Source organism: Parus major, chromosome 4A (genome assembly GCF_001522545.3).
Source record: "Parus major isolate Abel chromosome 4A, Parus_major1.1, whole genome shotgun sequence".
NCBI lineage: Eukaryota > Metazoa > Chordata > Aves > Passeriformes > Paridae > Parus > Parus major.
The window spans coordinates 11,476,194-11,548,282 of NC_031772.1; the positions used below are offsets into that span (position 1 = coordinate 11,476,194).

Here is a 72,089-nt window from a genome sequence, read left to right on the forward strand (position 1 = left end):
TCCCATTGTTTCTGTTGTCTCTCACTGATAGCTGCATCTTATCAGCAGACCCACAGCTTGTTTGTAAAGACAAACCTGCCATTCCTCTCACTATGAACTTCCCAGGTAAACCTCAACAGGTTTCCTGTGAGGTAATATTGATAGAATCTCAACATGCAGATGGGTTTTTTCTGTGCAGGAAAATTTAACTGTTGTCCCCCCCCCACAGAAGAAGTCTGCCTGTCCTGAAGGTCATTTGAAGAGCAGGAAGAACAGGCCAGATTTCAGTGCTGCCCCCCTACTCCACAGTGTCACCACTCCAGAATTCAGCATCCAGAATTCAGCAATGTCCTTGATCCACCCGGTGCCAGAGGACTGGCATGACAATCCTTCAGGCCCTGACAGGTTGAGAGCAATTGCACTCAAAGAAACTGCTCTGCCACCCTAGAAGAAATTTTGAGAACCAAAAAGTAAATAAAAATAAACACATCAGTTAGATAAGAAGGCCAAACCCTAGAAAATGTTACTGAGTTAAAAAAAAAAAGACAGAACCAATAAAGGTTAAAACAAAATAGTCTTATCAATAAAAAATGCTTCAGTAGTTTTAAAACTCCCTAAGAGTGGCATTCACCTTATTACTTTCAGTAAATCTGGAGGTCTGTTTTGTATTTTAACTTAAATGTCAAGTTATAAATGCAGTCTGAACTGAAAATACAGTTTTAAAAAACCTTTTCAAAGTGGGATATTCACTAAAACTAACCATTTTCCCATAAACAGGTTTGGCTTTGACAGAAAAATGTCAGCATAAAACATATCCACAGCTCCATTCTGAACCGTGTTGCCCCTAATGAGAGGATATTCCGAATTTGGCCATCTGAAAACATCTCTCAGTGCCCTACCAACCAGGCATTCCCAGACAACTTTTTTTCCATAGCCTGGTCACACCTGATGTTGCTTCACTGGAATTTTTAGCTGCTGCCTCACTCTGCTCTCCTAGCAGAAGTGCTCATCAGGAAAGCTTGAAGTACTTCTCTGCAAAGATGGGGATATTGTTGCTTGAGATGGATATGTATAGTTAGATAAACCTCCACTTTGTCTTCATTTGCTGCCATCACAGCAAAGACAGAAATATCTGGCCCATACACAGCCTCTGCCCAACCCCATTAACATTTGGTTAAAAGAACTGCCAAAGGAGAGATTAACAGTTCCTCATTTATTTTAAAGTGCTTCCTGGGTTTTTTTTATTAAATGCACCATCTGTGCTTCCACCACGATGTGTTAATGAAACCTGGCTCTTGGTTCTTTTAGGGCACAAAAGTGATTTTAAATGCACTGGTAGGCAGGAACCTGAACCCAGAAGTTGCAGCTGTGACTGTTAAATAGCATGTGGTAATGGCACATCCACCTTTCCACCAGGAGAAGCTCCACAGCTGCCAGGAGCTGTCTGAAGAAGGTTGTGAAAAACCCACCAGCAACATCCAGCCTCTTTCACAATTCAGACATGAGGCCAAGGAGATTTTAGCATCCATAAATTTCAAGTAATGAACAGATTCAAACAGCTAGAATTGAGACACACTCTCACAGATGGTTCTTATGTTTGCTTTTGTTGTGGTTTAGCCAGCAGACTTTGGGATAACTGTGTCTTCAGGATCCCAAGGGTCTAATAAATTTGCATTTCTCATCAGCTCTATTTTTATTTGCATTGCTACAGGATGTACCTTGGCATCTGTAAAACAAGACAGAAAGGCTTACAAAGTGGATCAAAGTGTAAATAAGAGCACAAGCTGACTCTTCAGATAAATATACAAAACCTGCAACCAAACTGTGCTTTGAAGAGGAATTTTAAATTTTATTAAATCTGTTTGCTGCTCTCTGACTATGTACTCAAGACAGACACTCAAGACTTTTATTCTGCTTAAGCAAGCCATAAAGGTAGCTAAATTCCATGCAAATTCTCTCAGACCAAAGCAATTATTTCCACAGCAGATAACTCAGATTATGCTAATGTCAGGAAAATCAATCCACAAACACCAGACGTTTATGTCCAAAAAGGAGACAGAGGAGTCCTTTTACTTTATTCGAATAAAGGGAGAGGCCATGGGGCATTCCTCTGGGGTCTCTTAAAATTTTGGAGGGCGCAGCCTCCTTTTATCCTAATTCCTGACCGCTTGTCCCTTCTCTCTTTCCCCATAGGCTGAGGTACTTGAGAGGTACAGGCTTCCTGGAACGCCTGATATCTGGGGTACCTTCTCCCCCCCCACCAATGCATAATCCCTTCTAAATTCTTAACTTCTGTGGAATTCATGGTGCTCTTTCAGTGCCTCTTATCTTTCAGTGGAATCTATCCTGTTGTTTCTGTTGTCTCTCACTGATAGCTGCATCTTATCAGCAGACCCACAGCTTGTTTGTAAAGACAAACCCGCCATTCCTCTCACTAACAAAGCAATGGATTAACTTTTTTTTTTCTCAGATGGTAATACTGTTAAAAACATAAAGCCAAGTGACACTGTCCTGTCTAGAAAAAGTTTTGTGCATCAGTTTTGTGCAAAGATTACTCTTATTAAACAATAGTATCTTCATCTGCTCAGAAACTACCATCATCTGGGGGAGACAGAGAAGTGTCAAAAACGAGATTCACTTAATAAATTATAAAAAGTTTAATATAAACAAAAAGACAATTAGGAGACAAAGGAAATAAAGCAAAGGGTTAAAACGGCGGGGTGCCTTGGCACGCTGCCAAGAGCTTACCTGGTATCTCGGGAACACTCTTTTTATCCCCTCCTGCTGTGAGGGTTTGATGCATATTCAAGAAGTATTTAGCATGTCCCCTCCCTGGTTCCGCCTATTTAGAACATGCTCTGATTTCTATTTCTGCTGTTCAGCACTATTTTTGCTGGTCATCATTATTCTTGCTGATGAGCATTATTTTGAGTTTTGTTTCCTTTCTTCTGCAAATGGTCAGTGTTGATAACAGTCTGGGCCCCTCATCCTGCCCTGGTGACAGCTGGGCTTCGTATCTTCTGCTGGTAACAGCTTGGGTTCTATTGTTCTTTTCCTGGTAACAGCTTGGGCCCCACTGTCTTTGCCCTCTGGGGTTTCCTTGCTTTGTACCTAGGAGATTCCTTTAAGCTTAAAACTTGTTAGCAAGAAAAAAAAGTACATACATAGCCAAAAAGTATTTAACATATAATATTCATCTTAATACTTGTGAAAGCCATTATCACAATATAGATTTATAACAGAAGGAAGGAAAGGAGGAGGAGGAGGAAATTGAGAGTGGGACAGAGGGTGCTAACCCCTGCCTTTAAAGACATTGTTCTATTTGGTAAAAGTGACATAGCTGTGTTTCTAAAGAGATGAAAATCTGAGCCTAGTATCAACAGTCTGCCTTTTCCTGAGGAACAAGACCATGAATTTCAATATCTTTTTACTACATGGTGAAGTAGTACCAGTTATAATGGGAGAAAAATAAATCATGTTTCATGTCCAGACCAAAAATTAGGTAAACTCTGGAAAAGCAACAGTAAACCCTGAAAACACAAAGTTTTATTCCACATTAAATATGAAACAAACCTACTAAAAACAGGGAAGCTAAAAAAAAAAATTTGAATTAATGCCTGAAGAGACCTTGGCCATATGTGGTGCCATATTCAGAAATTTCTTTCTAGGTTGCTATACCACTCTTCCATTTGTTAAATTATTTTTATGTTAGTGAGAATGATCAGGTTTCTTGTGCAGTTATTAGGACTCAAAAGGCACCTTTATTTACCTTTTTTATCATATACAGCAGCATTCAGCTGAAGTGTAGAGGTAAACAATTTTAAATAGCAATATTCTTGCTAAAATGCAGTCATCTTGACCACAGGAGCTTTGGAAAAATGCAGATTTAAACTGTTCACATTACTGTTTTACCTGCATTTCAGTCTGAATTACTAACTCATCATCAAGCTCAGCAATAAAGAAACATGGAGGGAAGATATTAAATATTTATGCCTATAATACCTTACATTGAAATATTAATTGTAAAACAAAAGCACAGCTGTTCCAGCTACCAGGAGCAGTAAAGGCAATATTTAAAGCCAGCTAACAGTACCATAGCCAATTTAGTGTGCTAGAAGAATTGTTAGCTCAATTTAAATTTGTCAAGGGAAATACTTTGAAAATATATATTCAAAATATTTGTCAGTCACTTTGCAATCAGCACCTGCTAGAACTGTTAAATCGCTTGCAGGTTACAGAATAAACATAAACTAGGGAAATATCTCGGTACCCTGACTCCCCAGGTTATGCTGAATTTCTGTCACAGAATTTCCTGCAGCTTTGCACACTCACACCAGGACTGACATGTTAGTCCAAGACTCCAGAGCCTGGCCTGGCCATGATGGTTACAGCAAAGCCGGTGCCACTTCATACCAGTCATGCTATTTTCTTAAAAGTTCATCTGTTCAATCAGATAATATCTTTTACAGTAAGCTGCAATTATTTTTTACAAGAAATAAAAGCTTACTGCAATCTGAAAGAAATGAAAGCTGGTCTTTGCTGAAAGAGCTTACTATAAAAGGCAGCCTGTGTGGGTAAAGAGGGGAGAAATGCCAACTAAAATGGGCTGAAGAGAAAAATCAAAGAGTAGTTGGGATAAATGAAGAGAAACCTCTTCTTTACAGAGATTAAATTATTAATTATCCTGGAGAAAGCCCTATATTTAAGTCATACACATTCAGTGCCTTTACAAGGGCCACCATCAGTGCTGCCTTATAGCGCAGCACAGACAGAGCTGCTACATGACAGCAGATTTTAAATACTGCTGCTCCTCAAAGGCAATGGTATGAGGTCAAGAACATAATACCCATAGCAGAGAAATCTAATTCCAAAGCTGGGAAAGTCTCTTCCCACCCCAAAATGGCTTTAGATATTGAAATGAATCCTGTATTACAGCTAAGCTTTGGTAAAAGCAGAAATTCTGACAGATTTATTACTACCTTATCAAGTGACTTCATGGTTTCAAAAAATACATATATTCTTCTAAAATCCATTTATCTAGGCAGAATTTAATAGCTGCAAGAAATATGCTCATTTAATTGAAATTTGGTCCTTGCAAGTTACTCTAGAGCTCTCTCCGTCTGCAGCATCCCACCAAGGCGTTCGTCTTTTTATTCCTGCAGTCTGTCTTCCACATTCAGAGGCCCACTTAAAATCATGCTAAGGCACTTTCCTTTATGCCTTTGCATTCTCAGAGAAAATTGATTTTTAACTTGGGTCAGCTTCAATTTTAACTTTATTTTTTAGGAAATGTTTTTTAATGTACAGCAGCTCAGCATATATATACCTCATTTTACAGTGCTGCTCTGGAAGAAATGAAGAAAGTGTCCAGGGCCTCATCACCCCAAAGCAGTGCACTGTGTTCCTCAACTGTGTTCCTCATGCTTTTGAGGCTCTGGTGGAAACAGGAAAAATAGGCTGCAATTCTGGCTCAAGCCCCACCCAGCCTCCAGCATGAGGTAGAATCACTGCTGGGTGATGCTGGATGTCAGGACATGCTCTGCAGCATGCATGTGTTCATAGGCCCAATGGACCACTACTACCTCAAAGCATTTCACTTCTACAAACTTGCTGATTAATGAAAAAAACTAAAAGCCCTTCCAAGAGCTAAGGACAGCCCAAGAGAAGAATAAGCAGAAATTATCACTCATCTAAAAGCTTTCAGTTGCATTAGTACACATCTGGGATAACTTGTTCAATTCAGGGCACCTCAAAACAAGCTAACAGGATGCCATGGGAGCCCTAGGTGAGTCTGCAGTCCCTGAGGCAGCTTTTCAAATACATATTCTACTGGGTTTGGTTCCCATAATAAATTCTTAATGTAGAAGAGTTGATGTTTCATATTTCCTACAGTCCACTTCCAATCACAATGCCAAGTGCACTTATTTGAAGGACATTATTTTAATGAAGTCTTTTGTGCGCTTAAAAATTAATATGTCAGAGCAGTTAAAGTCTAGTGACTGTAACCAAACCAAATAATGTATAATGGAGAAATGCTGTGAGAAAAAAAATACAGCCTGAAATCAAGGTTAAAGTAGTTAACCTTAGGAAAAAGAGGGAAAAAGAAAGCCAACACCAATTATACATCCCCTTGACACACCATAAAGAATACCATTACATTGTCATCATCCTACTGCATACAGATGTGAATTGAGATTATTAACCATCACTGTACTGTACACTGAAGGCACCACAAAATTTATCTTCACTTGAGGAGATAAAAATTATATTCTTGTGGTCTAGAAACAATTGATCTAAATGAAGCCCCTTTAGAGCACAGTATCAGAGCTTCTCAAAGAGCCATGACTAGAAAAGCCCTTTTTGTTGTAAAGAGTTCCATGCAAGACAAAGACACTGCAAAAATATGATGCAATATTCACTCTTCCAGTTCTTCAAGCCAAGTCATACAGAAACTGCTATTTAATTCCATCAGTTCAGGAAAATACTTCCCTCATTTTTGCATAAAGCCATGACAGACTATTGCCAGCAGCTCCTTAAATTAGAACAGCTCCAACTCAGGACTTCCTGTCCTTAAATAATTCAGCTTTTCCCACAGGTGAAAGTGAACCATGAGCTATCTACAATGCCAACAACATACAAGAATACATAGTGCACCTGTTGATGTGCTACTACTTCATCATTTTTCTTACCATAACATATTCTTCAGTGAATGCCATCATTCCAATAAGCATAGACAGAAGTATAGCTGGTCCCCTGTGAAATGACAGGAAGTGTTCACATACAGATCTGAGGCTCCTTCCTTCAACATTCCAGCAAATGTGGCACACACAAATTCACTGGCCTTTGGGTGATAGAAGGACTCCTAGCTAAGCATACAGGAAGTTTAAACACATGAAGAGTTAATCCTCTCTCCAAATTTCCTGATATCCAACACCCCCCACCTCACTTTTAACAAATGGACAGTATTTTTCTCTCCTGCAGAGAAAGACCACATCCACTGGAACTCAGCAATCTAACACCACAGCCATTCACTTAAACTTCTACTCACATAGGGGTTTTCTTCATTATTAGTTGCAAACGTTTCCAGACAAGAAAAGCACAATCACATTTGCAGAACCCACCACAGATATTTATGTGTTCTTCTTGGCCCATGGAATTTATCAACCAGTTTGATAAACTCTCTTCCCCTTTTAATACAGCTTAGCAGTCTCCAAAGTGCACCTCCAAACTAGATTAATGTACCTCCAGAACTTTATAAGGTAAAGAAATGTAATTTAATTTGTGTTTACATAAACCAGTCACAGAAGCCTCCCAAGAAGCCTGAGTTTTCATTTCTTTCATAGTAGACATCTAATTGTATGATAATTACTTACAGCTTGCAGCTCAGCTTCTACTTTTATGAAATATAAATTGCTCTTCACTCAAAAGTGCGAGATGAGCATTTAAAAGTCTCAATTAAGCAGGTTTTAAGATTTTTTGATGACTTTCTTCAAGCTGTGGAATGGAAAGCAGATGTACCTGTAAACTGTAACTGTACATGTAAACTGAAACTTGCTTCACAGAAGAACAAAGTAGAATTGCTAATGTAATAGCAGGATGGATGAGCCTTTACAAGAAAAAAAATGTTAACTTTTAACAAACACATTTTTTTAAATTAAAAAAAAAAAATATTTCTGTCAAACTGTGCGATAAAAGGGACCAGAAAGGAATAAGCAGTATTTCCAGATCTCAGACATGAACAAGGCTCTTTATTCTAAATTTCCAAAGCTTGGAAACCTGAGATTGTTTCAGACTCACACCATTATTAAAGCAGCTCAATCAAAAACCCACCAACCCATTTGTGGCTTCCTAAAAGCCTAGGAAACAGGAATTTTCTAGCAGAGATAGGTAGACAAGAAAAACAACTTCACATGAATTTATGTATTGTAATTCTGTGACTGTTTTGACCTTGCTTTTGCTTTTAGACAATTAGGAGATGGCAGTGGAGAGGGTACTTCTGCCCTCTCATACCTACACATTGCTACAAGATTAGACCTAGGAACAAATGTGTGAGGAGACAAAATCACCAAAGGCTGAGCTCCTGGCTGCTGCAAAACATTGTGCAGGTGTTACTGATATCTGGTGGCCACACAAATATCTCACAGTGGTGGTAGAAAGATGCTGTTTGCCTCAGATCCTGAAGGAAACATGACCCAGGCAGGCAGCATGTTCTTCTGCCACAGGGTTGTGGCTCCTTCATCCCAGGCAGAAGGGGTGAGCTCAGAAACATGCTGAGACACAACAGGTAAGTTTTTTCCGATTTTAGATTAGCGGTTGGGTATGTCCATACTATTAATTATATCTGGATTCATTAAACATGAATATATAAAATGAGACAATAAAACTAATACACAACCTGCCTGTAAATTCTGCTTGGCAGCTCTTGTCTGTCTCCCTCCAAGTCAGTACCTCAGAAGAGAAATTCTCTCTGAAGCAGAGGAACACAAAACTTGCCTAGACCAGGAAACTAAGCAGATCTAAAAAGTAAATTTAAAAGCTCATTTAAACTGCATTAAGTCTTTGTATGGACACTCCCACTCAGAATTAAAATGTAACCCTGATTAAAGTGAGCCTTATTAATTCCCAAGAGAAAACAAATCTTATAATTTTTTGTAAGTTAAATTCAGAAGTAACAAGTCTACTGAGAATTTGATCATTTGCTTTAAAAGTTACTTTGGAATTATTTTCCTAAGGGCTCACATCTAGAGCAGCATTTGCAGGCTGCAGTGTGTTTTCAGACACTTAACAGACACTGCAGCACTGAGCACTTAACATCACCCCAGAGCTACCTCTCTGCAGCTAGTGAATTCAGTTTACTGTTTGTCCTTCTTCTAGAGATGACATACCCCAAAGGGACACTTCTAATTGTGACCATGGGCAAGCAGTTCCCCAGACGCTGGTCTTTACACAGAGGCTATGAACAGTGCTCCTAACACGTGGATGGCTACAGTTAGGATTCAGGGGAAAATAAAGAGCCAACACCCTACAACAAGTTGTGCTTTGGCTGGAATGGGCAGGAAAGTTCATCTTTATTTTATGTAGTTTACAAAAGGGCAGAAAATGCCATGCCATTTCATTCTGAACAGCTTCTTCCATTATCTACTGCAGCAAATAGCATTTAGCAGATAAATAACAGCAAAGGAAGGAAATTAAGAAGTATAGAGGGGCAAAAGGAGTTGTATATCTAGCTGAGACGTGGAGGGAATTGAGAGATGGTAAAAAGCTGCTTTGTGTAGGACTGAACATATCTTCTGTACCCTTACTCACACCAACATAGTCTGCTGGGGTTAGGCTCTCAAATACCCTCATATTGATCAGTAATGTCTCATGCTGTGGAAATCAGCTTAATGCTGAAACAAAAGCTACCTGGAAGCACATAAAAAATTGAAAAGCATTTTTTGAGCACAAGTGCTAAAGGAAGGTGTGCCTGTGGGCTGCAGAGCATAGAAGGGTCTGTCCCAAAGGGGAAAGGCTACTTAGAGCTACTGTGAGACTTGACACACTTTTGGCCACACACTTTGCCTTGAAAGGGGACAATATTTTTTACAGCTACTTTTCTGAAACTTATCTCATATCCAGAAATGGGAGGGAGACATCACTGTCTTCTCTACCCTGACCTCTCTATACTACACCTATTTCCATACATCAGCAGGATCATTCAGTGAAATGTATTGAAAGCAGTGATGAGGTAAGGAGAATACCTGATAACACAGTCCCATAAAAATAAAAGGTTTCTCTTTCAAGTTCCATTAAATCTGGCTGAAATTTTGCACCTGCAACAACTGCACAATTAAGACTTCAAGAGATAAAGGTGTAATTTAAACCAACAATTAAAACAAAACTTCTAAAAAGCAATCTTTTATTCTTTCCAATCTGTTCTTTTAACATTTTATCAGTTTAAGGAACTTTTAAAGCCCACAGCAAGTTATAACACCACACTCTTCTCAGAAAGTGAAGTAGCAGGGCCTCAGACAACATCTACCATCAGGCAGAGCACACTTTGTGCTCCAATGATGAATGTCCCATTTTTCATAGTTGGATACTGCTGGGGAACCTCATTATAAACCAAATTACTACCTGCATCAGGTTTACACTAATATATTGACATCTACAGCACTTGTTAAATGAACCGTAAATCCAATACAATAAAGTCATTTTCAACTGAATCAAATCAGGTTTCAGTCAAAAGAATTACAATTGTCATATACTTAAAGCTTGGCACTTTCCTGGTGTCTCCAGCTAGATCATTTTACACAGAGAGAAAATTGTGAACCTATGAAACAGCACAAACTAAATTGGACACACTGCAAGCATACTGAACACAGAATGAGGAGTCTGAGGATGATAATTGACTCTAATTGACTGCTTGGTAAAGCTACCCAGGCATCCACAGGCACATTCCTTACTAATCTGTTTCAATAGATGCTATTTTCTTCTCCTTAGTTAATTTATATTTTCTTATTATAAACCACATTGTTTGCATTTCAGAGACTCTTAAAATTAAATCTTTACCTCCTAGTCCCCCTCTGAAGTAGTGGCTTTGTGGGACTATGGGCCCTGCTGCAGTACATAAGGACCAGGCAGCAACGCTGTGCACAGCCCTTCTCAAAGTTCTTTCTCAACAGGAAGAAAAATGCCTTCTAGGCCTTGGGAAGCAAAATTCAAACTCACGTGTTGTCTCCTCCCCTCACTGCCACCACTGGTCTTCTTTTAATACTGATCTAAAAATCCTTGACCCACATGCAAATGAGGACTGCATTAACCCCTAATTTCCTTTTTCACTCAGGATTGATGATTTCCCAGTAAATCCAGGTCTGTCATCCAGTGCCTAACCATGTACAAAGGGGATCTCAGAAGAGAGGAAAAAGCCTATTTCCCCTGGTCTTGCTCCTCCAGCCTACCTTTTCAGCTTGTTTAAACTAAGATATTTGAAAGGCCTAATTCAAATTCAGTACAGCTATGAATATGAGCTAGCAGATTTGTCCAGCTAGATTTTCTTCCAGCCTCACACAGACACTTTTCTTAAGTGGCCTTAGTTCTGCTTAATTCATTTCCCAGAAATAGAAAACACAAAATGCAAATTAAAAAGGAAATATAAATGAGCCAGCTCCTCTATCAGCATAAATTGAACCTGGTACCAGTGGATTTCTCTGACACTTAGTGTCTGAGGAACCAGCTTCTTATCAAGAGTTTATGTAGATTAAATTAATTTATTAGGCTATACTATAAACCATCTCTTTTGGCCTCTTGCTATATAAACCCCAGGCAGACTATCTGTGCCTGGGGTTTAGAGAAAGAAAGAAGATGGCACCAGTGCTATGGTGTGTGGCCTAGAATTTCTGCCAGGTGAAATTCTGTAGTTAATACAGCTCAAGGAGAAAACAGGAACTTCCAGGTCACCAGGTGTGGGCCTTGTGACAAGTGTCCTGCAAAACATTGAGTAAGGAAGCATCTTCAAGAAATTTTTTGCACCCACTGACATGCTGTTCTAGGCAGGCAGCAAGACAGGTTGTGCCCAAGCAAGCTCTACACCAGTGCAGAGAAAGGAATATAAGTACAAGAAAACAATAGATTTCTAGAATGCCACTGTTGACCTTAAGCATTAAGGTCAACCTTAAGGAGGACTTTAAGTCCTCCTCCTCCTCCTCCTCCTCCTCCCCTTTTCTTGGAGCAGCGCTGTCTCCATGATCTGCTTCAGCAATAAAGAGACGCCCCTTGGAAGAAGTAGCAGCCACAGAACAGAACAAAAGGCCACATTAAATTTATGCAGCCTGGAAATAATTCTGCTGATCAGTCAGAAATAATTGGTGACCTTCTAATATGAGAAGAAACCTCAGTAGAAGGGGTGGAAACTACTTGCTTCCATTCATGCACAGAGCTGGATTGTTTGGAAAGATGAAGCTGTCAGTTGAATGGTACTCATTCCTTTGGCCACTTTCCATCCTCATTTACTATTTTCACAGTGCCTGTGGTGTTTTCAGCCTGTTTCTGGAGGACTCTAGCAAAAAGTCAGCCTGCCAGTGTATTCAAGGACACTTCTACAACACACTGATACTCACCTGACATATTTATAGGCTGGTGGTCAAAGTGAGGATCAGCCACACAGTGCATCTCATTCCCATATTGTTGCTGAAATGCTGGATCTGACCCTGAAACAGGGCTCTTGAACCTCCTAAGTCAGCCAGATGGCAGGGAGTCAGCCTGTCCTCTGAACCCAGAACATGGGCAGGTCTTGGACCAGGACAAGCTGGCACAGCTCAGTAGACGGCATTGGGCCATTTGCTCAGTGTGTTTGCTATCAAGTGAAAGGTCAGCAACTCATTGTGGAAAAACATAGAAAATGCTGGTAAATTGAGGTGAAAACACAGCCTCAAGCAGAGTGAAGATGGTTAGATCGAAGATCACCCTTATCTTGGAACAGATTTGTTTTGATTGCTTCTTCCATCCAATTCTCAAATTATTTTTTGTCTCACTCAGTTTTCCAGTATACTGTTAGTTTCTTACTCCCCTGTGAACAAACATCTTGCACACAATTTATATAGGTGCAACTCCTTTCCATTGCTTCTCTGGACTGCTCAATTTGCATCAGTGTCCACAAGTAGATGGATGAGGATGTCATGCTGCTGGCATCAGTTCCCGTCAGCCACTTCTGCAGTGAGCTGGGAAGGCTGCACCCTCCTCACCACATCAGTCAGTTCATTGTCAACTCTCCTACACTTTAACCACAGTCATTTTATCCCCCTCCACCCTGCAAAATAAAAGAGTAGGTATGAATTTAGTAGCTGTAAGGTTGCATTGCATCCTACAGAGCCAGCTGCCATGGGGTACCTTCACAGGATGCTCATCAGACAATCAAAACATTGGTGGGGTAACCAGCACAGTGGCTGATGCGAGAATTATGAACTGGAGATCTCTGTTGCTAAATACATCAGAAAGAATAAAGTCTGTGATTTCACTGTAGCTGACTCTAACACACTCCCTCTCTTTGACCAACATGTTCTCCAGGGGATTAGGGAGCCACATGACTGCACCGGGCTTCCCTTTACTGAAGGGCAAGCAGGGAACAGAGTCAAAGAAAAGCCTGGTCCATTAGAAAAGAGGTTCAAAATACATACCAATGAAAGGGCAATACCAAGAAATTGAGGTTAGTTCAGAGCCAGTTACAAAAACTCAAAACAAAGAGTGGCTACATGAGCCTTTAAAAACCAGTAGCAGATCCAGATATAAAAGCCAATCTTAAGGTGAGTTGTAAAGGAGACACATGAAATCCCCAACATAGGAACCAGTCAAAAAGTTCATTTTGCTGTAGAGCTCTCCAAATACCACAAACAAGCTTGCTAATGCTGAGTGAGTCAAGATAATTTTCTTGCAGTCTGAACCCAAACATAGTGCAAACCAGCTAGAACCAGTGCATCAAGTCACATAATCAGCATAGAAGGATCAAAACACCTTCCTCAAACATCTTTGATGAAGGCTTCGGACTCCTGCTATGCTTAAATTTATTATTTTTGATGACAGTATTTTGCTTTCATTCAAACTAATTATGCCCAAATCAATGGTAAGGATAGATTTGGCATCAATTATTCCTGTAGATACTCTCAAATCTTCCTTTTGCACAGAGATAATTTTCTTGGCTACCTCCTGCCAGAGCATTGACACCAGAGTATTTCACTAATTATTTTTACACACATCACTGGCATTTGATATAAACTACAGGGATATCAACAGCTTCCCCCTCCTGTGCTGTCCAGAGACATCAGAAGATGGTCTTGCTGAGCAGTGAGCCATTGTGAAATAGTCTGCTCAGAAACTGCACTGAAACTGAGGTGTGTTCACAGAATCTTCCTCAGTCACAGAATCCGTAACAGACAAGGTGTCCATTTGTGGAGTTTTATCAGTACATGATGAGATTAACTGATGTACTAGACTAGTGTCTCTCCATTTAAATTACTGGAGAGTTAAGAGTTAAAAAAAGCTGAAAAATGTTGTGGTTTTTCACACAAAATAAAGACTTACACACTTTTGCAGCTGCCTCTCTAGTTGCTCACTTCTCCCAATTCTTCCCTGGTCTGGAAGGGATTACTCAATTTTGAAAGAGATGGAAAGCCCACAGTGATTGGGATGATAGATGGATCCACCTGTTGGCATAAAATCATGTTTTCTGTCTATCCCACTTCCAGATAAGGAAAAAAAAAAAAGGAAAAAAAAAAAAAAAAGAGTTGCCTATTGAAAGCGAAAGACTTCTACATTATTATTTACATTATTATATTGTCCATCTTTTCCCTTATATAAAAATTATCTTGGTCAAAAGTAGTCAATTGACTTTCACAGTAAAAACCATAACCAAATGGATGCAAACATTTTTTTCTGACATTCTGACTCAGAATGTAAATATCATCTCAAATAGCCCCTCTACATTTGAAAATTTTGTTTACTTCTGAGACAAGTAGGATTAGTCTCAGTGACAGATTAATTTGCTTTTCAATACAGAAAAAGTGCTCTGTGGGATGAAACAAACTCTGCAGGCTCCAGATAGTTGCAGGAGAGAATTTCACCTCCAGGTCACTGGTTCAGATTCCATTTAGAGGTACAGACAGAAGATTTTTTTAATATCTAATGTTCAATGGTCCATGTGAAATGAGTTTCATAGTTGTGCCTTTACTTCAAGTTAACACTACTGACTGGTTTAGTGGTAAGGTGAAGGACTGGGCTAGTGCAGTGAGCAGCTAACCCTCCTGCATCCTGAGTTTCCTTTCCATAAAGTCTGTTATTCACCTGACTGTAATGCAATTGTTCAGTAACAAAACAACATATTTCTTGACATTGGGGCTTATTAGCTCACTGCTTGTCACCAGAATTAAAATTGTTCCAAGTGAATGCTGAAGGAGCATTTATAACCCAAAAGAACCAGCTCAGGTCTGATTCAGAGATGAATAGGCTGCTCTCCTTTAAAAGTTTATCCTTTTCTTCCTATTTGCATATATGTGGCTTTCTCTAAAAGAAATATATACAGTCCCAAAGCCTAGGAGACTGCTGTTTTGGAGCATTTCCAGAAGCACCAGATGAAACACATTGCACCTGGAAAAGTCTGCTGTGGGCAGATGGAAATAAGCAATAATAAGCCATTTTCCTTTATGTAATCCCACACTGCCAATAACACTGCCCGAGGTCTCATTCCCTACCTGATGTGCATATTGAGTTACTTTACTCCTGTGACGTAACACACTTAATGCATTTTAAAAACCAAAAGGTTACTTTGGATTTCCCAAACTGAAACACTGTTTTAAAGGCCAGAACTTGAGACACTTTGTTTAAGGGGGACCACTACCCCTCTCAGGAAGGCTGCTCTGTCGATGACCTTAGCAGAGCCAAAGCAGCAATAAAAGCAGACAGTGACTGCAGACAGTCACTGAGAGCAGATGCACTGAACACAGTGCTCTGCAGGAAGGGGAGACACTGGAGGGAATGCAGAAAGGCTACTGCATCCTCCCAGCCTCAGGGCCTCCTAAACTCATGCTGCAGACACCAATGTGATCCTCAGAGGAACCAAGAGCTGCACTGGGGCTGTTCTGGTCACCTTCTCCCACAAAGTGCATTGTCGCCCTGAAAACTCAGCTTCTGAGCTTGCTAACATAGTTTTCTAAGGACTTTCCCAGGACAGTAACTGAAAACATAGATATGTGTACATTCTTTCTGTTACACGTCTTCTGATGGGCATTTCTCATGACCAGTGCAGTGGGAAAGTGTTATCCTGACCATCCAATCCCTGGCCATGGTAAGAAGCCTATAAATCCTGGGAAGAAAAATAAACTCTGCTCTTTCTTGCACCACATCTCGACCTGTGTCCACGTGATCTATTGATCTTCAGCGGAAACATGCATCCTTTCAGAATAGCTCTACACATACCTCTCTCCCAGTCTATGCACATGAGATAGGAGAGGGTAAGAAAAAGGCAACCTTGAACTTTCCCTGCAATGAGTAGAGGAAGCATGAAATGAACTGTGTTTTCCAAATCTTGCTATGATGTTGTATAAAAGAAAAACAGGTTCTTGCATCAGCTACCCACCCACAACAATTTATAGCACTTGATTTGGGGGCATTAACCTGTGCACACAAAATGTGTCAGCTCTTATTACTCATCGTAAACTTGTCATCAGCATGGAAATCTGCTGTGCAAGGCTACTGAGGATGGTCCTGAAATTGTAAACAGCCCATTAAATAGGAGCAATAAATACTCCAAAGTGCTGTAGATCTTGGTCAGTTAAAAAGCACTAGACAGATTTTAAACCACAAAAAAATGCTTGGCTCCATCTAAATCCCCTTCTTGCAATCCAACCCAATGCTGCACTGCAAGAAATTGAGGAGGAAAAAGCAAGCACGTAAAACCTACACAAGGACAGAAAATACAGGAGCACTTTCATAGCTGCTGTCTGCTGGAGCAAACACCAACACCAGCATGGAAAACACTCTTCTGAAAAAGAGGGATGAAACACAGGCAGGGGATGCCTATGAGTACACATCCTTGTTTATATCAAAGATGCATCTGAGCCATCTCAGGCAAGATAAACAAGAAAAGGCTGCACTGGTGGTAACTGATGATTTTGCACTGGAACACAGAACTGTGGAGGAGGCAGAAACAAGATGTGGTGTCTAGTTTATAGAAATATTTTTGCTAAGACAAAAACATCTAAAGCAGCTGGTTCTGTGTAACTTGGTCCCGGACCAGTGCAGACACTGGGAAGGGATGGGGACCTGGGTCTTACCACCACAGAGGAAACACCTGAACTCATTTTTGCAGGGCTGGAACTCAGCTGATCCTCACAATTTAAACTGCTCTTAAGGATAGAAGCTACATGCTTCTGTCTTTACTGAAGACCAGAAAACTTCATTTACTCCCCTGATTGCATTAACCAATATGAAACAAAGTAATTTTTAATAATGTGTGCCATGGCAGAGAAAAATGTATACAATCACAGAGCTGGTATACTAGGATTTAATTCTGCTTCAGATGTGCTAGTTTTAATAAAAAAGGATTGAGCAAATCTAAAATAAATTACACTGAAAGGTCAGGCTTATTGCTTGTACAGTTACGTTAACTCTTCCACAGACATTTTTACAGACTGTATTTATGAGACCTTTTGATTTTCAGAAGAGGTATAAAGTACATCTGCAATTTTCTCATTATTTGCAGCAATGTTTCTTCTACAAGTGTCATTTCTTGGTACTTCAATATAGATTTATTTAATAGACATCTATAAAAAATTTTGAGTTATTTATCAGGTGGTTTTGTTAAATTAGTGAAACTGTAATTCCCAACTGAAACTTAAACACAACTAGAAAAAAATTTGTTAAGGGAATGATGATTTCCAATTGTGTGCCAGTGACACTCATGATTTTTTTATTCATTAATCATTCTACCAGCATGTCATTTATTCAATAGAAAGCAGATCAATTACTAATTTTTATATATAGCTACAGCCCTGATACTGTGAACTACTCAGAACAGCCATGAATTTGAAAGAACTGTAGACTCTGAATATTATTACAAGGCTCTTATTAATATTACAGCAGCACCTCAAGACCCTATCCAAGATCATAGCCCTCATCACTTAGTGCTACCATAACCCAGAGATAAATATCCATCCTCCCTCTAAAGGAAATACATAAACAGACCTTAACAGAGGAAACAACAGAGTCTGCAAAGAAAGGAGCTTGCTGCAGTCTCAGGAGACACAGAAGAGCATGGCAATGTCCCAGTTCAGAGTGCCAGGCTGCTGCTCTCCTTCATTGTCTGACACAAATCTTGCAGGCACAACCTGGGACTCAAACAAGCTGAAGTTACATTTCATTCTTACTCAATTCCTTGCCATTGCCATGGCTGCACAAGTCCATTGTGTATGAGCACAGATGTTCTCTTGCTGCTTCTTGGTGGTTTTACCCAACTCAGGTGAACATGAGACCTCACACTTGGAAAGTACTGTCACTCCTACATCATTCTTGATATTATATCTAGACACCAGACGCTCAATTCTCTACAGCCACACCAGAGAAATACGGCTGAATTTGACCAAAGAAACAATTGGAAAGAACAGAAAATTCAAACCAGTCCTGGTATCTGTGTCCACAGTTCCAGGCAACCTAGGCTCTAGTCCACCAGCAGTGAGCAGAGACAAAGTGGGCTGGACTGTGTCACCACATTTAAAAGTAAAATCATGGGTTCACTGTGAAGTTCTACTCAACACTCACACCAGCAAAGAGTATCTCCAGCAGGATAATAAAGACCTGGCACAGCAGCCAAGGACTTTCCCAGGGGATCTTGGGTTTTAAGAGTCACTTCAATTCTAAAACACTGTTTTTATTTCATTCTAATGAATGACTTTTCCTTCTGATACCGCTCTGACAAGATATGTGTATCTATTTCCACCTATATAAGATAGAAACTATAGTGTTTGCATATGCCCTGCTACATACAATCTGCAGTTACTGATGCTGTGATTGATATAAATCCTCTCAAGTCCCACAGGAATGTGGTCTCCATCTGACAAAACTATCTATTTTGTCCTTTATTTTAATTGGTTTCCTGACAGCTGAGGTCTGCATCCATTTGATCAAGTGATCTATGTCCTCAACCAACTCTTCCTGATATTTTTTCTCTTTTTTTAAAAGCAACAGCCCAAGACCATGAAAGCAGTAAAAAAATTGAATTTTCTCAACTTTTATGACTATAGCTAATTCCCGATGAGAAAAATATTTTTACAGCAACTCTTAAACAAAGCCCTCAAAGCCCTTTAAATTAAAAATAATTTATTAATGCAGAGAAACTGGCAACACTGCTGATCCCAGGCTGTAAGAAACTTTGTTTAACCAAGAGCAACTCAGAAAACTGAGGTACATAATCCACTACCAGAGTCTGAGCAAGGCTGTGTTGCCCATCCTGCTGCACCAATTACAGAGGAGCTTTCTCTCAGCTCTCCCACACATGTGGGTGGGCTCGGAGTGACAGCCTTCCCACATTGCTTCATCTGATCTGGCCCACACCAGAACATCTAGTTCTGAGCAAGGAATCGCACATCCACTCCAAACTCCAGGAACAAGTTAGAGTGCAATCAGTAGTTTCATTCCAATCCAGAAGATAGGGCTGATTTGTGTGGGGTGTATCAATAGGGTGTTAGCAGCTCCATATTACTTTTAGTTTCCTCCAGTGAGAAAGACTTTCTGCCCACCTCCAGATACACTGAACACTGCAAGAGCCTTCTGTGCAGAGACATTGATTTCTGAAGGGTGATGGGTTTGCCTGTGTACAATATGGATGGGCACTGGGACCTGGGATCAGACCAATCCTTGCACCCCAGGCTTCTAAACAAACTTTTAAACCAGGATGCCTTACACCAGCATTTTAAGAAAATCCTACAGCACCCAAGAAATAAATAGACTAGCATTACTCTTATGTTTCTGATTCTGCCTAAGGTTCACTACAAAGTAACTTGTAGCTCAATAAACTTTGACATGTTTTCATGTTATAAAAACAAAGAGAAAACCTTATTTATTCACTTTTTACCTCATACATCCCAAATCAATAATTGCATCTATTGATTGATGACAAATTCAAAACTTTAATTTACATTGAGTACCATAACCTAATAAGACAACAACAACCAAATTTGTTGAAATTGATTTTCATTTCCAACAGAAAATCTTCAGCCCCATAGCATAGTAAGATGCAGTACATGGAGCAGTTAATTACCAGTGAGTATCACAAAATCTAAAATTAAATTTCTTTTTGAACATTGAAAGAAAATACTGAGTCTCTAGGGCCAACACTTAAGAAAAAGATTCTTGTACCTCTTCCACATGTTCAATCACATAACATTAATCAATCCTTTGTAACGTAAGTAAGTAAAATTATTTCAGAGATATGTATGTATAGAAGCCACAAATTAATGCTGACATGTTTTTAAAGGGTACGGTTTTTGATTTGTTTTTTTTCATTACAGTAACAGAATTCTAATACCAAGTCCCTCAAGAGAAGTCCTGCTTTTTGTGGTGCAGCCATGCCTGCCTTCAAGCAGACACTGAATGTGCTCTAATACAAAGCCAACACAGACCTTGCAGGCTCCGAGTGTCTCATTGAGTGCCACATTAGCTGTATCTCAGTTTAAACTTTGGTAAGACACCTTTTAAGTTGAACGTAATGTGACTTCTGGATGGGAAGGCCTCCTCAAATCACCTCTTACATGGCAACTAGCCAGCCAGCCAGGCAGTTTGCATGTATGTTAGGAAAGGAATGGCAGCTCTGAGGAGACAGCTGGACTACAGCCCAGTCAACACAAAAATGAAGCAATTGCACAGAGCACCTCAATACTGCCATACCCCTGGCCTTGTTCACAGTGAATGGACCTTCTCCATCTTCACATTTCCTCCTTTCAGATCCAACACCACCACCTGGGGTCTGAACATGTCTGAACAACACGGGAGCACTGCAGGCGGGAAAGCCAGAAAGGAGCACAACCCAACCAACAGTGCCGTCACAAGCTGCACTCCACACGAGGCACACGGACAGTTCCCGTGCCTTCGTAATTCCACTCACTCAGGCAGCAAGTTACAGTGGCTTTACTTTCAATTTCTACTTACTAGCAATAGAAATAAATATATTTAGCCATCAATCTCCAATCAATTACACACAGATTTTTGCAGCCCAGCTCTCATCTCTGCCTAGCACAGGCAATTTTTTCCAGGATTCAGCCTTTTTGCTCCCCATTTCAAATGTTGGATGGGGAGCCTGCTGTGGGAGCAGGGCTTGCACAGGGACTGGGCACTGTGCCAAGACACCCCATCTGTTAATTTGGACAGCTTTCCAAGAAGCCTCCACATGAAAATATCCAAGATGCCAACTGACACAGCAGGATCTGAAATAAGGCCTAGAAGCAAAGGTTTAGTCACAGCTAAGAGAGCATCACATACCTGTGCATCTTCCTGGTCCTGACTTCACCTCTCTTCCATCCCAACACCAGTCATGATTTAAAGCAGGTTGTAATAACAACTGGCAACTTCTTGTCCCTCCCACCTCTGTTTTCCAGCCTCATGATCACTGTCCAGCAGCAGAGCTTAGCATCAAATTCCAGGATGGTCCAACTGATGTGTCCAGAGGTCAGGCGGACTCCACAGCACAGCAATTAAGTGTCTGGGTTTGCAGCCTCCAGCCAGGGCATGGTAACCGAGGGCAGCCTTACATGGACTGTGGAGCAGAAGGGAACATCAGGCAAGCCACAGCTCCCTTTGTGCCAGGGTAGAGGACACTGAATGGAAATAACCATCCATATTAGTAATCCTACAAGGGCACTCAAAGCTTCCAAGCCAATAAATTGTCTTATTCAGCTTAAGGACCAGGCACAAGTGTCACCTCCCTACAGAGAGGGACAGACAACTTTTCCTGCCACCCAGAGCAGAAATTAGGCAGGCACAAAGCCACAGCAGGTTGAGGTTTTTTGAGAAGAACTGACTGAAGGCAAAGGGAGGTGGTGCAGACTAGGCAGGGAAGACACAAATGCTTGTACGAACACCTAGGCTAAAAGTGCCCTGTAGCATCAGGGGTCCTGAAGTGAACATCATCCCACACCTTCACCCAGGTTTTAAAACACCCTTTCTAAGTTAATTAAAAAAAAAAGAAAAAAAAAAATCCTGACCAACAGCCCTCCGTGAACAAAGACATGAAAATCAAGGCATCTAGAAAATAGTAATTTTAAGAAAATGCAAGTACTACAGTTGTAAGGAAACAGAAGTAACAAAAACACTCAATGTAAACTCATCTCTCAAGTAATATCCACCTGTTAAGCTAAAAAAAAAAGAAAACACATAACAAATGCCATTTACCAAACTGATGGATAGTATTTAATATTTTGTGGCCTTCAGCAGTGTCTACCTAATTAGCAAATGAGAAGATAAATGAAGATGACTTTTCAGTCTGTCCTCTTACAGCAAGAAACTGCTAAGAAGCTGTCTACAGCCTGACCTTTCCCACAACAGAGCACATGAGAACAATCATCCTGTGTCAACACCAAACTCCACAGCCACTGAGTAGCTCTGCAGACAGCATCACTGTTGCCATCCAGTTTTGTTGCATCAACAGAGTATCTCCTCCAGGGGGGTTGGCAGGTACTGCTTCCAAGAAAATCCTGAAAACAGTACTTTGTGCTGGTGAACCCCTGAGAATATGCAAGTAGAAACTAGCTATGTGATCCTGCTCAGTCTACCAGGAAACAAAGCTATATGGAAGAACTATAGCTTTTGTAGTGAACCCAAATTTTTTTTGGCTGCTACTGAGGACCAGGTAAGCTGGAAGCACATATCCTTTCCCAGCTCTTTCATCCTGGTCTAGGTGTCTCACCTGAAAAAGTGTGAGGTCTATCAAAAGTTTACTCTGGAGCAGACATAATTTCTACTAGCCAACACCAGAGAAACTGGTCCTCCAGTCTATCCTTTTTTTTTAAGTTATCTTGAGGAAAAAAACCCATTCATTTAGAGCATGCACCTCACCAAACACAGTATCTAGCAATGCTACTAGTGATCAACAACAACAAAATTCATGGTTCCTATTATTGTATCAACTGGACTTAAGCTCCAAAGTATTTCATTTCAGGAAGACACCAGAGGTATAAAATAAAAGGGAACCAGCAATATACTTTATATAGGATCAACAAACATTGTGTAACACCGTACTAAGAGACAACACAGGCAAGGCTGTCACAAAAACATAGGTACTATGTTCCAGATCGCAAGAAACTATCATTTGAAAGCAGATGTGGAACAGCCACATCTCCCCTTACATTCAGCCACAATGGCCTGAAGGTTATGGGAGGCACAAGAGCAACAAAACCAAATCAAACTGTCTTGAAAGTATCCAAGTAACATACCCCTGTTGTATGGTACATCCCCTCTGGTATGTACCAGAATGACCAGAAGACGTCAGGTTCATATTAACTTTTATTTTCATATATGTACAACTTAAGAAACAAATCCTAGATTGAAAAATTTCAGAAGTTATCTTGAACAACACGACTGAACACGACACCAACATACCTTTGAGGCAGCAAATATTACTCCTATTAAGGCTCTCATGAAAGGATGGATACCATGCAAATGCAGTTCAAGAGTACATTACATTTCAAAATATGCAAACTAAGTTCAACTTTAAGTCTTTCAGAAAAAGAACATAACAAACATTAGAACTATGAGCCACCAACACATTTACATACATGCTTGAAATTAAGTGTGTGGACCAGACAAAGTTAATTAAAATGTAACAAATGTCAACCTCTCTTCAGTCAGATCAGAACTACAGTTGGAATCAATCCCTTCCAGCATCACAGGTGCCAATGTGTGCATCAACCTCATCATTTTGTATTCACATAAACTAATATTGACTGCAAAATTCCCCCTTTTTTCAACCTGTAACGCTTCAGCATTAATTTCTCCTCACTGAATGTACTTAATCCCTCTACTGAACGTGGGCAGGAGGCATGGTACAGAGAATGCCTGTAACACAGCTGCACACAGCAGGAACTGCAGGCACTGCACAACAACATTATTTCTATTGATGCCAAGCTAATTTTTGTATATATATTTGTAGTTTTGTAGCTATATGAAGGATATATAAAAGCAAAAATTAGCTTGGCATCACCATCAGACACTTAGAGAGATGCTGATTAATTTCTGCATACTGTACTCCTTGCTCATCATCTCAAAGAGTGACAGCTGCTTTTTTCTTAACCTCTTACAAGCATCAGCACTAAATCAAACAAGCAAAGCTAATCTACTAGAAAAAAATTATTAATTAATATTTTAGTATAGTAACACCACTTATGCAAACCAACATCTAAAGATGGTCTAATATTACCAGCAAGAAGAAAGTTAATTTCTTCTGTGTCATTATAACAAAGTAAAATTACATACCATGAAGGTGGTTAGCAGCATTACTTTTTTGGTGTCATCACTAACATAACTCAAAAATAAAAGAACTAGTAAGTCAGAAATTATGAAAATGTGAAAAGGTAACCAACACAATTACTGTGACCTCTCCCAGGACGTTATATGCAACTGCCTGGTGAGTCAAAGGTGCTAGGTGACTTTCTTCAAGCCTGATGTTTACACAATCAAATTTAACTTGTCCGCTGAAAAGAAACTAAATTAATTTTCAAAATGTTTTATCTTGCAGCATTTTTGGCAACTCTAAAATTGCCTAAAGGCCCAAATTTTTCGTAAGTTTTCTATCGCATAACATTCAGTGCTTACAAATTTCTTATGAACAGTATTCCTTGCCTAAGAAATCAGCAGTTAAAAATAGGAAGATTCTTTCATTTCTGTCACCTAATTTTGAGTCACAGCAGCATATAATTTAAGATACTGCTAGGCACACACTGTGTTGATATCTGCAGCTGAAAGAATGAAAAAGGGAAAAGAAAGATCCATTTTCCTTTAATCCTGTCCAGCAGCTGTTGGCAATTTTCTTTAGTTATCACATGATGGATAGGAAGGCTCAATCCCCTAGGAACTGGTTTATAGTGTTCAAATGCTCTCAAGGACTCTTGTTCAACAGCACATTCAGTTTAACTAGGGACTACAGACTGCAAGAGGTAACAGATAGTTCCTGGGAGAATCTATCATTCTTCAGAGAAGCTGTCTGATCAAGGGATAAGATCTGAAAGAACAATTGCATTATCTTTAGCTATATGGTTTGTGTATCATGCCATTGAGATGAATGAACAGTAACTCAAGTGGTAACTCAAACCAAGAAATCTGCATAAAAGAACATGTTGAGATATTACCATTTTAAGACTTTCCATACACTTTGCAACACAGAAAAACTGGATGCACAAAACCATGCAAGTCAAACAAAGTTAATCTACAATAAACAAAACCAGAAAACACTTATTTCAAGACTTAAAATATTCATCCAATGCTAAATAGGAGCAATAGAATAAGCTCTAGACCTAGCCACGTAATTCCATAAACATTTCAACTGGCTCTTTCAGCCTTTACTTCTCATCTCTTTTAACATGTTTTTATCATTTCAGGCCATAAACTTAGTGAGTGGCTGATGAGCCAAAATGCAAATGAAAATAAGGCATCTTCCTCTCTCTATTAATAGCAATGCTCCAGGGATTTGTGGTTATATGTGCATGTAGCTTCACAGCCTTTCTCCACAATTACATGGGATGTCCTCCTCCCAAGAATAAAGCAGGATGTTAACTGCTCCAATACCAGAACTACATTCTGAGGAGACATGCTTCTTTCCTGAGCACACCAATCCCACCTGGGTTGCAGTCATTTAAAAGCATGCTCTGACTCCTAAGACCAATCTCCTGCCTGGAATCTGTGCCCTGTCATTATCAGATGCACCTCTCTACTCATCAGATGAACAAATATCAAGTCTTAAAAATATAAGCCCAGTGAAATAATTAATGTAGTTCCTGGCCAAAAGTTACACTCCAAAATACATAACCTAATCTTTTGAATTATCTTTTGAAATGCTCAACCAATCATCACACCCATTTTGCCCCAAACCTTTAACAGACACTACAAAAAAAGCCAGAAATTCCACATCAAACTTAAGAGATACTAATCCCAAAAAACTTCAAAGATATACCAATATATCTAAAATGACATAGAAGAATACGGGCAAAGCTCAAGACCTTTATTTTATAAAGTCCTATATTTTACAAACACAGAAGAAGTTAGCCAATGCAAAGCACAAAAAAGAGTAAAGAGGTTTCTTGATTTCAAAACACCTCAAACCACTGAAGGAAGCAAACTGCACTAGAAGAAGTTGACAAGTAGTCTTCAAGGAAAGTACCATGTAAAGCGCACTGCATTAATCTAGACCTGACATTATGAGGGTATGTTTCACTATAGCAAGGTCTGTACAAAACACCAGATCAGAGACAGAACATTAAAGTAAAACATCAGATGTCACAGCCACTGTTCTACTGATCCAGGAAAGGCAGACTCCGAAATGAGCAGGAACTGTGAACCTGCTTAATAAAGGCCATTCTTGCAAAGTCAAAAATCATACATCCAACACTTTCATCCCTTCATTAAAATAGAAACACTAAAAAAGAGCACTCCATAACATATCCCCATTGCTTCTGACTGACACGTTGAATTAAAGGTAAAAGAACTTTAGCAGAGATAATTAGAGCAACAAAGATCATTCAGCACAAGGCAGCAGAGCTGAGGAACCTACCAACCAGAAAGTGAATTACTTTGTTTGCTACTTAAACAACCAGAAGCTGTGAACTACTTCCTTTTATGAGTCATAGAAAAGCTTTCATCTGCAGGCCATTCTGAGAAAAACCTCACTCTGTGTTTAAGCATGTAGCCCAGCAGAAATCATTGATTAAGAAAAACAAGAAGTGTGTATTTGCTGGTTTTCCTTCTGAAAATTTCAGAGAAAACGTCCATTTAATGCAGAGAGCAAACAAGGTTGTCAGTCTAGGTTTTGCTCTGTCATGCTCCTGGTCCTGTCTAGGTGCTCCTCTGAAAAAAATCTGATTGATGATGAAGGCACAATTATACAGACTTTAACATTCTCTCTAAATGGAGCTATGCAAAAAAGGGAGTGAGGATAGGGAAAACAAAGGTGAAGTATATTTCTCTTCAAATAATTAAGTCCGTTTATTTTCCAACAACAATATAAATTTAAAATATGAAACAACAACAATACAGCTATAGAATCTAGGTTTTCTTTCAAAGCAGCAGCTTATAAAACATATAAAAGCTAAAACCTCAGCACAAGCTTCAGAAAACCAAGAACTGAGTGAATTTTGCCAAAGACATGAAACTCACAAAATACAGTACACAAAAATACTGGAATGCATAAGATATAAAGCTACACATTTTAGGTAAAGAAAGGCATTGTAAAGGATACAAAATTTGCAAAATTAAAGCATGGGACTTGGGGAAGAGTACCATGAATACAAAGAAGTTGCCAATTAATATACATAGATGGAGTGAAGAACGTGGCAGTTTAATATTTAGCATTCAGTTTTCAGGTTCATGACTTCATTTTCTTAGCATCTTTTTTTCCAGAGTTTTCAGCAGCCAAATCTGCTTTTCTCTTCTGTGACTAAAGAGAAAAAATAAGTATAAATTTAACAAGATGATAGCATTATAAAAACAAAAAAATTAAATACATAACTGACTATTCAAAAGGGAATGTATAACACCAATGCATTCTAGATTTCAGTTCATCTTTGTAGGATATAATGGAAAGGCAAATATTAATCCCTGATGTAGACACTTAATTCTCCTACCCTTTTTATATTCTTAAAATCTTTACACTGTCTCAGTGCTGCAGGCATCACACATACCATTGGATGAAAAGATCAGAACGTTGACTTATACACAATTCTGTTCTAAAGATGACAACCCTTCAACATAAAACAGCACTTTAATTTCTCCTTCCAGCAACTACTATGCAGGGGAGGAAAAAATATCTGAGAAGAAACTGAAGCAACATGTGATCTACGTAAGTAGGAAGAAAGTAGGCAGTGCAACGCTCTAAGAAGTCTTTCTCTGCTACTTAAACAAAAGTTTTCTGAAAAAAACCAAAACAAAACAAAAAAAGGGCCCCCAAGTACTAAACATTGGGAATACCTACCTAAGCAAATCTAGGAGAGCTGTGAATAGACAAATATTTCAGTTTAATCTAAAAAAATATATAATTGAATTCTACCCCACTGGAAGTAAAATAAGTGCTGCTAAACATACTGCTGTAACTTTTGCTCCTCTTTTCTTCTTTTCAGCTCTTTCTTTTTCCTCAATTTCCATATTTTCTTTTTCTATTAATGATATGAGAGTATTGCAGCGCCTCTGAAACTCCTAAGGAAAGAGAACACATCAAACTTTTAAGTAAATTATACAGCTTTTCTTGCTTCTTGTATGTTCAAAATTCTTTAATTTCAAAGCACTTACATTTTCCTTAAATATTCAATAATACTAATCATTAGCTCAGTTACTATTATCTGTCTTTCCCTCAGTGTAACCTTTAGAAACAGAAAAGGATTTTCTCTCCTCCTGACAAGGAGTTTTCAGGATTCTGTCTTCCAGACTGACATCCCAAAGACTGATGTGATCTTTCATCTTTGTTAATGAAGCAAATTACAGCCTGCCAGCATAGTATGCAAGATTTTAAGAAAGAGGACTTCAAGTATATCTTTAAAGAGAGAAAAGGAAGCAAAGCTATCTATAAGCAATACTTTTCTGTGGCATACAGACTACAGTGGGGGTTTTTTTGGGTGAAAAGACACAGTAGAGCTGCAAATTGGCCAAAACTCTATTCAGTCTTAAATTGTGAACTCACTGTTGTATTTTTATAGAACTTGAGATAGTAGGCCCTAAATGCTTTTAACATCAAGACTTGCAAGACATCTGAAAGCCATCAGGACTAAATGCCATAATGTTGTTTACACATTAAAAAGTATATCCAATACAACTCAAAATATCTGTATTGCAATTACTAATGGTTGGCTTGCTTAATAGAACTCACTTGACTTGTATAATTTCTTGTACACCATTTAAAAGAAAAAGATGTCTTACAAAATACCTAACAGTCCCTATTTTTATTATTATTCTGTATATTCTATGTACTATCGAGAATATAATTCCATGGGCTTTTCTTTCCAAATCAGGAAGCTCTCTTCTGATGAAAACAAAGCACAAAAAATATGTCTCATCTCTGCTAAACTAAGTGAAGCCATTTTTGAAACATAGCCTATCCTAGAATTACCTAGAAGCACGTATCTTAGCCTGCACTGGGTCCATTTGCAATGAAGTGAACAAGTGACCTTATTTTCTCGGCACAGCTAAGCTGGATATTGCCTCAGCCATCATGGTCCATCATGGTAACGGCTAAGATGCAGCCTCTGAGCTTTCCTGACCCTGAACCTTCCCGAACAGGCAAGCATGTGACTCATCTTTGAGATGCTCTAACCCTCAAGCTTAACCACATTCTTTAAGTTTTATGGTTTCCACAGACTCCTCTACAAAGGTTGCTCCATGGCCTTGGGCATAAACTGTGTAGTTCAGAATGGACACAGAGAATCCTACCACCACCTGAATTCTTTTGATCAGACACACATGAAAAAATCCTCAGCACATTTTTCTTTACAACTCCCTTCCAGAAATGTTCCAGCGTCATGCTTCTAGCTTCACCAACAGAGTACTGTAATAAATCGCTTTTATCACATCCCTGTAGCAATAACCCCCCACACTCCAGTGAAGGTTAAACCATGAATTAGGGTGCCATGCTTGTGCCCTGGTATGTGACAGTCCTTCTGGAGCTAAAATACTCTCTGACTTAAATTAATAAACGCCCTCAAATTGCACCCAAACAACAAATTTCATATAAAAAAGCAACAACTCTGAACTCAAGTTCAAGCCATCCCAATATATATATCACAACCCAAACACAGAATAAGACAGTCTTTGTCCCAAAAACCTACACTCTACAGATGAACAGAGATGAAAAAAGACCAAAATAGAATGAGGATTGTCAATATGCCAGAAGTATTTTACATCATTTAAATTTGTGTACATTGCACTCAGATTTAGGAACTGAGGTAAAAAGTGATGACAAGCTCCTTCATCTTCATCATCATCATCATCAAGGATGATAATCATGGATTTTTTTCTAACATATGAGAAATGGGATTGAGTTAAACTCAAAACAAGCAACTAATCAGACTAAGAAATAATCTTGATCCTCTTGCCTAAGGCCCTCAGAAAGATCCTTCTCTTTCCTGGGGACAAATGCTTGCATAAATACATACATTTATAAAGTGTTCAGGTTCATGGTTAGACTTTCCAGATGGACTACTGCTCCAAAGCATCTGTTGTGGACAGAAGATAGACTCACGAACAAGATTCTTGGAAAAGCACAAAATCAGCTGACAGTAACACAGGTTGCTTGTACATCTACCATGAAAAATAATCTGAGAGACAAATCCTGCACTAAAGCTACTGAAATTTCAATATGGACTGCTGCATTCCATTTTAGTACTATGAAAATACACTTATTTAAAAATGCCTTGGACTTTTAGAGATGAGTTTTTATTCTGTGTGGCCTGATACCTTTTTTTTTTCGGATGGAAAGAGAGTATCTGTACTTTGTTCACCTCCTCACAGCTATAAAGACCTGAATTGCAATAAATAAAATAGGAGCACTAAACCATTGCTTTCCACATGGCTGGAGGCAGAGATGCTGACTTGGGAGCAAAGGCAGCCCTCAGCTCTGTCCAGAGGCCTGGGTATTTCTGTATTTACTAAGGAGTCATTTGTCTTATGCCAGGGAGTGCTTGCAGAAAGCTAAAAGAGAATATGCATAATTTATGACTTCAGAGAATAGATACATGCCTCACTACTGCCATGATATTTTGCATTCTTCCTGCACGGACGGAAATTAAAAAACAAAACAAAATAAACAAACAAAAAAACCCCCAACCTGTGCTTAATTTAAAAAGAAAAAAAATTACAATATTAGGCACTCATGGTATCTTTAAGAACTTGCATTTGGGGTAAACCATTTGATTATAAAATAATTAAGTGAAGCAGAATTTGTTAATTAAAGAGAAATCTCTGAGAGAACAAACAAAAGTAATAAGATGGAAGATAAATTAGAAATTTTTATGGAATTCAAGAGACATCTAGTGGTTAGAACACAAAGCTTTCTCAAAGAGCCTGCTAAGCCATTTTCAGAATTATGCTGCCCTTTTTATCTTGTTTCATATGAGTAAATGATCATGTGTGAATTTCAGTATTTTAGGAAGCCTTCTCCACTTTCACTAAACTTATTTACTCCTCTATAAATGTTTGTATTTATACTTTATTATTTTTAGCATGTGATTTTCCAGCACATTTTACAAAAAAAATAATCACCGAACTAGTGCAAAATGGACCCACAGAAATTAATACCTCCACAAATGTCAGGACATTAGAATATATCAACTACATTACTAAGCCATACAGAGCATGATAATTTAGAACATTTCAGAAAATTAAATGCACATTGAAAGTGAAAGATTGTTTTAAGTTTACATTTCTGTAATATTCTTTTTCAATCACAGTAGCAGAAAAACTAAAATTATTAATGGATAGAATTTTAAAAGAAAACCTAAGCCAAAAGATTCACTATATTCCCAGTGTCTCAGTTTCAGCATTAAGACATCACAGAACATATTTCTACACTTGAGCAAATTATTTCTATCCCATTAAAAAAAAAAAGTATACTGAACATAAGGATGTGCAAGACTTAAACTGAATATTTAACTCTACCCTGGACAACTATATATCGACTAATATTAAACACTATGCTACATTTTTAATTTCTAGTACACATTTCTATGATTTATTTAAATGGATTCCTGCATAAGCAACTTAAAATAAATTTCTTAATATACTAAGTATTGCAGGCTTCTCTCTTTATGGACGTCATTTTAAAATCCAGTATTTCTTCAAACAGACATTTTAGTAAGAAACGCTTGTAATTCTTTTTAATTAAGGGCTAACTGCTACACTATTCAGAAATGCTTCAATTGCTGAAATACCAAGTAAAAAGTGTATTGCATAATCATAAGCAGTACTGGGAAAAGCAAATATACCCACCTGTTCAAATACACATTTTAAATATTTTATCTTATGATTTATTTATTCTTAGTACAGTATCCAGAACTCTGAAAAATATTCTTTCAGATAAATCCTGAAGTCAGGAAATGAAGACAAACAACAAGTAGAAAGAACTGAGCAAAAATTTCAGGATAGATACAACAGCTTTTTAACACTGAAAGAATGCCGTTTTCTGATGATGGTGTCTACATACCTTAATATTTGCAACCACTAAAGCTGTGGTTATCAATTCCTGCTTAATGACTGAATTAAAAATGAATGGCTATGCTCTAAAATTTCCAGTACTGGTCTACTTGCTATCAACCTTGTATTATATTCTCTAAATACAAACAAAATTTTCAGTAAGGTATCTGTAAAGAAATTTAAGCACTTGCATGGGCTAGTCCATGTTCCCAAAGTGCATTTTAAACCTATTTCTTCAATGATTAATTTCTATGTGAATCACTAACTTTCCTCATGCTGTCAGAAAAATATAAAAAATACTGCTTCCTTCTCCAAGTATATTATTCAGATGTTTTCAGTCTTTAATATTAATCTAACAACTCTAAAGAAGTGGTATTTTAAGAAACATTGTTTGGTAAAACACTCAGTTTGCAGTAAAAGTAACAAGGATATTTTTAAATTTAGTCTACCTCTGCATTAATCCCTCTGGGTAATATATGGCTTCAGTTTGACAGTTCTTCTAATCTGTGTTTCAGTTGTATTGTGTTTTTTCTGTACTAAGGCAAAAGTTTACTTTAAAAAATAGAAACAAAAATAAAACCCAAAGTTATTCTTTCAGCATTTGTTTCCTAAACAAATTGTATGTACCAGTGCTTAAAAAAAATAACAAGATACCTCATGTCATGCCCTAATCCCTGTAAGTGATACCTACCATTGCAGTTCTGGATTTGATAAACCAGTCGAACCTGAACTGAGGAGCATTGCGCACACACTGCCTCAGCTCTTCATACACATTTTCCTTGTCAAAGCCCATCTTGTGTAACATACAGATCAAAAATCTGTCTTCCTCTTCTGTGTAGTTTTTCCCTTTGTTTGTTCCATACTGAATACGTAGCTGATGAAAAGGTGCTTTGTACCTTGCAATCTGAACACAAAACAAAAGGACTAATAAACATATGTTTATTATCAATGTTAACAATCAAGGAATTGTTACATGATACTGTGGATCACTGCTAGATGGAATACTACCTATGCTGCATAAAAAGACAGAACTCTCATCCCCAATTTTTCATTTTCTGAAGGAACTGTCTGAAGTCAGCTGCAGAAAACAATAAAAACTGGAATAATTACTTTGGCATCAAGGGCTTTCTTGATACTGATTCTCCGCTGAATTCTTGCCTCTCCTCGTTCAATTTGAGCCATAATCCTCTCAATGTCCTGTAGTTCATTACAACGTTCCCAGAAAACAGCTGAAAACACAGAACAATATTGTTGAATATAATCTTTTCCTCTGCACTTAAAACTTTACAGTTAAGATACTCCGGCAAAAAAAAATAAAAAAAAATTAGCTTGTACTTCTATTAAATATTAAACTGTAAGCTAATGCTCTCCAGCTTACTAGGCTAACCAAAAAATAAGATTGCACTGATTCTTTATTCAGTGTCTTTAAAAGTTAACTGTAAGTAAAGGCTTAGTAAAAATTCTAATAAAATTTACATGCAACATATTTAATTGTAAAATCAATTCAACACTTTGAAGGGAACTCTTGCAGAGCTCTTCCTTTTTAACTACAGGAAGAATATTGCAAAGTTGATTTTATGAAGGCATTTAGTAAAATTACATCCAAGGCTGAAAGAGGAAGAAATCTCAAAAGCACTCTGTAAATACAAAAGACAAAGATACACTGTACTAGGTAAAACAGCAGAGATACAGCATAAAGAATCACGTTGGCAGTAGATGACAAATTCACAATTTCACAAGTCCCTGTTGTCGGTGATAATTAACTATGTCGAATTCTAAATCTTGACTAAGGAGGGCTAAAGGCAGCCGTAGGTGTTAGTTATATGCTGCAAAATAAACCTTTTTAATAGAATTTAGTCTTCTGAAAGAAAAAACAAAACCTGTTGCACATTTTATGAAAAAGAAATACTTAAATGCATCCAAAATCTCTTATCTTGTAATTTTAAAAGAACATGTAGCAAAAATCACAGTAATACTCTGGTATTAGGAAATAAATACATTCAAAATAGCACAAACCTGAGTACTCAATGACTTCCTCTGGTGACTTTCCTTCCACCTCACGGGCAATATTGTCTATATCATCACGACCATATTTCTCATTAGCTTTAATAAACTGGTTAAAATCTCTTTTATTCCAATTTGTAAAACCCTGTAAGCAGCAAGAGATTAAGAAGGCAATATCAGGTCAAAGGTAAGCATTTTCCAAAATTTTGATTTATGTATGTACCATTTGCTCCTCTGCAACATCACATAATTACAGTGGCTAATGGTCTTTCAGGATTTCCATAAACTTGCATTATACAGAACTTATTACTGAATCATTAAAGGTCTAAGGAGTTCTTTTTGGGCATAACTCCATGTGCATTAGTAAAAGCTTTTTATCCTTTCTTTTTGAAGTTTTTGTGATACTTCTCCAAAGAAACACGCTCAGTGACAGTCACCCTCCTGCAGATACAAGAACCACACTTCAGAGGAGTACAAGGTGCACCAATGCAAGTGTTATTGCAAGTTCTTAGAGCAGGGCAAGTATCTAAAAGTAAGAGCTCCTACTTCAGACATTTACAAACCTGGAACCAGACAAACAGCTGGATGAAAGCATAAGTATGTCAAGAAGAGATCTCTAGTCCAAAAAGATGCAATCAAATGGAAAAAACACTAAAGCACTGTCAAACAGAGAATTTGTTATGTACCAAAGAAATCAATCCAAAACTGAACAAGCGAGATGCAATGCACAAAAACATTATCCAAGAAAGAGACATTACAATTTAAAGACAGGGAAAGCAGAAAATGCCAAGAACAAACAAGACAATCACATGCCTGGGCAATACTCTGTAGTGTATTGAGTTTCTTTCATCACAGAAATGTATTTACAAGAAACTTTGTCAGTTCTCCAGCTGAATAAGCTCAATCCACAATTAGCATGCTCTGAGTGAGTCTAATATACTCAGTACAACTATCTCTTTTTAATCATTAACAGTAGTACTGATAAGCATATCAGCCCCAGCTTAAATATCTCCTCTGCTATACATAGGTGAAATTAAGAGTAAAATTGTGACCTTGCAGTTTTCTTCTAAGGTACACTATCCCCAATTCTTTTACAGAAGATTTTATGAATCAAAAAAATCCTGTTACTTTGAGACACACCTTTCTTTTTAACCATCAGCTTTTAATAAGCTCACTCAGCAAGATAATTAGACAAAAGGTCAAAAAACTAGTCAGTGACAGCATTTCAGTCCCAGTATAAAAAGAGCATGTCTAACAAGTCAACTGTGACAAAATTAATGGATGTGACATGCCTTAGACACCTGCATACATACCATGTATGTTGACACAGGCTTGTCCTGATGCAAACCCTTTTTGATTTAAAAAAACATACAAGCTTTATGCATTTACAAGAAATCCACTGATTGGATTTCTGCATGTATTGCTGGGTAGTACATCTATTATACAAGCTGTTGCCTCAAATTTTCAAGGACTTTCAAGGAAACAAACAGTAAATGACTAAGATACAAACTTGTTCAAGGACAGGAAAGGTCCTTCAAAGCAAAACCAATCAAAATCATTACATGTCGTGTGCTCTGTTCTTTAACATCAGCATAGCTTTACTGTTTGTATTTACCATTACTTATATTCCCATACTAGCAAAAACATATGATGAAATACTTCAGCTGATTTTATTTTACCTGTGTCAGAAGCTTTTCTTTCTCTTCACTTTCCTCAGTATTCAGAGGCATAGACTCATCTATCTTCTTTTGTTCCTCCTTTTGTATCTGGGCTGCATTTGGAAGGTCAGGATTCCTGGGGATCTAAAATCAGGGGTATCAAAAAGCAGTAATGCAGCAATGTTATTTCAAAGACTGCATTTTAAAAGCACTAATCTGTACAACATAGATTCTTATTGCTTAAACTCCTCCTCCCAAAAATAGGACTGGATTTAAGTTCCAAGTTCGTTATGCCCTGAACCCACCACTCCTGCAGACAATAACCTCAGCATGTTGTGAGAGGCAGAGCTGTTACAGGTCTGATTTCAGTGATACTTTTCACTAGCAAAGGACCTGCCTTCCTACATCCATTGGATTACAATGTTTTATAACTTACAGTGAAACACTAAGTTCTGTCAGTTTTACTGTAAAGCCATGCACACTGCCCAAGTAAGGACCAGACACACAACCTGATGTAAACAAGAACAAACAAAATTTTATCTGTCCCTCTGCACACTGACTAATTTAGTATTTATGACCTTTAAATTCCAAATCTGCTGCACACAATAGCAAACAAGTCAGAAACCAGTATCCAGTAAAGGTTTAGCAGACCTTGCTTATTCCTATAGCAAAAAGCAGTGGAAGACAAGAATTGTTAAGCTGGTTTTAATATATAAGAAATCTTCTTGACTTTACCAGTTTAAATGAAGACTGACACATAAAGCTTGGTCTCTGCCTATTGGTTACCTTCGGATATTGTTTATGGCAGTTTTCCATTTTAATAATAAACTCTCTTCAGATTAGAAGTTATACTTCAATTTCAAAGCTAAACAAACTTAATTATATTTATCACTTTTACCACCAGTTAACAGTCATAGTAACCTTTTAAGGTAAGTGTTCATGTTCAACCTTTCCAGGCTGACAGGTTTCTGTAACAGGTCTGAAACACTTCTTTTTACATGCATATTGTGAACATTAGCAATTCTATCATCCTTCTTCATTGGAACATTAATTGAACAGATTCTTTCCCTAAACTAATTGCATATTTATCTTAATTCTGTCCTGAAATCCCCATTAAATTCTTTTGGCTGCAAACAAGACTGTAAAAAACCTGCTTTTTCTTAGAACTACATTTTGCTAATATTAATTCTACTCGCTGGCAGCACCAATTTTCTATCTGTTGCTTTGTATGTCAATTTTATATTCTCCAACACATTTTATAGGTGATTTCTTTTTCTTGCTGCAACCTGTCATGAAACCTGGGGCTTTTTAAAGCAAGTTACAGACATGTCTCGCTGGAAGTAGAGAATCCATCTGGTTTACTCAATCAATACTGGTCCAAGTAAGGATAACCAAGATTAAAACAGAATCTGTTCACTGCTTGTCCAGTAATGTCAGCAGAGAAAAGGGAAAAATTCAGCTATGGCACAGTAGGAAGAAAAAATAAAAGGAGAAGAGAGAAGTCTGTTGTCTTTTTTTTGTAGTAGTAATACATTCAGACTTCTCCACACCTTTAAACCTTTTACATCACACCTAAATCCAAGGGAAACTGATCTCATTTTACTTACTTTCATATCAACACAAAGTCACTATTATTTAAGTTATTTTCTAAATAAGACATATGAAAGTTTTTACGAAAAAATCATACTCTGGAAAGGTGATCTTATATTAACCAAATTTTCCTCACCTTAGACCCCATGTCAAAACCTTTGACTTTGAGTATATGAAGCATCAGAACTGTCTTTCCTTTTTCTACTCTATTTTATTGTTAGGGATCCACCACAAAACACAAAGCTACACAGATATGGATTTTTTACTGAAGGAAAGAATGACAGATTATTTTTTCTGCTCCTCAGTGGAACAGAAACAGAAGAATAGATGCTTTAAGTTATTTCTTTCACAGTAACTTAACAAGTCAAGGTTGCAATGAATTTACAAAAAGGAATACAAATACATTTCATTGATTTGAAAAGAAGAAAAAAATGCATTACCTTATATCCTATAGTTTTACGGTAATACAGAATTTCTTTTTCAAGGAGTTCAAATAACCGTGGTGGGAAAAACTGAAAATCCTGAATATTTGGTTGTTTTGGAGGTCGTGGAGCCTTCAAAAATAAACAGATACAGTAACATTATAGAAGCTTAACTTTTCTGCAAGTAAACTACCATAATTCAGCAGCAGTGGCAATGTATGACTTTGTAAATATACAGGGGTAGAGCAGGGGATGCAGCATGGGAGAAGAGGAACAAAAGAATAACATAAAACCCTTCCATACTTGCCAACTTCTTACCTTTGGGACTTTTGGTTCACTGACACGTAGGGCTTCTCTGAAATAAGCATCCACTGCATAATTGGCTTTACGTTCTCTTTTTGGAGGCTCAATCCATTCCATCATGCTCAGCTACACACAGAACAGAATAAAAAGCTACCTAAGTAACCGTTTGAAGTCACAAGAATAATGACTAATATGGTACTGCAAAAAAGGAAATATTTTTGCACAGCAAATCTAATGATTGTGCTCAATAATTTGGATACTACAATAGAGCTCAAAAAAATAAGCTAGAAATTATAGTTGATTATAACAAGTATTTAAGCACCTAAAAGATAATACACAAGTAAGGCAGTGAAGTGGAAAGAATAGATTATTTTACAGTATTCTAAGTATTTCAGACACCCAAGTAGGCCTGTGATTCCATCTACCAAAACACAATGGAAGGGCTGCATACTTAGACTTGGAATTCTCTGATTTCTTGTGATGTGAATAAATTGTTTCTCCTCTAAATATCATAAAGAATAACCTATATAAAGGCTACAATACAGAGAAAAATCCATTAGCAATCAATTAATCTTAACTAAATCCTTAAAGTTATGTCATATTATGCAGTATTTAATTCACTTCTTGCAACTAAATTATCAAAACGAAGAATTTTATGTGTATACCCACACACTGTACCATATTCTCATCAAACAATTTATTTTTCTAAATGTTTCTTCCAAATCAATAAAAAACATGAGTTAGAAGGGCAAGAATTCACATATCTGATTGCAGGTAAAACCTTAAGGATATCCTCGTTATACATCTTGTACAAAACAGAGACACAGAGGGAACATTGTGGGACTGAGTAATACCTCTTTGTATGGATGACCTTTCTATTATTAGGTAAAATCAATGTACCAACTAAAACCTTGTTGGGCGTTAGGTTTCTTTCCTTTTGTTCCTTTTTACTTAGAGGGTTTTTTTTCCCCATAAATTGCTAGGAAACATTAACGACCGGGTACTTAATGAAAAAAAAAGAAATGGCCAAACTCAAGGGAGGAGGGCATCTGGTTGCACTTCTCTTATCTGGGGATCTCCCTCCAAGGGGCAGAGATACCTAGAGAATTGGGCTGGTAAAAGATGAGGCTAGGGCAGGTGCAGACTCTCTCTCTCTCTCAGCTTCGGAGGAGGGTGGTCGGAGTCGCTGCTTGGGGAAGGGAATTTGCTGCTGCTACCAGAGCCCAGCCCCAAGCTGCTGCTTCTGCCATGGGGTGAACCTCAGCTTGTGAGAGCAGCCACTGAACTGGGACCTTATTAACACCTACCTCACTAAAACAGGGGCCTAGCCCCATCCACTCGGGTGCCCGGGATCCTGAGCTCGCCCCTCTCTGCCCTGCTGGGAGTGGAGCTGCCGCTGTCCCATCCCCGCTGCTTCACAGGCACCGCTCTGGGCTTTCGCTACATTGTAGCCCCACACCCCCTGCCTGCCAATACACCTTGCCGGCCCAGCTTGCTGCTCCTAAGACTCCTGCAGGGGCACCGGGACCGGCTGCCCCACGGGCCTGTGAAGCAAAGCCTCTCCGCCATCCCTTCCCCTCAGGGCCCAGCCGCCATTCCCGCGTGCCCCCCGAGCCCGCGCCACAGCGCCCCCTGCAGGCGCGGGGGCAGCCCCGCCCCCGCCCCGCCCGCCGGGAGCAGCAGCGCCCCTGCCGGCCGTGCCCGGAACTGCAGCGAGGGGAGGGCGCCTGCGGCCGGAAGGGTGACTGGCTCCTGCCCCTGCTTGCTGCTCGTGCCAGAGGGGTTTGTTTGCCTTATTATACATACCAGTGAAAAACTGCCATTACCAAGACAACTCTTCACTGCATAAACAGACTCAAGTCCAAGATCCACATAAAAAAATCATTATCAGGCCCTCAGATATATGTGACAGCAAAATAATACTGACTGCAGCAGGATAGTAGCACGCAACACAGTGGTTTTGCTGCAGAAAAGATAACATCTGAGCAATATTATCAGATTTTACCATGAAAAAAACAGTGGAGCTGAAAGTAATCTAACAAAAATTCAGAATATTAATGCTCGGGCAGAGTCAAGTGAATTTTTCAGTAGCTCTTTACTTCTCTAGAACCTAGAAACCTTCACAGTCATAACATTCATAGTGTGGCTTTTATGCTTGCACCTCAAAACTGAAGTCTTATGTGCTACAAAAAATTACCTTTTGTTTTTCTCTGTAATCTTCACCTTCAAAGTTGTATAAGCTCATCTCTGTGTCCATAGTGAAATTTCGTAGGGAGCTCTCTCCCATTTTCTGTAATCGTTCATTCATTTCAGCTGTCTAAAAAGAGAGGAAGATACTTTTAGGTAAAAAGAGAGGAAGATACTTTTAGGTTCACTCCAGCTATTTTATCTTTTCTGAAAAAATCAGCTTTCATCATTACTACAACATACTCAACATCTTTTTTGGATTTTAACTTTTACTTACATTTTCTTCTAAAAAGAGATACCCATTGTCCTTTTCAATTTAGAGCAATCTGACTTCAAGACTCTCCATTAAGCTAAATTTATTATCCTGGGATGTAGTCCTACAACTGTAAAATTTAACTTTAAAATTTAAATTAAATTTATGCCCATCTCCTTGGAGCTGAAATGGCGGTTCATTTTTTCATAGAGCTATCTATTACCTAATGAAGTTCCATAAAAACTTTGTGTCTATCAGAATTGTTTACATTAAATTTACATTTTTCTAGAAAAATGTAAATACAAAATAAGCACTGGTTAAGATATGATCAGCATAAATCTTGAAAATAATTACAATCACTAATTCTACTTCTTCAAAACTTTTATAATACTTAAAATCTGCACAAATAGTAAATAATATATTTACATAATCAGATCTCATTATATTTTGTGCGTATGTGCTTTGAAATCCATATTAAACAGTTCTCTAACCTTCTTTTCACCTCTTTCTAAAATAGTGGTTATATCTTCTTCTGTCAGCTCACTATCTTTGGAAGCAAAAACATGCGTGGCTCCGTGCCGGATCATCTGCAGCATTTCATCTTTTGCCAGTTTGTTGGACTGTTGGTCTATGAGCCTTCCTACAATCACAAGGAATGTGTTGAAAGTTAAAATATGGGAGTTCTAGTAGGACCATGCAAGCAGTGGATTTTTTTACTTCCCTGACAGAACAAGAAAGGTAAAACAGAACAACCATACAGAAGAAATACATTTCACTCGAGATGAGAATAAATGCAAGTCAGGAACTTTGGGGAAAATTAAAAAAACTTTGATTCAAGTCATAATAAAAAATGCTTCACATTCAGATAATCCAAATTTTACATTTAAGATCTTATTCTTACAAAGTTAGGTGAACTTTTAAGATCACAATCTTATCTCAAGAAAAAAAAATTAAAAGTATTATATAATAACCACAAAGTGCTTGATATTTTCAACATTCACATCACTGATTTCAACCCAATTTTCTAATTATTTTTCCCAAAATTTGAATTTCTGTCCCAAAATTTTACTTATCCTCTCTTCTCATGCTATCAAAATTTTGACCATCATTCTTTCAGTAGCCCACTCTTTTAATAAATACAAACAACTTAGCTTGAGTACCTTACTTTTGACAAACTATTCTTCTAAACCAAAATACACAAAGGTGTTTTATTATTTAGTTAACCCATATGTGGTAAGAAGTATATGTATATCATTATTTCAACTGCCATGGAACATACCTGATTTTGCTTTTTTTCTTTTTAACATCTCATAAAACTAAGTAACATCTATTCAGCTATAGTTAGTTTCCTCATGTAGACTCACTATAAATTTATGTCTACATTACTTAGCAAAACAGAATTCAAAAGTAATTCAGCTGAACAAGTGAATACCTTTCACATTAGGTTGACTTAGTACACTGCTATTATACATAAGGCCTGCTTTCTCTAACACTGTACATTTGTACAGTTATTAAACCATACTTTAAGGGACTGAACAATTCTGTTGCAGACAAACATATATACCAGTTGATACCTTGTTGTATAACTATAGAGTCCAGTCTCAGTTTTATTTCAGCTCTTTCTACAATCCTCTCTTCAACAGTATTATCAGTGATAAGTCGGAACACCCGTACTGGTTTCTTTTGACCAATACGATGCGCACGATCCTAACAAACATAAATCAATGAGTGTTCAGCAACAAGAACTCACAGGCAATAGACAGTTAGCTTGCAGAAATAGCAGCCTCAAACTAGCATTGTACTTCTTGGTCCCTTGCCTATTCAAGAGCACGGATCACTGTAAAACCAGTATTCTAATATTTACTTATACCTGGCTAATACACTTTTGAATCATTCCATAGCAATAAATGCATCTCCCTCATTATAAATGAAGATAACTGAATGTCTGTCCAGACTTCAGATGGGAAGTGGACATACAACAGTATATACATGCATACACTTGTATTGCTTTCAAATGAATTATCTCACTTGACACAGGTATGGATATTCTGCATCCCTGGCTTGAGCAAATTAATTCCATGTGCAGGGTTCCTGCAGCCACAGCTCCAACACTGTGCCTGTCCCAAGCCAGCAAACAAGGCTCAGGACTCACGCACTATACTCATTTGTAACAAAACTTTTATTTATCCTCTCTGGAAAACATGTCCTTTTAAATCAAAAAAAAGTTAAACAGCTGTCCTTCAAGCTGTGGGTACCAGGATTTTCTGTCTTTAAATATGAATTGTTAAATCTTTTACTCTCCTGCATAGTATTCATTTATTTTGGAAAACCCTACTGAAATTCACAAATTACACTTACAGTCTCCAGAAAGTTGGTCAACTATTGGCAGTCAACATGCATATCTAAAAGATCAGCTATTCATATTAAATAGTTGATGCGTTGAAGTGCATTAAAAGAAAATAAAAAATTACAAACCACTGAACAAATACCCACCCTCCTAATCATGCAAGAAAGATCACATGAGTTTTATTGCACATGAAACAAATTACAGACTTTTATTTTACATTTAGCAGTCAGAAAGAGAAGATTTTAGGAAGTTTTAACCCAAAGGTAACTCCCCCCCACCCCAGCATCACCACCAAATACCTTTATGCTTATGCAGAAACAAAAAGTAAAAACATTTACTTCCCAAATGAGAGAAATAAAAGGCTGCATGCTTTTAATTTTATGTTATTATTTTGGATACAATCCTCTATTATTCATTTACTGTTCTCTTCTGAAAAGACAGAGTTACAAATAATTCTCTACTTCTTTTAACAATATTGATATAGTATTTTGATAGAAGTAATCTCTCATTATGAAAATAATTAAGACAAGTATTTACAGAAAAAATCTACGATTTCCTCCACAAATTCTGTTCATGCCCTTTTATTCAATTCCTTTGTTTCTTGGTATTGTCTTGTGCATACAAAAACTAAAGAAAAATAACAAAAATGCAAGCTCTGAAAAGTTACACAAAAGAGAACATTGACAACTTAAACAAAATTGTGTATTAGGGAGTTAACTCACCATGGCTTGCAGATCTACTTGAGGGTTCCAATCTGAATCATAAAGAATAACGACATCAGCAGTTGCCAAATTAATTCCAAGACCTCCAGCTCTGGTACTCAGCATGAAAATGAATTTACTGCTGTTGGGAGCATTAAATGTGTCAATTGCTTCCTGAAAGAAAAAAAAAAGGTGTCACTAAATATCAGATCTTTCAAAGAAGTTTCCAGTATGTTTGTGGTTTTCCAATTACATTTCTTTTAAACAATTTCCATATAAAAAAGAAATTTATCAAAGAAACTGTATGTTTGGACAGGTGGGAAATTCTGTACTGACTCCACAATGTACTGTATTTTTCACTTAGCTGAGGATCAAATGAAACATACTGTGGACTTTAGTTACGAAAAACATACCCTTAGCAGCTTTTTAAAAACTGTAGCATTTCTGCTTTACTTTAAACAATGACGTGGCTACATACACATATGCAAATAACAACTTATTAACCTAAACCAAAGGCTTTTCTTGTTTGCATTCAAATTTCCCACCTCTCTTTCCTCATGTGGTGTCTGCCCATCAAGTCTGCAGTACTCATAACCACGCCACATGCAATAGTCTTCCAAAATATCCAGCAACCGAGTCATCTGACTGAACAGCAGAACTCTGGAACCTGACAGAACACAGAAGGTTTTGACATTCATTTTATGTTTTCACATTGACCTTATTACAGAGCTACTACAGAGCATGACTGAGAATTTGTGTGAAATATTCTGTACCATGTCTAACTTAAGTAAGTCATTTTTCTGAAGTTACTTTTCTGGTAGTGACTTAACCACTCAAGAATATTATTTGATAAATTATATAGGAGAAATATATAACCAAGGAAACAGAACACTTCAAGCCATTGTAAGGAAATTTGGTGCCAACTGATGTGCATAGATGAAATAATTCCAGCAGAAATTTTCTTACAGAAAGGAGAAGAGAGGCTTGACTCTTCCTTTCCTTCTACTTATCATTCCTGTAAGATTTCTTTCCCTTGCATGTTAATATCTACAGAAAATTAATTTTCAACAAAATCCTCACAGAAAGTGATGAATATATTCACTACAGGAAAGGCTAAACCTGTGCTGTTTTTGAAAGACACTTGAACTTACACAGAGCATTCAGATCACTGCTGTCCATAAACAGTACTTACCCTGTTCTCTGAGTTTTGCCAGCAGTTTATCCAGGACTAACATTTTACCACTATTGGTGATGAGATGAGTGTCAGTGGTGTAAGGCGGGCCTGGCTCAGCACCATCAAACAGGTAAGGATGGTTACAGCACTTCCGCAGCTGCATCAGAATATTCAGCAGACGCATCTTATCCATTTTGCCAGCTGAATTCAGGATATCAATATCTTTCATCAGGATCCTGGTATACCTGAGGTTTTAAGGGCAGTTTTGAACTACTTTACAGTTTTTATTTGAATGAATGAATGAAACCCTGCAATACAGCAATTCTTATTTCTGGATGTGAAAGGTGGCTTTGTTTATATAACAATGAGCTATATTATGAAACTTGGCAAAAACATCTGACTGATAGTAAGGACTTCTAAATTTATACCTAAATACAAAAGGGAATCTCTCTGCAAGCGACAATGATCTGTCATACACTGGATTATTTTACACTTTCATTTTAGCAGTACAAAGTGGATTAAAAATATCACTTATTTGACAGGTACTGCTACACTGACCTGTCTCTTTGTCTCACATCTCTTCTGGGTATGTAGCTGCTCAAGGTTTTAATTTAATTTCAGGTAAGCTTTTTTCATGCATACATACTTGGATCAAAGGAGGAAGCTTACAAGGCATTTGTTCTTTCAAATAAGCTAAAGGGAGGAGAAAGTGTCTGCTTTCTTCCTCTCAGCTCTTTTCATTACCCTTCCCGAAACCTGTGCATTTCTTACAAAAGGCCTAGGACAGCTGTAACTAAGTTTTTCTATCTGACTGTCTCAACATATAACTGTAAGGAAAAAAGTACCAATGTGAAGAACTATAGTGTTTAACAGAAAAGAATCTTACCTTGATGTAAATAACTCACCATTCTCTCTGCATTTTGCTGAGCCCAAGATAAATTTTTACTTCCTTCTTTGGAGGCAAACTCTTTTCTACTTCACCTTTTATACGACGTAAGAGAAATGGCTTCAACACCTACACAAATTCGGATGTTTTACATAGATAAATGTAAAAAATTGACTGCCACAAATACAAAATTAACAGATTCAATTATCTGATATTTATTCAGAACTAATCAGTATCTAATGCTGTCATGGTGACCCCATGAGAAAAATTCTGCTAAATTAAGTTGTCCAGCAATGACTAAACTCACATATAAATACGTGTCTCCCTATGTAAGGGTTGCCATAATTATCCCAGTTGTTATCTTAAGCAGGGGCCAAACCCATAAGTTCATAAAACTTAATCCTCTTTAACATAAACCCTGTTTCATTTCCACTAGCAGGGACAAAACACACCAACATTTCAAGTATAACAATGCACATTGTAGGTATGTATGTATGCTACTGCAAAAAAATGTCTTCTTTCGTGCACAATAAAACAAAGGTAGAGGCATGCCTTTATTCAGACTAGCATGACATGTATCACTATACTATTCACAATAATAAATGGTTTCAAAAAGATCACAAAATTATTTATTTTCATATTTTTTATTCAGATTTGCCTGCTTCAAACAGTAACACACAAAAAGTAGTACTTATGATAGGAAGCTCCAATGCTTAATTCATGGACATTCTGCTAGGCACTCCTGTAGCTAAACACCTCCATGTTCATCTTTTCAACTTTGAGATGAAGGGGAAAATAATCTGGTTTTCTTTTTCAGAGTGTGCATGCTAATGATGACATGTGATAACAACTTTAATTACTTACAGCATGAAGTCTCTCTACAAGTTTCTGATCACCAAGACAATTTTTGGTGTCAAACCATGAGTCAAAATCCTGTGGTGAGAAACAGCACAATTGGTTTGAACAGTTTTATCATCTGTACTTTTAACAGACACATATTGACTCTGTTTCATTCCAGCTGAGAGTGGTGTAAAGCTTGAGACAAATTACTTCTGTGAAAGAACAATCAGTCTGCAAGTCTGTGCCATCTCCCTGGTATGTTGTAACATTCGAGTCAAGTGCATCACTCTGTAGACAAAATACTATTATACTCTGCTTAACATACATCAACTTTCCATGCTCTCACTGCAGTGTCCAAGAGCTTCCCATCAGTGCTTATGCGACTGTTCAGGGTTGGGTGTCCTTCCTTTTGTTCCTTCTCACCTATGGAATTTTTTGCCCATTGGTTGCAGGAAAATCTGATGGCTCATACCTGTTGGGTACTTGAGAAACACAGAGTTTGGCTAGGCCCAGTGGGGAAGAGGGCAGGGGAGGGCAGGGGCAGATGGGGGCTGGCTGGCTTCTTAGGCTGGAGAACAGGACGCTCTCTCTCAGAACTGTTGCCGTTTGGAGAAGGGAATTCGCCATCACCCAGACAGAGCTGCTTCTCCTTCTTCTTTGTGGGCCTCGCACCCCCTGCCCTGCCAGGACGTGTGGCAGTGCCAGGCACTGCCACAGAGCTGCTGATCCACCTCAGCCACTGGCCCAGGACTGTTCCTCAGAGCCCTGCAGGAGCACCAGGACTGACTGCCCGAGGGGGTTTGTGAAGCAAAGCCTCTCCTCCATCCCTTCCTGTCTCAGCCGAGAAGGCTGTCACGGGGTCCCTGGTTCTGTTTTGTTGCTAATGCTGTAGTTATTTTTGTTTGTTTGCCTTGTTATATATACTAGTAAAGAACTGTTATTCCTATCCCCAGATTTCTGCCTGAGAACCCCTTAATTTCAAAATTATAGTAATTCAGAGGGAGGGGATCTACATTTTCATTCCAAGGGAGGCTCCTGCCCTCCCTACCAGACACCTGTCTTCAAAACAGAGACAGTGATGATGGGACAAAAAGTTAAAAAAAATCAACCTGAATCCTTAAGAAAATTAAATTGACAGTAGAGCAAAAATAGTATAAGCAAGTAATACAAGCACAAAGATTAACATTACATTAACAATAAAAGTGAAGAAAGATTACTCAAGTTTTGAATTTTTAGAAAATGGCTTATGCCTATTTGGATGCTTCATATTCTTGATACTTCATTACAAATTTTGCATAATTCTTGAACTATTTAAAGTATAACGTTTGCTATTAATGGTCTGAGGCCTCATCCACACCAGCAGAATGCACTGTTTTAACTAGGTAGAGTAAAAGAAGTAGTCTACAGTAAGCCACAGAGCTTTCCCTGAACCTGGGTTGTGCACAACGTCCATCTCCTACTAGGCTGGTCATTCTTCTCTTCTACTGACAGCAGCCTGGGAATCAATATAACAATACTATACTTCCAAACATCAACTTACATCTGCAGAATTGAAGACATCAGGTAAAAGGAAATTGAGTAATGCCCACAACTCATGGAGGTTATTCTGTAAAGGAGTTCCTGTAAGCAGCAATCGATTTGTTGTCTTGAATTCACGTACAATCTCTGACAGCTGGAAACACAACACAGTTATTAACACCATCTACACTAAAGCACAGTGAATCAGTTTTTGAAACCTAAAACAATGTAAATTAAACTTATAGATAGTGAGATACTATAAAATTTGCATTTACCACCCAGTAGCTCATTGTTTCTATTTTAAAAAAACACCACACCTAACACTTAAAATCTGCTCAGAGCAGACGCAATCTTTTTGTATCAAACTTACTTCAAAGTATCAAACAATTTCAAATTTACCTTAGACTTCTCATTCTTTATTCTGTGGGCTTCATCAATTACCAGGTACCTCCAGTTAAATTTCTTGAAAACTGATTTCTCTTTAATTATCATTTCATATGATGTAACACAAACATCCCATTCACCAGGCATCATAACATCACGGATAAATGCAGCCTGAAGCAGAAGAACTGGATTAATAAACATTCATAAATATGAACAATTTTTATGGCATATGGGGAAGCTGTCTCCACCACCATCACTGATGCACTAAATTAGCACACACAAGACTCTGAAACAGCTCAGTAACTGAAAGTTACTGTAATAAAAACTTTCAATCCTTTGTACTTTAAGCACAGAAAAAGCTGGAGTTAAGCAAAACACAAATTAGTTGCTACTCAGAATTACCTATTTGCTCTTCTACATCATTTCTCTGTAATTCAAGCAGAGTACATACAACCAAAAGGGGGAAAAAAAACCTTCAAAATTAACTTGCCCAAAGACACAATCCAGAAAAGTGTATGAAAACCACTTAACACATCCCACTCCCAACTATCTTCTCTCTTCCCCAAATACCTTCCTCTTCTGTCCCATCTGTTTTGCAAGGCACACATTAAGGCATATAAATCCTTTCACATGAAACATCATCCCATGTGAAAGCCACACAGACAGGTCTCCTGTGGCGCACCTGAGGCCATTTCCTCTTGTCCTGTCGCTTACAAAAACAACTTCCCTCAGCCACTCTTCCTAAGCTGTGTTCCCTTCTCTGAACACACTCCTGCACTCAATGTCACCAGTGCCCAGTACAGGGGGACAGTCACTGTCCTGGTCCTGCTAGCCACACCATGGCAGGTACAAGCCAGGATGCCACTAGCCTTCCTGGCCACACTGCCAGCTCCTATTCCCTTTCTAGAACCTTTCTAGCCTCAAGCAATAGCAGTCAGCCATACAATCCATATGAGCAGACACAGAATTCACAGAAACATCCAGCTTGTTCATCCCCTTCAGGTAGAAAAAAATTCTATATCTATTTTAAGGCCTCCACAATGAAAGATGAAAAGCTCCGCAACAGAATCATAGTTACAAGGCCAGGCAGGCTTAAAAATACAAGAGTGGGAAAAGTCACCTGAAAAAAGGAGAAGAAAAAGGTAACAAAGTGAGTCCAATAAAGAAAAATGAGTATGCACTGCCACATTACAAATATGGAAGAGAGATAAAAAATAGGTGCAAAAATCAAAGAGAAAGACAACAGAAAAACAGACAACTCAAAAAGCTTCACTACGATCCCAGTCTATTATTACATCTACTGATTTTCAGTTTTTCCTCATAGTCATAAGCATAACATTTTGCATTTTCAATATTAATGTAGTTAAAGATAACTAAAGTGTACTCTAATTAAGGAAATAGCTTAGGGAGAATTTCAGGTACCCAACTGATATTTTTTTGCCAAATAATGCATACATTTCTGAAATGTAAAACACTTACTCTGGCATCTTTATCTCCAATAAGGCAAACAGCACGTAAGGACGGAACCCAGCGCTTGAATTCATTCATCCAGTTATGCAAAGTTGATTTTGGAACCAGGACCATATGTGGCCCAGGAATGTTTCGGTAATGCTTCAGATAGCCTAATAAAGCTATTGTTTGCAGAGTCTTACCAAGCCCCTGCATTGACAAAGATGGGAGAGAAAGAAACTTACTGAATTGAAATACCATAAAGAAATACTTTCAAACCATTTTCTTTTATAATTTTGCCATTTGCTTAAAGCAAACTACACAAGAAATCTTTGCAATAGAACTTCTTTCATTACAACTTCAGATTTGAAAAATCAGACTGCGGTAGAATGAAGTATACTATGGCACCTAAATACTAAAAGCATTTCAATGTTGTATTTTGCTCAATAATTACCACAAAAAATCCAAAATATTACTGCTTACCATTTCATCTGCCAGAATACCATTAACTCCGTTTTCATACAGTGAGATCATCCAGTTCAAACCTCTAACCTGATAATCTCTTAGTGTTCCTCCTTTCACATCTGTAAATGTAAGATTCCTCTAAGTAGAAAAATACTAATTATAAGTAGAAAATTTTAATTGAAATCTGCTCAGATCTTAATTACATCAAATCAATTACAGAACTCCTGACGCCATACTTACATGAAGGAGACTCCTCAAACCGAATACACACGTTGGACGTTTTCCGACTCTCAGACAAGAGCTCTTCATCTTCCTCCTGCTCCGTGCGCCTGTGGCGGTACCTAAAGAAAGAATCCAACACTGATGTGTGAACAAAATCACTTCAAAACACTGCTACAAACTCTAAAGACAAATTACAACAGAAGCAATCACTGACCCAGAGTGTGTTCTGACACCCAGTTCTGGTGTCCTGACCAAACTCTCATCCTGTTAATATGTTATTCCAGCTTTAATTAGAAAGGCTGATATGAAGCCCTCTCTTTCAGAGCCACAACTATAATCTGACAATATCATGAGTTCTCCGAGGCACTTTTTAATGAGCAACACAGAAATACAAGACACATCAGTGCTAGCCATAGACTCAATTATTTGATAATTACAAAGTTCAGAAAAATCACACATTCAAATTTTTAAAAAGTTAAAATTTCTAAAATAGAATCTCATTTTTCCAACATTCAAAGAAAACTGTTGTTTGTTATTTCAGGACCTCTCAGAGGCACTACAGGCAGTCTCTGCTGTAATACTAACACAGACTAGTGGAGAGAGACAGTTGGTGCTGAGGATTCAACATCCCCACTACATCAACACTGCCTTTTCATAACCTGGTCTAGCCCCACCCTGGTCCACTACCAGCTGAGTCACATCAGGTGGACTTCTGGAGTGCCCCTCCAGCATCGTGCAAAAGAAATTCAATTTGCGTGCTCCAAAGTCACCCCACAATAGAGACCAAAGCATTTTCACATGGCAAAAATCAGGCAACTTTCTTTAAAAGTGCATTTCTGATCCAAAGTCACACTTATGTTGATGGAGCAGATGATGCTTTCAAACCAACCAGCTTTTAAAGAAATTGATACACCACTAACAGGAAATTGTCTGGATTTACCAAAAGTAAAACTGCCATGCACAATCTCTAGATTATGTTAAAAAATCTAAGTTCCTTGAACACGTGAGAAGTCAGAAATAAAACATACTCCCCAGCTGAAATCAAACTCTGTTTTTCATCTTTCTTCATCCGTGGCCGTCCCAGCTTGACTTTCAGTGGAGACGTTGGTGATTTTTGTGCTGCAGGTTGAATAAAATGTGCAAAAAGCTCTGTCTGCTTCAGGAGGAATTCAAACCTTTTTGCTCGATCTGCTTTCTAGTTTCCAAAGTGGAGAATAAAAAAAATAAAGAAAAATAGATAACTTTTCTTCATAAAAACATTTTTTTGTTAAGAAATTTTGTTAAGAATTTAGACACTCATAAGAACAACTTATATGATGAAAGACTGACAAGACCATCTGTTAAACAACTCTGAGGGCCACAAGCATTGTGAAACAGCTGGAACTGCTTCACTGCACACCAGCAGTGGTGAAGGGACAATTTAGTCTTTGTCTACAAAAGATAGAAGACAAATCTAAAGTAATGACTTACAGTAAGGGATGAAATCCTAACCTTGCTCATCAGTGGCAGAACTTTCATCAGCTTGAAGGCTATTAGGATTTGATCAAAGACAACAGTGTAGTAGCTCTGTTTTTAGAACTATTTCTGAAGTAATGGATGAATTGCTTTCACCCAAGTTTGTGAATTTTGCTGTCAGATTTCAAATTTCAAGCATTTCAGTTTTCCCATTTCAATGGGACATGTGCACTTCACTATGTCACGCAGCAAAATGTGGCCTTCCTTATATTTAGAAGATAACGTGTTAGATCATTTTTAAGAAAAATATGATAAAATGTAAATTCTATCTGAGAGAATGTAATTGTTATCAGTTTCTCTATGAGAAATCTAAGTATCATGTAACACTGTAGCACTTAAGGCAATTTCCATTTTGATCTCGTATCAGGATGTAGACAACAGAAGTGAAATGTGGGAACTGACAATGGTCAAATAAGAGATTTTTAGGCTTCAGGCATTAGCTTGAGCCTATGTGAAACTAGTTCTCACTCTGGCATGAGAAATCATAAGGAGGAATCCAAACAGTCCTTAAAGAAGTAAAACAGCCTCTGCAGGCGTTGTCTAGATCCTTGATGTTTACTTGCAAGAAACAGTCAAGGGGTAGTGTTCCCAATTGTTCAATGATGGTCATGTGTTGATTTAATGACCAATGAGATTTTTACCTTTCAGACCTTCTCAGAATTGTCTATAAAAGAAGATCTGGAAGAATAAAACTTGCTCTCTTTTGCAACCAAGCTAAGAGTCTGTGTTATGCTTCCGCCGTTCCTAATATAGTGTGACAGTGAAACTGTACTTCTGCATTGTAATCTTTCCAAAAAATACTCGATCCACAGAAAGCCGTTCTGCGGGTCACTTAAAACAAGCACATCTCCCACAACAGCAGAATCGCCAACCAAAGGGCAGCAAGAATGATCCTGAAGTGCAATGCAAGATCTCGCCATATGAGGGCACTGCGTTTCTTTAACAGCGCACGACTTGGCAGCAAAGGAACATCTTTGCTACGATCTCTTGGGAAAAAAAATTAACTGCTTTTTCCTCCCTTGCATTATTATTGGAAAATTTCTGTAAATAACTTGACAACCGAATAAAATGTAAATATCATGTGAAACGTTTATGAAAATAAGTTCTAGAAGGGGGAAGTAGAAACACAGTGTTTATGATCATCAGTATAAACACAGATCCATTTAGACAATTCATAGTTAACAAATAATATACGATTGTTTTGGAAAAATATTATTTGGTAAGGACCTATATTGAATGACACAATATAATTTTCTGCCTGCAATATTATCGGCCTAGTATAAGCAGTATGTTTTGCTAAAACAGTAAAGGTCTAGCTCACAACTGCACAACTGATAAGAGGTAGCTTTTTGATATCTAATCCCTTTGCCTCTTAGGACAAGTGAACTAACACTGTAATTTAGGAAAGCTGGAAAGTCACCAGGTATTACTGTGAAACAAGTCTAGCTGTTTACTCAACACAGATTCACTGTGTCTCTTCCCTTTGGCTAGAAATTAGGTATTCATACATGTAGGTATAAATTTTCCTATGTCTAACAGTTATACTCTTCCCTGACTTCTGTGATATCCAGACCTTTCAGAGTCCACTGTAATTACTAGGCATCCATTTAACATTAAATCTTTTAAAAACAATACAAGATAGAGGTACCACCTTAAGCCAAGAACTTTCCACAAATGTCATTCAAGAAGTCTTATAATGTCCTCCAGGTTTTTACCTCTTTGTAACACAGAAGTTACCCTGTTCCATCTCTCCAGCACTACAAGATCTCAACACTGGTGTCATGAAGAGATCCTCTTTTGCATTGTTACGGCACACACATTATCAGGCATTTCAATATTTAAAACCTTAATGTTTTTATATGAGAGAAATTGGCAGCTTCGGTATTTCAGTTCAGTAAGAAGTAGCTTAAGGATGCCTCTGAAATGACCCAAGGAGTCAAATAAAACTGGCAGAGACAGATTCAAAGCAAAATGGGGAGAGCTCTAAATATAAAATGCCATTGAATAGTAACTCCTTACCACAGATCGGTGTGGATAACTAAAGAAGAAACCACAAAACAAAAAATCCACTGACAACTACTGAGTATAAAAATCACAGGCTACAACTCCAAAAATCATGCAAAAATACTTAGAAGAATGGGAGAGTATTTAACAGAACTACCACTACCTGACCTGTTAGTCACTGTGAGAGACACAACATCTAGACATCTAAATGAATCTTGATCCATTTTTCTTTTCTGACACATCCAGTCTGCAAGAACTCATAACTGTGCTGATCCTGTTCCAACAACCAAGTGCCATAAGGAGCTGCAGTACGTTTTGTCATGAAAGTACTTACCATCTTCTCTTCATATTCTGGGTCAACTTCTTTTTCAGGTCTAGCAGCCTTTGGAGGAAGTTTAAGGTGAAACGGGGGATCATTTTTCTGTAATTCAAAAGTTAAACATTTTATAAATACCATTTTATTTACTCTTTTAGCAAAAAAGTATCAAATTGAAAAAAACAAATAACTGCAAGACAAGTATGCTACTTTTAAAAAATAATTATTTCAAAATTAAATGAGTGCACTAATCATATAATTCCACCCAAAGCAAAACCTCACATCCACAATGAAAATAAAGGTCCTCATATTTATCTCTACAAGTAGGATCCAAATTGAAAGAAATTACTGAAAAAACACAAAGTTTAATCTTTCACAAAGATCTTGCTGTAAATGCATAATTAAGTTTAATATCTTGAAAATACATTTTTAAAAATTTAAAATTTTTGGTTTCTAAATGTCAGATTCTTAACTGTAAGTTCCTGGCATTTGCATTTTGGTTAGGTTTTGTCTGCTTCCATTCCTAGATGAACAGCCACAAGTTCAACTGGAAACACAGCTTAACTACACTTACCCATAAACCTAGGAAGATACACAATCAACCAATTCAATCAATGGAGCAACAACTCCATGGTGCACTCTCAGACAACTGAAGAACCACCTTATTTACAATATATGAAAGAAATCTAAGTCATTTTAACTAAAATGGCTGACTTTTGTAGTTTATGAGATTCATACCTGTCTTCAGTTGTAAAGTTCAAAGCAGGTTTTCCACAACTGTATTGGTAAAATGATGAAATGGAAGACTTTTCTCCGCCCTAATTTAGGAAAATTTTCCTAATTGGTCTTTGAAATATGACAATAAAAATAAACCTATTTTGAGATGCATTAAATTACACAAATGTTTTTGAAAAGCTCTGAATAAACTGAAAGGAGCTGCCAGAGTGCATGTCTGCATAAAATTTAGCACTGCAGAGTATTAATCTGCTTTAAGTGCTTTGAGTATCAGACTACTATTAAATACATTAAATTAAAATAATAATTACTCTAAACTATTCAGGGTCCAGTAGCAAAGCCAGGCCAAAATGGTACCAAATTTTTAAAAATCTGTTAAGCAACATTAAATTTAAATTTCAGAACTATTACTGATAAATACACATGCCAGCTTTTTCTTTAAATACAATTATGCAAATGCGAGCAATATTTTCTGAAGTCAGAGATTATTGTTTCAAGTTTTGCCCAAAGCCATAATTCTCTGCAGAAGTGTACAGTACTAAGTGTATAATGAAGCTGCTTGACAGCTTAATGATTTTATAAATGCTCCAGCTCACCTTTGCAAGGCCAAATATTGCAAATAGGTAGGATAAGAAATATTCTATTCACTTAAATGTTCTTCAGTCATAAAAAAGCAAGGTTACTCCAACATGCCAAAGAGCAAGTCATACAGATGTGTATATTCACACCTCCATTATATTACTATACAACATACATTCCAAAAAGAGAGACTGACATTGCTATTATCAGGTCCAGTCCTTCAACTGAAGTGTTAAATTATTCCTTAAATGAAAACAAACTGACAGTAGGCCATTTCAGGCATCTCCCTCACTTGCCCTAAAAATTAATTTAGATAGGTATGTGTTACTGGAAAAAAGCTGTATGTCTGCCCCAGGTAAGTATAAAGTTTCTTCAAGCAGAACAACTTGGTATTATGACAATCCCTTAAAACTCAAAGCTTTCCAAGTAAATTGCAATGCAATATTATCTAAGTCCCAAGGCAGATAGCTGCAATGACAGTTATGTTGTTACTCAGATTATCCCAGAAGGATAAAACTTATAGTGGCATACAAATTTATTCTGAAATAAGTGTTTCTAAATAACACACTGTGAGTGAGTTAAAGTAGTAAATGAGCTGACATACTACTGCAGCCAAAGTACATAAAATCACCCTGTACATTTTACCCTTCAAGAAAAAGCACACTGTCCCTGTCTCCCCCCAAACACTACTTACTGCAGTGTTTCTGTTGAATATTGATGGCTCAAAGTATCAGAAATAATAAGCAGGAGATTATCAAAAGCCATTGAAAGAGACAAACAAGATACCTGCATCCCTGTGCCCCTTCTCTTCCTCACAACTCAAAATGGGGAGAATATGCTGCAGGTTCACTAAAATACAGCACTGTGCTGGTGGTGCCAGACAGGCAGGGGACAGGCATCATATCCAAACTTGCTTCTGCATAATGCTCTGAACTACAAAAATCTGTGCCTTGACAATTACTAGATTTTGATATGAATAAGAGTATTCCCCCTTACAACTGGACCATGTGCCTTTATACAACACAGAAACTTAAAATATTTAATAAAGTCTGAGAGTTTTTCCCTAGAAACTTTACACAATATATCTTCATCACTTAGAGGGCTGACTTGTCAGGAACCAGGACAGCAGAAGTCTCAGTGCAATTCAGCACCACAAAATTACTTTCATTTTTAACTCAGGAAACTCTAGAAATTTGTCTCTACTCTAGAAACTACTTCCATTATAGATTAGAGAGTCCCCTGAAAACTGCTGTCATTTAAACACCTTACAATATCCATGCAGCACTTTCAAAATACCCTGAGTATTCCAAGAATACAAAATACTCCCCTTAAAATCTCTAATAACTACCCTAAACAGAGTTCTTAAATTCAGGCTGAGAGATTTCTATCCAGAAAGTTTAACAGACTCAAAGTGAGGAGGCCCCATGAACACCTAAATAAACAACTGGGAACAAGAACTACTGCTGCTTTAGTTGACTTTACTCTTATAATTTGTGCTACTGAAAATTCTGCACAGATGCACTAAGAATAATTAGAATTCCTTCCATTTTTAACTCACATATACAAGGTGGAAATACATTTCCAAATAGCCAGTAATACAGTTTCGGTAATACAACAAGGACTATTTATAAAGTAAAACATTGAGAGGGGAGCAGAGCACAACAGGTTGCATGACTGCCACGTTATGCAGACGCTGTACTGTACAGTTGACTTGCATAAAATTTTGCAGAACAAGTATATATATATATATTTCTATATAATAGAGAAATGGCCCTTAAACATTTTACCTTAAGCAACCAAGTAAAGTTCAGGATTACACTGAACTGTGTCCCATAACTGTTTGCATACAGAATAAAATAAAGCTTCAAACATTCCTTACAGGTAAAATGGACTATCAGTAACTGAGATAAAAAATCGTAATGTATTGTTATCAGTAGTTGCACAATTTTCTCCAGTATCACATATTAAAAACGGTCCTCATTCCTGCTAAGTTTTCCCTAAGATTCATTCTTCGGGTTAAATCTTGTTCTGTTTCCAAGGATACCTAAATACGTCACTTTCTACAAATCTTGTGTCTTTCTTCCAAAAAACTAAAGAGAGGCGGCTGGCAGCCATACGTGTTCTCTCGAGGGGTATATTCTGCATCAGGGTACAATTCGAGCCGGGCAGGCGGCAGAGGGAGACCCTGACCTCAGTCAGCCGCGAACTCCCCGGGCCGTCCCCGCGACACTCCCACCCCAAGCCCTCGGAGCTCCCGGGTCCGGGACAGCAGTGGCCAGGGCATGGAAAAAGAAACAACAAGGGCGGGGGGCTAAGGAAGACGGGCCCTGCAAGAGCACCCAGGCGGCGAGGCTGACAGGGGGTCTGCACGGGCTCAACGGTCCCAGCCCCGTGCCCGGGGCCGAGCCGGGGACATCGCAGGGCCGCGCGGACGATAGCCACTGCCAGAGCGATGCCGAAGGGCAGGCACGGGAACAGGGGTGTGTTCGGGTGGGGCTGGCCCGTAGGGCCCTCGCGGGCCGCGGCGGAGGGACCTGGGAGGCCTTCGGGCCGGGCGACGCAGGCCGAGCAGCGGCTGCAGAAGGGGGCGACCAGGCCAGGCTCCACCACCCGCAGGGGCCCCCCGGAGCGGAGCGGTACCTCCTCAGCACCGGGATCCTGCGCGGCGGCCGTGGCGGAGGATGTGGAGGCTCGGGGCTCCTCGCTAGGGCCGGAGGCCGGGTCCATGTTGAGCTCGGTGGGTGCCGGAGGCACGGGGGAGCGGGGGCGGCCCCCTCGCGCCGCGCGGTCCCGCCCCTCCTCCCGGTCCTCGCCGGGCGACTCTCGCGATACCTCCGCGGGCCTGGGCCGCACTCGCGCTTCTCGCGCCGCCCGCGGCGGATGGTGCAGGCCCGGGTAGCGCGTCCCGCTCGGTCCGGGCCCGACGCGGGGATCGGCGGCTCTGCTGCTCCCCTCTTCCCGAGTGACACCGCAGTTCTCAAGAGAGAGCGCGGCCAGGGCCGCTGCATAATACCACAGACTGGTTTGGGGTCCGCCCTCCTGCCATGGGCAGTGACACTTAACACTATACCAAGTTGCTCCAAGCTCCATCCAACTTAGCCTTTAACATTTACCGGGATCCAAGGGCAGCCACAACTTCTCTGGGAAACGTGTGCCCGTGCCTCACCACCCTCACATTAAAGAATTTCTTACAAATAATTAATCCAAATCTCAATTTTAAACCGTTCCCCCTTGTCCTGTCTGCCCATGTAAAATGTTGCTCTCCCTCCTTCATGAGTCCCCTTTAAGAACTGAAAGGCTATATCTCCCTAGAGCCTCCTTTTCAGGCTGAGCAGCCCCATCTCAGCCTTTCCCCGCAGCAGAGGTGCTCCAGCCTCCAAACGACCTCCATGGCCTCCTCTGGAGTCACTCCAACGTGTCCATGTCATGCTGGGGACCCCAGGGCTGGGTGAGAGTCTCAAAAGAGCAGGGCAGAGGGGCAGGATACCATCCCTCAATATGCTGCCCTCTGTGCTTTGGATTCAGCCCAGCAGTTCCAAACCCTGTTCCAAAGGGCAAGTGTGTTTTCCTAAACTGCCTCAGGTGGTACCAGAGAGAAAATCATCTGTAAGAATCTGCAGGGCTAAGAGGTACTAGTGGAGTTGACAAAGCAAAAATAGCTTACAGGATTTTCCTTTTTTCCTGAGCAATTTTAAATTCAGCAGTGTTTGCACATTTCTTTTGAAAATTGCAATAATGAAGCCACTCAGTTTAGTTACTGGCCATATACATATTTCCATGCAAGTCCACACAAGTCCGTGCAAGACATTCAGATTTTCAGCTGCTGAACTGTAACATTGTTCATATTGCTAAAGAATCCCAAAACAGTCCTTGAACTGGTAGACTTGAAAAATATAGCTCCAAATCAGCTGTGTTACCTGGGGGTTACTTACAAAGGCAGTATTGTGAGCATTTTGTCCACTGGCAGCAATGAAACCTTAGCCCAGTGGGGAGAATGAGCAAAAAACACTACTTCACTCCAGTAAAAAGCTCAGTAGCTATCATCAAAATCTTTTTGCATAGCTCAACAACTAAGCTGATCAAGTGGGTTATTGCAGGTCTCATACACTGCATATAAAAAAATTTCTGAGTCCTCTTTTTCATCTATACATTGGTTCCAGTGAAGTGCCAGTAACACATGTCTGAACTGTTTCCATGACTGTCTGATTACTCTGAAATTCGGTATCTAGATTATGGCCTATCATAGCAGATTTAAGCTCCATACTCCCCTTTTTCATTTTTTGAAACAGCTGCAAAGCAGTAACAGTGCTGTTCCAAATTATTTAGCACCTTCTGTGTATGCTACATAATCCGCAAAAAAGCAAGGCCCACAGCGTCTGCAGCTGCCCTTCCACATGGCTTATTTTTAAAAGCTTTGGGAAGTACTTTTTTCATAGAGCAATCAAGAAGAGTGATGTGACTGGTTTCAAAAGAGTACTCTAAATAGGTTTTCATAGCAGTGCTCTGTAGAAAACAAAGCTTACCATTAGCTACGAGAAAGTCTCTAAGGTGGAAAAATTCCAGTTAAGATGTGGTTCTTAACCTTTGGAGAAAATAATGCACTAATCACTTTTAATATCTGACTTTCTCCATTTTCAAACGCTTGAAGCTTCTGTTTATTCAAAACACTCTCAAGTGTTTGTCACAGTTTGTTTTTTCCTTGAAATTCACAGGAACGTTGCATGCTGTACAAAACAATCAAGCCGATGCTTTCATAAAAGACCTCCTTTGGCTATTTTTTGCTTGTGTGCTTCTCATTTGCTTTACAGAGATGTGCTTTGCTGCTTCTCTTAGACTATGATGTGCACTCCTTGTGTGCAGTGGCTGAAAAAATCACTTAGTCACACAACAGTATTATCATGTGATAATCCAAGTAATTATTTTTAAAAAGTAGGAAGTGCTTTTTTGTTCTTTGTATACTAGATTTTGTAGTCATATTTGAGAAATTCTACTGAATATATCCAACTGGGTTGTTTTTTTTCATGTGTTGGGAGGCAGGGGTCTAGTTGTCCTGTTCATGTTGTAGATTTAGCTATTAGCTCCTTGTTTTCCCAGGTTTATTACTCCATATTTTAGAGTCTGCCAGATACAATCAGCAGGGTTGAATATGTGGTGTCCTACGCAACAGTTTAGCAGGCCTTCTCTGCACAACTAAGGAAGATGCCACTTAACATACTGTATGATGAGAATTATGTTTTCTTGTCAGATTTTAAAAGATAAAATGCAGGCTCACTCTTACCCACCTTTAAACATTGCTAAAATATGTAAAGAGCTGATAAGATACAGATCCAGTGACATTTTTATATACTATCCATGTAATTCCATAAGATTTTAAAATTTTGGACAGTGATTACTCAACCTTTCTCCAAACAGGAGACTAATTGTAGCAGTTTTCATTTCTCTAGCACAGTTTGGGTTTGGGTATCTTCTTAAATAAATCTTAGTATTCTGCAGAATTACTTTCCAGGCCAAGTTGCTATACAGGCCCCTTTGTGTGAGTTGATATGTGCTGGACCTGTAAGCCAGCAGGCTGCTGAATTCACAAGAACAAATAATACACCAAGAATCTGCAATATCCCTGCAAGGCCACTGGTAGCGAGAGGTTTGTAACTCAGACTACAGCTGAAGAGCAGTGGCCATGGCTGCTAACTAGAAATGAAGTGAGAAGATTATGTAGGCACCTACTGAAAAAAGAAGAGCCTTCAAATACCTTCTGAGCCCCTTAGAAAGCAGGTGGGGTTGGCCTCCCAACAGTCACACCATCCAGGTACCTCAGTGTTGGTGAAATGGAACCGTGTGAAGGCACCGTGGGGATGGTGATCTCCCGTTAGCAGTAAAACCTTGATTCTGTAGAAAATAACAGCTTAAATAATATAATGTGTCTTAGATATCGGTTGTGATGTGTATCTTTGCTGGTTTGAAAATCCGAATTCCAAGTGGCAGTGCTGTTGTCACGTGCCACCAGGTGGCAACACCGACCTGTACTTCGCCACGGGAGTCCTGATAACTATTCCGGCAGCCTGAGAACTATTTGATTTGAATGCTGCTCAGTCTTGAAACTAATTTGATCAAGAATAGGAAAAAAAGATAAAAAATATTTTGTAAACTATCTTTTACGTGTTGTTCTTTAATTACCCCTACAACTGTATCACTTACGTATAGCACCTTCCCTTAGAATGGCAAAAGGGTTTTGTTAAGAAGGGCTTTGGGAAGGTTGTATCCTGTTACTCTGGGATCTGTTCACTCCTACGTGCACATTCAGGAGGCTCTCCACTGAATGCCGTAGTCCAAAATCCACTTCTAGGACAATGGTCATTTCTAGCTTAATCATACCACCAATGAACTTAAACCACAACTGTGCAATACATGTTAACTGTGAGCAATAAAGCAGCAGGACCTGGAATTAACACAACCATCTCTGAGGTATTTGCAAGATGACTTGAATAGTTGCCACCTTTATCTCCATGCCTACATCAGCCTCTCAATGTGATCAACCACAGTAACCACATGTTACCCTGACTGCAGCAGTGTTACCATCTTGATTAAAATGTTTATATCAAGTCTTTCTATTTTAATATTGCTGTTAGTAACAGGTTATTTCTTTACCAGTAACCTTGGATATGTCCAGTAACACAGTTCTATGCATTCTTGCACTTACCTGTGCAGCCCTGTTCCATTTGGCTTCTTAATTAACAGATTCCCCTCCAAGCTTACCGACTTCAAGGTTCCAGATTATTTTCTTTTTCACAGAATTCGAAAGAAGCCTAGGACTCCCCCTCTAGAGCTTACAATAAAGAAGATACTGCTCAAATGTGGTTTTGGTTTGTGTGCCACTCATTTGTAAGCCAGGTTTTGCTGAAGGTGACTTTTCTGAGGATGTCCATGGCTGCAGGGCTTTGCAGCAGCCAACCAGATGACAGCACTTCAGTTCATGGCTATAAACAAATGCTTCCTGATTCTGCATCAGTAACTGGCAACAATGTGCCCTAATAGACTTGAATATTGTTATAGAAAAGACGATTTTTTTTTGTTGTTGCTTGGGTGTTTTGTGAGGGTTTTTTCTTTGCTTGTTTTGTTGTTTGTTTTTTTTATTATTGTTTGTTGGTTGGGTATTTTTTGTTATGCAGGCTTCATATCAACTCATCAGTTTTCTGTATCAAGTTTTCATTTCACCCAACAAAGAGTCTTTGGTGTTGCCAATAGGGTTTGCAAATGCAAGACCACATTCAGCATTGGGAACTATAACAAAACAGCTAATGTGTCCTTTGTATCTGGTTCAAAGAGTTGATAGTTGTACAAATATTCTTTGTTTTTACAACTTTATCCAAATATTGCATTTTTAATCCAGCTTTAGTAGCCAGAGCTTTATTATGATTTTGGTACTGGAAAGTCTTCTCAATATCCCTCTATTTCCCAACCATGCATGTTTTTTGCTGATTTTTTTTTTTTTTTTTTTTTTACTGTGTGTTTATTTTCACACTGGGAGAGCCGGGTATTCTCACAGTTTGTGTTCCTTACCCCTTGCACTGTTACTGATGTTTCTGCAGATGAGCAGTGGATTAGTTCAAGATTCTAAAAAAAGAAAATTGATCATAATGAAGAGAATTACTTTTTCCTAAGAACAGTGCAACAAAACAACTCCAATTCCTACACACACAGGGGCCAGTACCAATACAGAAGCAAAACAGATCAACAGCAAGATGCAGAGTGGGATTGCAGCCACATTAATTTGTTTCAGTTTAAGCTACCATAACCAGGCTTTAATAAATAGTTTTACAACTGTGTATTCTGTCCTGAATGTCAGATTTTGCCCTCCTACAAACAATGATGTCATCTAGATTTAACAATGATTGGTGATTCCTTTGGAGGTCATAAAATATTTCCTGCTGTAATAAGCTACTACTTTGCCAAAATCTGACAATTGTATCAAGAAGACAATCCCCAACCTGAAAAGCACTTTAAAAGAGAGTTTAAATCAAAGCACAAGCTGTCAAAAGTTTCCTCCAACTGAAACAAAGCTGAAACATATTTTGCTACTCCCTGCAGTGGCATCTTTTTCTCCCCTAACCTATGTAGTCATTTTACAATATTGAAAACATATAAACAAACTGTTCTTAACAGAGTATCATAAATTTTGGAATATCTGTGAGAATCCAGTAAGCAGGCTGGTGCAGTACAGCCTGTAATTCTCTTAAAGGATGGTTGAAATTCTTTCTTCACAAAGAATTCTCTTACTTCTTTGCCCAAAACAAATTTTCTCTCTCTTAACCAAAACCATGTGGGTTTGATTTCACACTGATCACAGATTATTTGTAAACATAACAGTTCTTGTTTAAAGGTTTTAGCATGCACAGGATTTCCTTTAAATTCAGGAAATGCACAAAAGAATGCAAAGTACTTCCTGACTTAGCCTTGCAAACATGGCAGATGCATTCCGTAAGCCAAAAGCCATCACTTCAGTTACCACAGGCTTTACTCTGCTGTGAAAATACTTTTAATCTTGTCCTTTATATCTATTTTTACTTGTAAACATCTACACACTGTGAAAAACTACTAGACTGAAGCTATTATATTTTCCAGAGTACTATCCATTTCTGCTGAGGGGTCTGTTAGACAAAAGTAGTTTATCCTAGTCCACATAGGATATGTGTCTACTTTTCCCCTTGCTGTCCTTTTTTTTTTTTTTTTTTTTTTTTTTTCTGCTATTTTGCTTCTCTGAATGCCTGGGCCTTTCTTCCTCATCCTGTACTGATTCTTCCTTTTTTGTAAGTGTCAAACATACAGTTGCCATCAAAACAATGCCTCCTTTCCTGCATTAACATTCTTCACACAGAGCAACCTTTTACACAGTTCAGAAATCTGGTCTGTTTGCTGTATTTTTGTGTATTGCTTTATGCTCTATTTGCTATATTTTGCTCTATTCCATCATAATTAAACATAGTTAATTGCTTAGAGTGGGAAGGTCTCTCACTCACAGTTCTGCCATCAGCAGGAAAATTTGTCCCAAGTGTAACAGGCAGGGTTCCTATTTATTCTCAGGCATTTTTGGGCAATCTAGAGAACAAAGGCAGGGAGTATCCTCTGTTAATTTTCCTAGGTTCATTTTCTCATCACTCCAGAGTGTCCTCTGGTCTCAGCAGGACTATTTGGGGGAAGCTGAGATCCATCCTGCACTTCATGGTGAGTCTGCCACATTTATGAATCTGAAAATAGCTAGATAGATATTTTTTCATCTAAACATAAAACTACAGACTTCTTTTTCCATCTGTTTCTTCAGACCTACCTGAGACCCTTCTTTACGCTTCACATCTGAACTTCAGGCTGCTCCAGACAGTCTGGAGTAAACTGGTTTCAGCAAATCCTCAATTTCAGGATATTAAAATTCAGATAATGATTTGTTATTTCTGATCTGGAAGAGGCATATCATAATCTTGATGTCAAATAGATTATTTTGGATTCCTTTAATAAAGAAAAGAAGGTAAACGCCTTCAAATCGCCATATAAAGTAGTATATGTACATATATAGTATAAAGCTCACATGTCAGCTGAGTAGTGATGTGTATGAAAAATGTAGTAGATTTTTCTTAACTCATAAAAGTAACTAGGACAATTAAAACAGAAATTTCGGATCTTTAAAAAAGCTTTTGTATCTGCTCACTCAACTGCAAGGATTATTTGCTGACCTTGAGGGGCCAGTAATATTGTTACCCCATGAGGAAATCCTCACAAAATGTTTGCTGCTGATTCACATGTAGAAAGGAACAGCCATGACTTACTTAATCACCTGTGTGGACATCATAAAATTGTTAATCAGTCTGAAAACAGAAGCTGAAAATTAGAAAATCCACAATTTTTACTGCATGCTTTTGTGGATGACAGAAAAGAGAGAAACCTTTCCATCTGGCAAAAGAGTCAGGGTAGAGGTTTAAACCAAAGCGAGCCTGTTTTTTGCAACTCCCACTTCAGAAAAAGACTGTTTTACATTTGCAAATAAATGCACTGTTCAGCAGAACACTAGTCTTCCACTAGTTACTTTCCTAAACAGGAGACTTTCCTATGAGATGCTGGATGTCTGCTCTTTTTGGCAGAGGAGGTTAGTGCCAGAGGGCGTTGGTCTGTTTTCTGAAAGGGATTGACAGAGTTTTCCCTATGTGTCATGAAAGCTTTTGGTAAAATTAGATTCTGCCCTGTCCACAACAATAAAGGCCGTACCCACAGGCAGCTTACATAGTTCATACACTTCCTGGAGCAAAACCGCACCAACGTTTGTCTGGGGTTTTTTTTTGTTTTCACAATGGCTCCAAAATCAGGTGTCTGCTCATGTGTTGTCACTGCCACCAAGGGCCCAGGGTGACGGAGCATAAACCAGGCAGAATATATTCATCAATCAAACAGCACAGTGCAGACAGGTCAGCATCACCCTGGGCCTGTGGTCAGGTTCAAATTTTGATAGATAATTGTTTAAACAACAGCAACAAATCATGTCTCTGAGGATCTGTGTGCATTCCTCCATTAGACCTGATTTGTATGGTGAGGACAGGCTGTTGAAAGGAAGAGCAGGGGCTGAATTATCCTATGACTTTGCTAAATTTGTCCTTGTGAATGGAGAGAGAGAGAGTGAAATACTTGTCTGCAGGGGGGAGCAGAGTGGTAGCTGTCAGGAACAGCTGGAATATATATACTGTGTCATGTATTTTTGTGGCACTGGGCTTTTCTGCTTGCTGACAGGATGCTGCAGAGGCATGTTAGCATTCTGCTGAGTAAGTGTGGTGCAAGTTCCATATGTAGACAGGGATCAGTTGCTATATCAGTTGAGATAACTTTGGCACCTCTTTCTACTTTTATACCTATAAATTTGTGAATGAAATAAATCCTTCTGTTTTTTTTCCATCCTGATTATCCATTTGTGCACAAGGAAATAAGAACTTTAACTACTCTCAATATTAATAATAACACCACCAGTTTCTGTGCAACATGGAAATGGATAAGCTTAAATAGAAGACTTAATTTCTATCAGGGGTCTGTCAAGTCCCATCAATGCAAGTAGCCATTTTGTTCTCTTCTGCTTTATTAGTAGTCAACTGTTGTTTTGCTCTGAAAAATCCATAGCTTAAGTTGGGAAATGAAAGGAGTATAGCAGTATTTCCATGACAAGCAGAGAATGCTCTTAGGGATCTGGCTGATGTGAACTGCACATGCATCCAGGGTCAAATTGATCATGGTAGCTCTGATTTTTGCTAGTGGCACATTTGAGGTTAGTCTGGTGAAGGCCGTGTAAGTTTCTGTGGCAAAATTTTGACAGGGGCTGCAGGGGTGGCATCTGTGAGAAACTGTCAGATGCTTCCTCCAACAGAGCCAAGACCAGCTGGCTCCAATACAGACATGCCACTGGCCAAGGCCGAGCTAATCCATGATAGTGGTAGCGCCTCTAGGATAATGTACTTGGGAAGGGAGACAAAAACCTATTCAGCAGTAGAAGAAAGGATTGAGAACTTTCCATTCTGTTTCCAGCATCAGTTCACCCTCTACATATGTCTTCAACTGTGTAGAGTTTAATTTTTAAAACAAAGACCATGTCATTCACCATCATGATGATAGATTCAAGAAAATCATTTTATGATTTAAATGTGGCTGAATAATTTGTGCATGGATCAGAACAAAAGTGAAATCCCACATCTCCCATCAGGATGAGATACCATTCATTTTTGAACCTGTTATTGTCAAACACATGCATGAGTGATATATTATCAGCACAATGAAATTTGTCAGTGTAAGAAAACAACTATTTGCTCTTTTAATGTTTGGAGCACAAATATCAAGAAGGCACAGCAGCTTTCATAACAAACATGTTAACCCCCACATGCTCTGCTTAGTTATGGCTTCCCGTATTTCTCCTCAGGCTACTGGCACTGTAAGTAAGCTGGAGCAGATTTTATTTATTCTGAATGTGCTGAGTGAACACAGCAAATGTCTGGGCAGGTGCTTTGCAGGCAGCTGAGCCTTTTGAGCAGTTTCAGAGGACAGGGTCTGTTTGACAGAGGAGTGGCACATCGAGCAGGGAACAGAATCACTGCACCCCTCCCTGTCACCATGGCTACCACTCAGCAGGCGGATTTTGGGCAGAAGTGCCAATTTAAGAAACTGCTGATTTCTTCTTATTGCCCCTGCATCACCCCCTCCCTTGATAAGGTACATGCTATTGCAGGCCACAGCATTTATCAGATCAGGAAACTAGTCCTGATACAACTGGAAAATAATCTCTCTATTTTTTTGACTCATTCTTTTCCAGACAGTCAGGTTTGTGATTCAGTTCCTCATGTAGACACACATCATGTCTGCATGGCGAAGATGGAAGAAGTGCAAGGACGAGGATGGGGACAGCTGGTGATTTGAGCAGCATTATCACTGACCACAGGAAAGACAGAGCCAGAGCTCTCCTTTAGGCTGTGGTCTGCTATACAATGTTTAAATTCATTTGGTACCCTGTTGGAACCTTAGATAAATGAATTTTATGCTTTCTTTGCTGACAGGCACAGACCTACAAGAGAACACTGTGTTTGACCTGAGGTTATAGAAAAAGCTTCTAAAATTGATAAATAGAACTAAAACTGTAAGTGTGTAGTTTAAATAGAAGTTTTAACACTTAGTGGAAAATTTAAGCTTTAAGGTTTTGAGAATATAGTCATATATATGCAACAAAATGTAAGTTTTAAAGCATTAACTTGCCGTGTTCTTTTACTTTCTTCTTCATGTATTTTAGTAATATTGTGTGATTAGATAGAAAAATCCACAGTGTGGGAACATGAGTGTTTAGTTATTACGTTATATGTAAAAATAAGTTAGTTGGCATTCTATAATTAGGTAGTTAACACTTAAAAGGCTTTAAAGAAAAATACTTAAGGCTTTATTTTCTAGACTCTTAGCTTAGTGTGCAAATGAACTGTCTGTAAGAATGTAATATAAATAAAAAAATAATCAACTAAGTCCAAACACAAAAACCGTCTCTCTCACACTCATTAATCCCAACCTTTAAAAAAAAAAAAAACAACCTCAAAACATTTTACAGTAGCCCAGGCTCCTTTTTCCCCTATCCTTTCCCCCTCCCCATCCCCTCTGCTGCCTTTCTACAAGTGGTTATGCAGCTGCACAAGGGAAGCCATCTGTCTGAAGGATGATCCAGTAAAAAATTGATATTGTTAAGACAGTGCAGGGATAACAAATGAAGTGTATCCCAACACATTTTATTTTGACATTTGGACATTTTAAGGCTTTTTGTTTAAGGCAACTGTATCTGTCAGGGTGACACAGGCAAGTTACATAGGGAAGAAAAGTAAGTTCCTTCCCTTAATAAGTTCCATGGCTGGCTATATATCTCTCCAAGAAGAAGTGTTACAAAGCCTTGTTCACAAACCTGCTATTAAACATGTGAACATGTGCTATTAAAACATCACTGTGGATAATGGATAAATGGAGCTGAGTGAAGGTGGTAGTAGAATAGAAGGTTGGGAATTAAATAATACTGCAAGACTGCATGAGACCCACTTTCAAATAAAAACATATCTAAAAATGTCAGAGCACATTTGAAATATGTTCATACTTTATTCATGATGGTTTTCATTTATTCTACGATTCTTTTGAGACCAGTGATAGTGTGAAGCACTAGCAACAGGAATCTATGAGTTTGTACAGATTTATTTATATTTTTATATGAATTTACATAGGGCCTACATTTATACAGTTATGCCATTTACAGTACATGCTATATTAGTTATAATAAATACATGCTTCAATCACATTTTTGCTTAAAAACTTGAAAAACACTATCACGTTTCTAGTTTGTGAGAATCCAGAAGTGACACTGCCCGCCCTGGCAAAGAGCCCCTGCAGAGACCTGAAAAATTCTGTGAACACATTAAACTCTCTCATGGGCCTTCTAGTGCTGATCACACCTTGCAGAGCCAGACTGCACAGCAAGTGCTGTGCCTGGCCAGGGACACATGAGATTCCTCTGAAATAACAGACTTGTGAAATCAGTGAAGAACCATTGTGTCCAATTTAAGTAAGTCAGAGTTTAAAAGTCTTCTGAAAAATGAACACAGACTGCCCTGTCCTTGGAAAGGTAAGAGTTTCCCACTCTGGCAAGAGGCACAAACTGCAAGTATATCAGCAATATTAGGCACTCTAAGGGTGTATTTTTCAGTTGTGACAGTGGAGTGGCAGCCCCCTTGTAGTCACTTTCTGAAAAAGTATGTTTCTAAAATATCTGTGAGTATGTAAGGAGAAAAATCAAGTTTATTCCTATTAAATTCATACAGGAGGCTAAATGCTACTGAAAAAACTGCAAAATCCACTGACTAATCCATTTTGTTAGATGTTAGAAGCTGTAGTGGAGGTTTCAGTGGGGACTGACCCCACCGGCGCTGGTTTTGCCTCCCGCTCCGGCCAGAACCCTTCTCGTGCCGAGTCTCCACGGTACTTCACGGGGACCTCCGCGGTCACCGCTGCCTCCGGCGCTCACACGACTCACCCGCGGGCTCGCCCACCCCCCTCCGCCGGGCAGGGACAGCCAGCATCCCCGAGGTGCAGGGCCGGGCTATCCGGAGCGATGTGCGGCCGTGCGCGGGAGCCGCCCGCTGCCGGGGGTGTCGCTGGCGGGGGTGTCATTGCCGGCGGCGGCGAGCCCCGGCCGCCCATCACGTGCTCGGTGTGTTGCATTGTGCTGGCGGCGGAGGGAGGGCTGGCCGTGTCAGTGATCAATGTCATGACTTCTTCCGCGGGCTGGAGCCGCAGCAGAGCGCAGCTGAAGGAAGCCGATTGCTGCGGGTGCCAACTGGCTGGGAACAAAACACCAGCCTCGCACACACCGGCGTACACACGGGCGGACACGGCACGCACAGGCACACGCACACGCATCCCAGCACACACCAGCGCATACACACGCACGGACGGACACACACCCGCACACACACGCGCACGTAACAAGCACACACGCACAGGCAGCCCGCACCCTGGCTCCCGCTCCGCCACCCCGCGCCTGGGGGGAAGATGAGCTCGGGGGACGTGGTTTGCACCGGATGGCTTATCAAATCACCCCCCGAGAAGAAACTCAAGAGATACGTAAGTGCAGACGCTTTGCTGATATCTTTTTCTTGATAAAGGTATTTTGGCGTGCGCTCGCTGTCTTACTCTTCCTTTGAGATCTCTCGCCCGCTTCGGCTTCGCCTTGGACCAAAACAAAACGACTTCCAAGTCCATGCGCTTATGGAGTATTTTAGCTTCCAACGACATTCTTGTGCCCTCTGGAATTAACCTTTCTCGGCTTGTAAGATTATAGTACTTCAGCTGTTATGCAACATATTTTAGGTTAAAAACCACATTTCGGTTTCAGTTAACGTTGCCGTAACTAACAGAATTGTTGTAATAGAATTGCAGATGTCACTTTTCCAGGGACGGACAAGAACATCCTAAAAAGAAAGGTGGGGGGAACCCAAATAGCCAAAATTCTAAAAATTTAAATTCTGAGGCTTGGCTTTGTTAAGATGCTCTGTAATTTCTATGACAATTGCTACAGACAACATATAAAATAGTTTTATTTACCAATGCCAGATGCAGTTGTTAGCAAAAAGCTTCAGAAAGCTTTTTTGGTCTGTGATAAAGAGGTGGTAGAAGATGCTATGCTGTAAAGTTCCTGATAGCTGAAAGGTGAAGGGGGCTGGGGAGAAGAAGCGAGCCCCGCGTGGAGATCTGCAACTGCACTATGGGCCCCTTGTTTCATCCTCTATCGGCTTGCCTGTTTGTCTGAATTAAGAGGGGGGGAAAAAAAATGATGTGTGTTGCAAACACAGGAAACTGTATCATTGCAGGGGTGCAAGGAAAGCACTCCGTGTAGGAATAAATAACCCATAAGCACTTGCTTGTGACAGCATTAAAAACGTAAGCTCCTCGTGGGCCATTTTGCATTCTCATTTGTGATGGCATGTTGTTATGTTCTGCTGTGACACTTTTGGAATTGGTATTAGCCGTTTGAGTCATGGCCTTCTAACCTGACTTCCCCTAGAGCTCTGCACCATACTCGAAGGTTGCCACTGGCCGTGTCTCTAGCGCTCCAAGCCATATACACAGCTTACATCATTTGTCATATTCACTTCTGTTTATCAGCATTTTCTCTGGAGTGCTGATGTTAGCTTTTCCTCATAATATGAGGCATAACTGTCTTGTGGAAGAATATGGTGGATATAATTTGGTAGTGTATTTTTTCTTTGGCTAAAAACTAGCAGAAGAAATAATTTACTGATGATGGAATTATTTTTAATTTATTCTAATCTAGAGTTTCTTCCTGTAGACCACAGTATTGCAGTGAAGTGGCTGAATATTTGGTTTATTCAGTTAGCATTTTCCAATTCTAAAATAACCACTATGATGTGTCTCACAGGAGCTGCAAATAAACTATGGGCATCTCATTTTTGCTATATTTTGTAACGAGTGTACTAATAGGCACTGTATGGCAGGCACAGTGTAAGAGCCTCTGATTCACCCAGCTGGTATCATTAGTAACTCTGTCACTGAAGCTACTTTTGATGACTCAATATTCATATAAAGGGCAAAGTAGAGAAAACAGAA

General features: G+C 38.8%; 2 protein-coding genes across 13 annotated transcripts in view; one reads left to right on the plus strand and one right to left on the minus strand.

Moving 5' to 3' along the window:
- Positions 1-22,980: 22,980 nt before the first annotated feature.
- SMARCA1 (SWI/SNF related, matrix associated, actin dependent regulator of chromatin, subfamily a, member 1) lies at positions 22,981-58,359 on the minus strand. Of its 5 annotated transcripts, none has more exons than XM_033514149.1 (26): positions 58,071-58,359; positions 54,135-54,221; positions 51,310-51,476; positions 50,300-50,400; positions 50,078-50,178; positions 49,625-49,804; positions 48,161-48,316; positions 47,784-47,915; positions 46,268-46,336; positions 45,423-45,532; positions 44,536-44,762; positions 43,889-44,010; positions 43,365-43,517; positions 41,870-42,002; positions 40,787-40,935; positions 40,053-40,172; positions 37,871-37,981; positions 37,571-37,684; positions 35,562-35,684; positions 33,895-34,027; positions 32,989-33,107; positions 32,570-32,782; positions 29,844-29,903; positions 27,784-27,894; positions 27,674-27,692; positions 22,981-27,139 (listed from the first exon to the last, which is right to left on the minus strand). In XM_033514149.1, the coding sequence occupies exons 1-25, from the start codon at positions 58,155-58,157 to the stop codon at positions 27,684-27,686; spliced, it is 3,087 nt and encodes a 1,028-aa protein (XP_033370040.1). In that variant the 5' UTR covers positions 58,158-58,359; the 3' UTR covers positions 22,981-27,139; positions 27,674-27,683. The 5 variants fall into 5 exon arrangements, with proteins under 5 accessions (XP_033370040.1, XP_033370041.1, XP_033370039.1 ...); XM_033514150.1 differs by lacking the exon at positions 27,674-27,692 and adding an exon at positions 54,855-54,934 and having other exon boundaries at positions 58,071-58,186; XM_033514148.1 differs by lacking the exon at positions 27,674-27,692.
- An 11,812-nt stretch (positions 58,360-70,171) lies between these two features.
- The window catches only part of GAB3 (GRB2 associated binding protein 3), an 87,621-nt gene continuing 85,703 nt past the window's right edge, over positions 70,172-72,089 (plus strand). For all 8 annotated transcript variants that reach the window (XR_004497307.1, XR_004497308.1, XR_004497309.1 and 5 more), the window contains exon 1: positions 70,172-70,586. Coding sequence is in view for 4 of the 8 variants with exons in the window: in XM_015626335.3 (XP_015481821.1) it covers positions 70,515-70,586 (72 nt within the window). In the remaining 4 variants the exon portion in view is untranslated. The remainder of the gene's footprint in view (positions 70,587-72,089) is intronic.

Coding starts and splice junctions, on each gene's coding strand:
- SMARCA1 (XM_033514148.1), bottom strand. CDS start 58,157: ATGGACCCGGCCTCCGGCCCTAGCGAGGAGCCCCGAGCCTCCACATCC. Junction 47,916..48,160: donor TAAAGAATGAGAAGTCTAAG/GTAAATTTGAAA, acceptor TTGTGTTTCCAG/CTGTCAGAGATTGTACGTGA. Junction 44,011..44,535: donor GGCAAAACTCAGAGAACAGG/GTAAGTACTGTT, acceptor GTGTTCTGTCAG/GTTCCAGAGTTCTGCTGTTC.